Source organism: Melospiza georgiana, chromosome 10 (genome assembly GCF_028018845.1).
Source record: "Melospiza georgiana isolate bMelGeo1 chromosome 10, bMelGeo1.pri, whole genome shotgun sequence".
Lineage (NCBI taxonomy): Eukaryota > Metazoa > Chordata > Aves > Passeriformes > Passerellidae > Melospiza > Melospiza georgiana.
In genome coordinates, this window is record NC_080439.1 from 2,614,261 (window position 1) to 2,686,349 (window position 72,089).

The window sequence follows — 72,089 nt, forward strand, 5'->3', positions numbered from 1 at the left end:
TGTCTCTGGAAATATGCTTAAAAGATGTTCTTTCATTATCTGGTGTTCGTTTAGACCAAGTGCTTTTGAAGTGATGTTGTTAGGCTTTGGAAATTTCTGAAGTTGACAACAATAAAGAAGGCTGGGAAGTTGAAATTCTTTGGTTTCAACAACAATGTTCTTCCCCCCCCCCCCCCCTCCCGTTGTTAAAATCTGTGACTTAGCATTTAAAACAGAAGAAAAGAAAAGACAGGAGAAGTTTTCCCAGTTTTTATATTTTTCTCATACTACAAGGAAACTTTTTTCTCCTTTGTCTGCAGCTCTTGGTGCTGCTCCCCTGCTCGTGGCCTCATCCCTCCCATCCTGCTGAGGAGCTGCAGGGATTTAGGGATGTGGGGAGCCCTTGGCATTCAGGGATGTAGAGTTGGGATTTTGGGAGGACCTGAGCTGTCCCTCCTTATCTCTGTTCTCATGCTGGAGAATATCCAGGGAAGGGAATGGAGCTGGGAAGGGCCTGGAGCACCAGGAGGGGCTGAGGGAGCTGGGAAGGGCCTGGAGCACCAGGAGGGGCTGAGAGAGCTGGGAAGGGTTTGGGGCACCAGGAGGGGCTGAGGGAGCTGGGAAGGGTTTGGGGCACCAGGAGGGGCTGAGGGAGCTGGGAAGGGTTTGGGGCACCAGGAGGGGCTGAGGGAGCTGGGAAGGGGCTCAGCCTGGAGAAAAGGGGGATCAGGGGGGCCCTTGTGGCTCTGCACAGCTCCTGACAGGAGGGGATTTGGGATCTTATCCCAGGGAACAGGGACAGGAGGAGAGGGAATGGCCTCAGGCTGGGCCAGGGCAGGTTTAGATTGGATGTTTGGGAAAATTCCTTCATGGGAAGGGTTGTAAAGCATTGGAAGGGCAGTGGTGGACATGCCATCCCTGGAATTGTCCAGTCCCCATCCCTGGAGCTGTTCTCTGGATGTGGCACTCAGTGTCAGGATTCAGTGGGAGTGTGCTGGTGGTGCCGTGTTGTGGTTGGACCTGATGATTTTAAAAGTCTTTTCCAGCATTACCAAGTCTGTAATTCCAAATTTCCTGCCCCTGCTCTTCCAGTAGGGTGGCAATAAACCTCTGATTGTCCCTGCAGGTGAAACCCCTGGGTCACCTTGTGCTCTGAGCTCGTTTTGTTCCATAGGCCCTGCTCAAATTAAATATTTATTAGGTATAAATATTATAAAAGTTAAGTAAACAAGAACAGAAGTGTGATTTTGCAGGAGAGGCACTGAGGGACTCACGTTGCTTTTTCTCTCCATGTAAAACATTTCTTGCTGCTGTTTGGTTGGGAAATTCTGTGGAATTGCTGCAGCACAATTGGGTTTGCAGTTCTGCAGATACTCAGTGCTACCTCAAGATGCTCTCATTCTCATCCTGAGAGTAGCACAGGATTTATAAATCACTTAGATCTGGGTACTTTGAAATTATTTGGGGACAGGGGCGAGATTTTGTTTATCTGTGCACCTGAGTGCAGAAATTCACTTCTCTCTTTGGAATTAATTTAGGAACAAATATCACTAAGGAAGATTTTTACCTGCATCACTCTGAAGCAACAATCGTTTAATGCAAGCTCTTGAAACTAGGTAATTACTTAGAACAATTACTAGGTAATGATTTAGAACATTTTAAGTCATACTAAAAAAGGAACATTCAGACCATGACAAGATTTTTAATGTTAGTTTTTAAATTAATCCCGATTTTGAGTTTTTCTTTAATTTTTATTGTTTGTGCAACCACACATTCCCCCAGTGCTGAATTGGATTTAAAACTGTACAAACATCTTCATTATTGTATTCCAGATCTCTGTGGTGCTTACATTAAAAAACAAAAGAACAAAGTGAAGCCATCCCTGTGAACAAAAAAAAAAAAAAAAAAAAGGAAAAAAAAGTTATTTCAGCAAAGAGAGAATTTTATTTTGATTTCTGAGGTTATGCAAGAGCTCCAGGAGAAGTGGGACAAGGATAACAAGGAGGGGGATCGATATCCAGAGTTCAAAGGTAGGCAGCTGATCAAAGGTTAAATACAAGAAAAGAAATTATTCCATTCAAGTTAAATATAGGACTTCGTAACCCAAATAGGTGCTTGGCTTCAATTAAAACCCTTTTGTGTTGAGGGCAAGTTCTCAAAGTCAAGCAAACTTTGTTTTTCTTGCTTGGAAAGATGTGTGGGAAGGGATTAGGCTCTCCAAAAGATGGGATGTCTCCATTTTCCCTCCAAAGTGGTTCTGGTTATAAAGGGCAGAACTGATGGGACCCATTTGGGATTGCAGCGTTCAGAGGTGGCAAGGAAATATTTCCTGTTCTAATGTGTTTTGGTTTGAAAAGCCAGGTGTCTGCTAGGAAGGCAGGAACCTCTCTTGAAATGGAGAATGTAAACCCTCTCCCTCTGAAATATTATAAAACTTTTGAAATTAAGGGGTTCTCAGGCAAATATATGGGAATAGGAATAACAGTTCTTTACTAGGAAAAATACAAATACAGTAGTTAAAAAAACCCCCAAAAATACAAAAAAAACAAAAACAAACACAAACACTGCCAGAGTCACTCTAAAGCTCCAGGGCTGCTGGAGATGGGCCTGGGCTCCTCTGGCAGTGCAGGGCAGCACAAAGCTGCTCCTCTGGGAGTGCAGGGCAGCACAAAGCTGCTCCTCTGGCAATGCAGGGCAGCACAAAGCTGCTCCCCTGGGAGTGCAGGGCAGCACAAAGCTGCTCCTCTGGGAGTGCAGGGCAGCACAAAGCTGCTCCTCTGGCAATGCAGGGGGCACAAAGCTGCTCCTCTGGCAATGCAGGGCAGCACAAAGCTGCTCCTCTGGGAGTGCAGGGCAGCACAAAGCTGCTCCTCTGGCAGTGCAGTGGCCAATGGCTGCTGTGCTGTCCCAAAGCTCAGATTGTACCCAGGTAGGAATGCTTGGCTCCTCCCCTGGGCGGAGCATCTCCCCATGGGATGGTGGGATTGGATCAGCCATGCCGGGACACTCTCTGCCCATGGACAGAAGATAATCAATAATTAATGGCCCACGAACAACAGAGATCTCCTGGAGGGAGGATTGGCTGTGGGAGAGATAAAGAAAACTGCCCAAAGAACAGCAGAGAACTGCCCCAGCTCTGACAGATGGGAATTGAACACACACCCTGCTAAACCTGAGATATAATGTAGAGAGATGGAATAGCAGAGCTTGGAAAAGGATTTTATCCAGCCTGGCACAGCTCAGAGCACTGAACAGAGCCAAAGCTGGCAGGAAAAATGGGAAAGGGAGAGCTGAGGGGAACAGGAGTGCCTTGGGGGAGGGATTTGGTGAAAGGAGTTGGAATATTGTGGAGGAAGCAGGAACTGCCTGGATGGAAAACAAAATGCCCTTCCCAGCATCTCTGCACTGGAGCATGGCTGGGAGTATTGGGTAGCACAGAGTAATTGGAGAGGCTGTGTATGCAGAGCAGGAAATTCTGTTTTCTTTCATCATTGAACATGAGAGAAATGTGGGAGGAATTGTGTGGATCAAAACAGAGAGGAAAGGAGAGGAGATTTTGTGGCTGTTTTCTTCAGGGGATGTCCAGAGTTGTGCTGTTCTGAGGAGAAGTGTTAATACAGAGAACATTATTAAATATTTATCTGACAGTGTAAACACTGATAAAAATTGCTTTTAATTTGTCATCTGTTAAAAATAATAACCAATATAATTAAATGTATTAGTGAAAGCAATAACAAGAGGTTGGACTTGAAGCAGAGCCCAATTCTTTGCAGGTTTCCCTTTGCTAACTTAATTCAAACACATCCAGTTTGTAACTCACCAGTATATTCAAATTCAGGAGAAAATAACACAAACCTGCCGAGTTCTGTCATTTTTAGGCAGCAGCTCTTTTGCATTCCACCCAAATCCAAAACTCCTCAGTCCTAAACTTTTATCCAGTTATCAAAACCAAGATGCCAAGGCCAGGTTGGACGGGGCTTGGTGCACCCTGGGACAGTGGAAATGAAACAAAATGAGCTTTAAGTTCCTTCCCAGCCCAAACCATTCCATGATGGTTTGGAAACCAGCTGTGAGGATATTTTTCTCCATGCTTACAGGGCATTGGAAGCTGTTATGTCAGTTCCTGGGCTCACCTGATTTAATGCCAGCTGCTGTGGCTGTGTCCTGATGAGGTGGTTTGGAATTTTTAATATTTTCTCTTTTACACAGAAGATTCTTCCAGTTGTTCCCATGCAGGCAAAGAAACCCACAGATCTGGAGGGATCCTCTTGAGCAGATTCTTTGCTCTCCTCCAAGCCTGTGGTCCTTTCAAGACTCAGTTAATAACGTTTCTAAGAGGTAGTTTTGGACATTCTGCTTAAATGTCCTCTTATTTGCCTTTCCTGTACTGGGTACTCGATGCAAATTTTATCCCTTTTAAAAAGAGCTGGGATATTTTCAGTATCTGCTGCTTTCTGGGCTGACCCTGAGTGTGGGGTTTGTGTCAAGGGGAGGAAATGGGGCTCTACATCCACCTGAAAGGTCTCCTGAGATGATTAAAAGGGACCCACTGGTCAGGGAGCATTTCTGAATCTCCTATTCCATAATTATTATAATGTGCATAATGCCTCATATGCATTAAACATTCAGCTGAAATGACTCTGAATGTGAGAGCAACCATATAATAATGGGAAAAACCCCTTATTTTACATAATAGAATATAAAATATTAATAATGTAACTAATATACATAGGGTAAGTTTAAGTGTGTACACTTAACCATGCAGTTATGAATTATATAGGTAAATACAGCACACACAAATGTGTATTTAAACACTTAAACTTTCCACATGGGCTAATTTGAAGTTCACTGCATTGGATTAATTCTTAACATTTTACTTGCAAATAATCATAACTCAAAAATTCGTATTGCAATATATTTGTGTTGGTTATTGAAAACACCACCAAGCTTGACTGAATCCTTGCAATCACAGGAGATTGGTATTTCCAGGAAATGTAAAGAGGAACTTCCCACTCTGCATCATTTAGCAAAGATTTCCTGGTTTAGCTGGAAAAACCCAGAAGTTCCTCAGCTGAGAGGACAAAAATGACAAAAGTGATTTTTTTTTTGGGAGGGGGAAAGAGGAATGGGAAAGGAACTGGGAAATGGGAAAGGAAAATCCCCAAAGTTGCCAAACCCTCTTTTTCCCCCAGCCCACCACGCTCCAGCTGTGCTGCCAGATGTTGCCATCCAGCTGCTCCTTCCAGCTCCAAGGAAAAATCCAATTACCTGTGCATTTCTGGCAGCTTCATCAGAACAGGCACAGCCAAGTATGACATGGTTTTACCTTTTCCATGAGTGGAATTGTAATTCCAGGGGCAATCCTTCAGTGCAGCAATATCTGCTCCTGTTCTACCCTATCCAGTCTTTCCCAACATTTGGGTCCAGGAGGAGCCTTTTCAGTGCAGGGATCATTTGGGAACCCTTTGATTTTCCATTATTTCCCATAATTTCCTGCCCACACCAATTAGTGTGGCTTCCCTCTAAGCTGTCCCAAGTGGGATTTTCTCTTCAGCTGCTCTCAAACCTCAGGAATTCCAACAAAATTCCAAGAGTTCCAGAAGATGAAGCTCAGAAAAAAAATATTTAGAATGCAGAATTTTGTCTCAGGGAAGACTTTTTGCCTTGAGTGAGGATTTTCTGGTGGGATGTACAGCAGGGTTGTGTCACTCTGGGTGTTGTTATTTTACAGGTGCTGGAAAGTCAAAGTATGAGGAGAGGGAGAGTTTAAAAATCCCAGCCCAGAAGAAGCAGGGAATTGTGGAATTCTGCTGGAAACTCCCTCTTACTCAGGATGAAGGATTTTCATGGGATTTTCTGCAATGGGACACGTTGGGGCTGGATCCAGGGTCTCTGTGGGGTGGGACAGACTCCCAGGGGTGGCCAAGAGAGTTTGAAGCTGGGATTTCTCAGCCTGGGTGAGTTCCTCAGGAATTATTACCTGGGGACTCAATAAAACCTTCCCTGGGGCTGAAACGCAGGATTCAGTTGATGTGCTGGGACTCTGAATGCTGGAAAACTGACATGAAAGAGGTTCCCCAAATAAATAAGGAAAAAATACATTTTTGAAGGGGTCTCAAAGCTGAAAAAAAGCCAATAACAAGGTTCCCCAAATAAATAGGAAAAAACTGGTTTTTTGGAAGCCTTTGGCTGTCCCTGATGTTTCCATTGTCAGATGAGAGGGTGCAAAATTGTGGGACAAAGTGAGAGGGAGTGGGCTGAAGGTTCTGCACCCCCTCACGCCTCTCTGCAGCAAAGGGACACATCTGCATCCATTCTGTGAGAAACAGGGAAGTTCTATTTGTCAAAAAACAAAGGATAAAATTACTCCTAAATGAGCATTTTCTTTGCCAGTATCACTATCCTAGTGAAATTTCAATAAATTCATCCCCTATAATTGCATTAATCCACCTATGAGATGTTGGTTATTGAGTTTTTTACCCCAGAATTTCAAAGCAAAGAACAATCCTTGAAATGAATGTAAAGCTCAGTCACTGGAGATTGCCACTACCTCCTGCAGTATTTATTCCCATCAAATTTAATTGTAAATATGTTTTCCCAGTCTCTTCAGTTCATATGCTGCACTCTTGGGATAAAAGGAGGCTTTAATGTGAATTATTATTATGGTAAACACACAGTAACAACAACATTTCCTTCAGTGAAATAAACAGAGACCAACATTCATTAATTAACCTTAAAATTTCAGGTTTTATTCTACAACTTCAAGTTAAAACACAGGGAGCACAAATCTGAAGTCATACAACCCATCAACTTCAAATTATTCTTTCAAGTATCTGAATATTTTATGGACCAACATCTTGAAACATCATTTCATGCTAAATCAGTCATCTCAAAACATTTGCTTCTACTTTATCTGGCCTTAAATTCTCCATAATAATGACCTGCATGGGTATAATTAAAATTAGGATGGAAGTTAAATATAGGCAAAATTACAGCTTCAAATCCACTTTGGTAACATCAACTGCATCTTTTTTACAAAATTAATCAGATATGAAGTCAGACAGGAATTCTACTCTAAAAAACAGAGTTTTCCCCTTCAGTTCTCACTCTGAAAGATGAACTTTATCCTCAGCTGGCTCTGCTAGCTCGTGGCTGCTTTGTACACAGAACACCTGGCTGTGAACTGTACTGCTGTGTTGGGAAGGGAAAAAGCATTCCAGGGTGACAAAAAAGCACTTTGGCAATTGAAAAGTGGTTTTAAAAGTATGGGAAAATGCAGAGGTGTGGCCGATTTTATTGTCCTTCCAAGCTCCACTGCAGGGTGTAGTTCTGGCCCAGTGTCAGCTGGAGATTGGTGATTTTCAGGACCTGTGGATAAAACGCACAAAATGCACATTTAGTAACTGAGCCCTGAAGATCCACGGTGTTTTCTGTGTTCCAGGGAGAAACTGGATTCTCATTTTAAACAGCAAGAATTTATTTCCCTTTTTTTATTTACATTTGTTTATATATCACTACACACACAGTTTAACCAGCACAGATTTGGGAGTCTGACCTTGACTCTCTGATCCCTTCCTTCACCCACGGGCTCTTTTAGAGCTGAGGTTCCTTTTGTTTTTTAAAAACAGAAATTTTTAAAGTAGAAAAACTTGAAATACATTGCAATTCAACAGTGCATATGAATTTTTTTTCCATCAAAAAGTCATCAGCAGAATCTCAGAGCAGGTTTTTCTCCTGTCACATCTCCCAGGTTGCAAGGAGCAGTTGGGGAACAAAATCCATTGCCAAAAATGGCATTAAATGATATTAAAATACCATTACCTGATGGCAGCCTGTGCCTCTTTCTGAAATATGGTTTATTTTAAATATGGTCAATAGATGTGTATTTTAAATATGGTAAATACTTGCATTTTTAAATATGGTAAATATTTTAAATATGCTAATATAAAAATTCCAAATATGCTAAGTAGATAGATTTTTAAAATATGGTAAACATACAAATATTTAAATATGGTAAATATTTTAGATATGGTAAATATACAAATATGGCAAGTAAGATATATTAAATATGGTAAATATAAATATTTTAAATAGGCAAATGCAAAAATTTTAATATGATAAATATATATTTTTAAATATGGTAAATAAAACTTTTTAAATGGTAAATATATAAATATTTTAAATAGGCTAATATAAGCATTTTAAATACGCTAAATATATATTTTTAAAATATGGTAAATAAAAATATTTTTAATATGGTAAATATATAAATATTTTAAATATGGTAAGTAATTTTTTTAAAATATGGTAAATATATAAATATTTTAAATAGGCCATTATAAAATTTTTAAATATGCTAAATATATATAAAATATAGTAAGTTAAATATTTTAAATTTGGTAAATATATAAATATTTTAAATATGATAAATATATAAATATTTTAAATATGGCGAGCAAAATATTTTAAATATGGCAAATATATAAATATTTTAAATATGTTAAATATATAAATATTTTAAATACGCTAAATATACAGATATGTAAAATATGGTAAGTAACAATATTTTTAATATAGTAAATATTTTAAATCGACTATTATAAAATTTTAAATATGCTAAATATATATATTTAAAATACGGTAAGTAAAATATTTTAAAATTTGGTAAATATATAAATATTTTTAAAATGCTAACAAAAATTTTAATATGCTAAAAAATATATATATCTATATTTCTTAAATATGGTAAGTAAAAATACTTTAAATATTTTAAATCTGCAGAGGTTTAAGAGCACAAATGCAGGTTTTTAACCCTTCCAGCAGCATTGGTAAATATATAAATATTTTTAAAATGCTAATAAAAATTTTAATATGCTAAAAATATATATATATATGTCTTAAATATGGTAAGTAAAAATACTTTAAATATTTTAAACCTGCAGAGGTTTAAGAGCACAAATGCAGGTTTTTAACCCTTGCAGCAGCATCTCACCTTGTTGCTGCTATAGCCGTGCTGGTGCTTGGATGGGACTGCTGCCCCGTTCTGTGTCACTGTCACCTGAGTGACGTTCCTGGGCACCCCCAGGACCCTGACCTCAGTGAACATCAGGTTGTTGGGGTCCGTGTAATTCTGGTGTGTAACTGTGATCTCCAGAGCGTTCTGGAAGGAAGAGGGAAAGGCAAATATATCAGAGATTGGGATAAGGCTGGTACAAATCCAGAGCAGCTGGGACAGTGGAAGGTGTCCCTGCCATGGAATGAGAGGATTTTTGTGTCCCTCCCAACCCAAACCATTCTCTAATTCTGGGAAGCCCACTTCAGCTTTCCATTTGATATCCTCGCCCCAGGTTTGGTTTTTTTCTCAATTTTTATTCCCTAATACCTGTGTGGTGTTATTTATTTTTCAGATGCTGAAAGCTTTTCTCCACTTTGTTAACCTGGGCTCTGCTGTGCTTTAATTGCCACTCAGCTGATTGATTTGAGGAGTGAAGAACAAGAAATTCTCAATCCCTGGCAGGGCAGCAAGAGCTGCAGGACAAAGCCCTCCTTCCCTGCCCTGTGTCACCTCCCAGGTGCTCCAAGAGCTGCTCCAGCCTCTTCTCCTCCTGCTCTTTCCCTCCCAGAACAGCTCCTGCCTCCCCATCCCTTCCCTCAGCACTCACAGCCCCCCCTCATTCAGTTTCTGGGATTTTAAGTAGATTTTGGATTTCTTTAGGATGCCCAAAAGTGCTGTGACATAATCCCATGTATTTGGTGCTCAGAGGGTGAGTGTTTCTCACTGTTGGTTGATTCAAGACCTCTTTAATTAGGTTTTTCCTTAGGAGGTTTTTGTAAGAGCAGGGAAAGGTGCTTTTATTTTATAATCTCCTTACAACTGCAAATATTGAGTGTTAGCAAAACAAACCCCTTTCCTCAGCAATTAACACCCTTTTATTTGACAAAGACAGAATTAGATGAGAAGAAAGAACAGTGTGGATAAAATTAGAAGACATTGTGGCACACTGGAAAATAATGAAATAAGAAAGTGTGTTTTCTCCTGCAATAGAAAGAGCTTTTCTTTTAAGCCAAAAGTCCCTGTAATTAGAGCCTAATTTATTTCCAGATATTCCACTGGTTATGGAAATGAAATCTGACAATTGTGCTTAACAATACTCTTCAGGTTCACTCATAAATTCATTCTTAACACAATTTAATCACATTTCTTGTAGCCTAGCACAATTTAGTATAAGGTTGGGATACACAGACATTAGGAATACTCAAATTGAAATACCCATAGTTAAAAATATAAAAAAAAGTTAAAAATATTAAAAAAATCACCTGAAGGGACTATTAAATAAATATGAGCTAATGTGATTACCTGCTTAGCAGTAAATGATGTCAGCAGGTAAACACCATCTTCATATGCATCTGTGAAAAAGAAAGAATGAAAGAAATTGAATAAAATGTCTTTTGCTGGCCACCTCATTTAACACATTATCAAAATTTCTGTCCACTGACAGCTTACAAATACAAGGGATGTATTTATATGTAAATAGAGAGAAGTTGTGCATTTCCAGGAGATGAATGCCATTAGACATAAAATACTTGCAGTGTATGTAAAGCTGAAATGAGGATAAAAGGAGAACATTTTAGGGGTGAGATATAAAAGCAGGCAAAGAAACAGCACTAGGGAGATCAGGGGAGTTTAGATGAGGAGAAAAATGTTTGTTTGAAACATTGAAGGAATGAAGAGTCATTTCCACATCCCCCTCCATGGCCAGGTGACAATTCCAGGTGACACCTGATGGAGGTGCTGCCTCTCCGAGTCCCTGCTGGTGTTTCCCCAGTGCTGTGGTTCAGCTGTCACTGCCCTCTGGGGCTCCTGTCCTGCCTTCCCACACTCCTGGCACTGCTACCCTGGGAGATGCTCTACCCAAATTCCATTTATCACCAGCTTTCCCTAAATGTGGCCATCCTTTCTGGATTCCAGTGCTGGGAGAGGCTGTGAAGCACCTCCACATCCACCTCCAGGTCCCCATGCAGGGCACATTTCCTGCATTCCTGGTGGGAATTGTTATTGCAAGGGTAGTGCTCTCTGGGTGGGGAGGAGAAATGCCAGCTCAGTGTCTCTCACCTGAAGACAGCTTAAATTTAGCCATGTTGAGGAAATTAATGAGAGCCTCTCACACGATCTGTGCTGATGGTTCCCACAGGTTTGAGGAGGAATCTTTGTTACCTGCCTTTCCTCAGGCCCAGGGCACCAGCTCATTTATACAGCACATTAATTAATAAATCACAGCGTGGTGTGGCTTCAGTCAGGAAGGATCATGTTTCTGTAAAGTTGGCCTGCAGGTTTCATTTCAGTTTTGCTCTGAAGGTGAGTTCAGATCTGTGCCCCAGAAATGGTCTTGGCCAAGTCCATCCCTTCGACCCCAGTTTGCTCCCTCTCTCCCCACTTCACATCCTATCCGTGGGTTTGGTTTTGTCTGCTTGAACTGGGGCTTTGAATGTCCCCAGGGATGGAGCCTCCCTTGGCAGTATCCAGCAATAAAAAGGGTTTTAGGGAGGGAAGAAGGGCTGGCCATACCAATGCGAACCCCATCGTCCCAGTAGAGGTGTCCTGCTGCAGACTGAGCATCATCCAGGGCCACCGTGAGTCCCATCGGGTTCTTCCGGCTGTGCAAACACAATTTCCTCTCAGTTCCCTCAGCTGCTCACATTCCGTATTCCCCAAATGGTAATTCCTTTCCAGAAAAGTCATGTACCACCCAACTGGCCTCCCACAGCCATCTTCCCATCCCATACTACTAAAGACCGTTAGGAAAAAAAAAACAAAACCAGCAAACAAAACCAAAAACCAGCAAAAAGACAAATAAAATTCAAAATTTTCACTTGTTCCTACCTGAAAGCAGTTGTTCTAGCAGGTGCTTGCCAAGGCAGGATGTATCCACCTCGGATGTGCAGGTTGATGTGATCCAAAGGAGCCGATAGATTTTGGAATTGTTTCCTAAAGCCAGTATCTGAGTTCTGTGGACAAAAAAATAGGAGTTTTTACAGAGTTTTCCTTCAGAATAAAATGTAATATTTCTCTAGACAGGTTAATTAGGAGTTGTTACTACAGGAGTAACTGTTAATAAGAGAAACCCTGAAATTTTGGGTGTAAAAAAGCCAGGCCTGACCATGGGTGATGGCAGCTGAACCAAAGGGGCCAAGCAGGTGAAACGCAAACCTGTGATTAATGAAGGGAGTTTTGATCCTGCTCTTCCTATCTCCAAATCTTTTATTATTTTCCTGGAAAAATTACACAGCTAAATCTGGTTTTTTCTTTCTTTGTTAGAGCATTCCATTACAAAAACCTTCTGTGTATCATTTGAGGGTTACAAAAAGTGAAAAGAATTCTAAATTAAAGGTATTAACTTTGCCTTTTCATTTCTCATAACTCTGGTCATGTTATTATACATTATTATGAAGGAATCAAGGATTTTTATTATTTCTTTTTATATTTCTAAGAACTTACATTAAATGCAAATTAGGCAGGGTGTTCCCACCTCCCTGCCATGCTCAGCACTGTGAAAAGACAGAAAACCCAAGTTTTAAAATACAATTTTTTTAGGATGACTTACTGTGTGGTAATCATACCAGCGGGCATCGGGGAAGTAAGCCACCACACTCCGATCATTCTGCAGGTAAACACACAAATTTTAGGCACCTCAGATCAAAAAGTGAAGCTTAGTTAAACTGCCTTTCAGTAATAAATAAGTTTAAGAGCTCACCTCTCTCATCACAGGGCTGATGAGCAGGGCAGGACCCCAGAGGAACTGCTCGTCGATGTCCCACGTGGTCCTGTCTCCCACAAACCTGCCAGGAGGAGAAGCCAGAGCTGAGCTTTCCCAGAGAGCTCCTCCTTGAACACCCTTCTGGCACTAATTTCACCTACTCTCTTTTCTAGGATCTGTTTCCTCATTATTGCTGTTAATAATTCAGAGATCAGTTAATGGCTGCACAAAGACCCTGATGTGACACTCAGAGAAATGAAACTTAGTGCTTATATTTAGGGGGTTTGGTCCATTTCTCTGCTTTTGCTTTTCAGTACATTGGGACAACAAAACTCTAAAAGTCTTGCACTTATTATTTACAGTAATAAAATCTTGGACAGACTGGGACAGACTTTTTAATTTGAGCCACTGCTTTCTGAGCTTTGTAAAAAGTAAGTCACTACATGCAAAATCTCCATTTTTCCCAGCCAAGACTTGGTATTTTTTGATTGAAGGGTGAATGCTGTAACAAAGAGACAACTCTGTTGTTAGGGGGTCACAACTGGAGGAGTTTTAATGGGAATTCTTGGTGAGGAGAGCAGGGGAATTGCACTTACTCGTGGAGAACGGGGCGGACCACGGTGCTGCCATCGGCGTGGGCGTCGTGCAGCAAGGTGTAGAGGTAAGGTAACAGGGTGTATCTTATGTTCAGCACATTCCTGGACATGTCTTCAAAAGCTTCATCCCAGGAAGCAGGATCTTGCCTCTGAAAGGGAGTGTTGTTAGAGAAGCTGGGTTGGACTGCGTGAGAAAGCTAAAAAAAGCAAATCCACACAGCCAAACAAACCGAGGGAATTTCCTGTCTGAAGCAGAGCATCTTCATTTGTTTATTCTTCACCTCAGGAGCAAGTGAAAACTGTGGCTGTCACTGTCAGCCCCAGGAGGGGAACTAGAAAGAGGAAAGCTGATAAAAACCCAGGGGAAACAGTAAGAATGTTTAATGCAAAGTGTCCCCAAGGTGTGACACGTCCCAGGGCACATCACCCAGGAGCCCGAGGCACCAAGGACTGGTGTCAGGAGAGCCTCAAGTCTTTATTAAATGTAGGAACAATACCTTGGCAAATTGGGCAGGGCTGGAAGCACCACGATAACCCTGAATCTGCATTTTGAGGCTTTCAGGGCCTGTGGAAGGTGTGTGCTGTGAGATAAAGCAGCTGCCTTTGAAAAGGAGACTTTAATCCATTAGATATTTGCCATCTAAACAGCTCCACTCTGCTGGACCTGAAGCTTTCCCTGCAACACAAGTGCTGTTTCCTTTTTTTCATTCTCCCAGTTATCTTGTTTTACAGCTTTCTCCACTCCACTCCTTAGCCTACATTTAGGCAATTATTTCCCTTTCCTTTCAGCAGAAATACAATATCTGATGGTGGCAAACAGGCAGAGCACACAAATTCCTGAGTCTCACTCCAGCATCTTATTACACTGCCCCATTTTCTCATTTGTTCTATAATTATGGGCAATTAGGGCCGAGAGCACCGAGGTCAGTTGCCATAAAATCTCCATTTTAGCTCCTCTGTAGCTCATTGAAATCCAAATGGCACAGAGGGGAAAATATGCAGAGTTCAGATTCAGTGAAAGCAAAGTTAGAAGGGGCTTCCTTCAAGTGCCCAAATCCCAGAGCAGCCCCTCTGTGGGCACAATGGGGAGGCTTACAGCAGAGCCAGTATAGAAACGATGACAATTTTCATTTGATAAAGCGCCAAAAGTGTTGTGCTTTTCTCCATTTGACTTGGAATATTTTTTTTTTTTTGAGCCAGGGCAGTTGTGCAATTTTCTGTCTGATTTTGCCTGTGTGTTGCAAAGGCCCAGCTGCTAAGAACTATTAAAAAATTGAAACTCACCCGTGTTCCTTTCTCATTGTGATTCCTGGAAAATGGGTAAAAGGCACCCAGCTGCATCCAGCGGACACACAACTCATACTGTGAGTCTTTGAAGAAGCCACAGATATCAGCTCCTGTCTGAAATATTCAGAATAATCCAAATGGAAAACTGTATTATCATGTACAGCATCACGGTAATTAAATAGAAGTTAATAACTCATTAGCTTACATAAGATATTCCAAAGAGACTGAACTCCATCATGCCTGAAAAGAGAAATAAATTGGAGTTACTCGCTGGGTTTTTTTTTACATTTTTGTTGCATAGACAGTGTTTATTACACTACTGATTCAGAAGAGAAAAAAACAAATCCAAGCCCCACAATTTCTCTAATGTGTTGTGTTTTCCTGCTACAGAAGGAGATGGAATGTGGGTGAACAGGAGCAAAGAACAAAAAATGAGTGGCAGGACACAGGGCATGGAAGGGCCTGATCCCAAGGGAATTCAAGGAGTTCCCAGCACCTGGTACAGAAGGAAGTAAGAAGAAAGAACGAAAAAGGAATTGACCACAAATTCTGCTTGTTGAACAGATTTTTCCAGCTAAAAATCCCAGGAATACAACAAGCAAGGAGGTGAAGGAGAAGCAAAGCCAGGTTGGATAATGCTTGGAGGAGCCTGACGTGTGCACGGTGTCCCTGCCAGAACTGGATTTAGGGCTCTGAGGTCCCTCCCAACCCAAACCATTCCGTGACTGGGTGCTCCCAGGCATGCAGCCCCTTTCCCTGGCACGTACCAATGATGGATTTGTGCAGCTGGTCCCAGGCTGCCGTGTTGTCCCCCAGCCAGTGTCCCACCCATCTGCCGCTGCTGGGGTACGTGGAGCGGCTGATGACGATGCCGCGCTCCTGCGTGGCAGCTCGCAGAGCCCTGCGTTGGGAACGGCACAGAAACGGCTTACAGGAGAAACACTGCACCAGAGCTTACTGCAGGAGAGCCCCTGGGAGGAAATATCTGGGTTTGTGTTATCCCAGTGAAGGGCTGCGTCATAAACATCCGCCCTTTCGTGCTTTTTGTGGCAATTCTGCACGATCCAGACACAATCCCAGCAAAGCTGGCCAAACTCAGTTGCAAAGAGAACTGGGAAACGTGAGGGATTAAAAAGGAGTTTTCCAGCTCAGGCTAAGTCCTCTGGGGGAAAATAGGAACGTGGCAAAACTTTTCTAAGCGCTCCACAACATGCGCGAGGGTACGTCAATCCTTTCTTAAAGTACCCAAAAAGTCGAAGCAACAGTCGGAAATAATTTAGCAGAAATCAAACCAAAAGGCTCACAAGAGTGAAAACAGAGGTAGCAGGAATATTGGACCTCTCAGGATAAGTTTAGTTGATTAAAAGCTGCTGAAATAAAAAAAAAAAGGGTCAGGGATTTTAGTCCCTTCTGAAAGACCAAGGTGACAGGATATCAATATGAATATTAGTCAGAAAATCATCCTGATTAAGTCCCACTGCTCTCCAGCGTGAGAGCCCCATAATTGCCCAAACTGCTGCTTCAATAAGGCACTATTTGCTTATTTTTCTATAGGATTTGCAGCTTTAGTGACACCATAATTACAGCAAAGATGCACAAGTCACTTAAATTACCACAGCAATTAAACCAGACTAATGTGCCACAATTATTTCCTCCAAGACAAACAGTAACTTTCCTGGGATCCTTTATTCCTTTATAACATATTGTCCAACACTTTAATTCTCTGCTTGCTTTTCCTGTGTCAATAATGCTTTGGAAGTGGCAGCCAAAATTCCAAAAGTGAAGACAGCAAATGTCACGTGTAGAACTGCTCAGGGATCAGCAGGACCTGAGTGTTCAGTGCCTGGAGCCTCAGCCCTGCAGCAGCTCCATAGCTCTATCCATGAAAAATAATTATTCAGGTCACAAAGGCTGCATTTACCTCCAAACAGTTCCTGTATTCGCTAATAGGGACTCTGGCTATGCAAAAACCTCATTACAAAAGAACAGCATTGAGGCAATATCCCAAAGTTCCTGTGTCTAATGGATGGAGGACTGAAATGACACCAGGTTACATAAAATACTGATGTTCACTTCTCAGTTACAGTCTTTTGTGAGTTTTGTGTGCAAATAATCTTTCTGTTTGGGTGGTTTAGTATCAAAATAAATTATCGCATTTCTTCAGTTTCACAAGTACCCCTTCGGTTACTGCCAAAACATAAATTTGGGACTGAAACACATGTATATATATATATATTGTAGATAACATTTGCTATAAATTTCCAGTGTGAGAGTATCTGTGTGAGCTGTGAGATTTACTGGAGTGATTTCTGTTGCAGTGCCTCACAAAACAGCGGAAAACAGTTCATATTTAAAACACAGGAACGATGGTGATATCCCTTTTCCTATCAAATCCTTGTCTGCTCCACTGGGTGTGCACAACAAGGTCTTGGCAGGGGTGGCTCTGGTGAGGAACTTCTGGAGTTTCCTCTTTTCTGACAGAGCCAAGAGGGACCTGCCCCAGGCTGAGCCCATCACTGAGTGACTTTGGGATAACAGGAATAAGAAAGGGAAATTCAGCTCCCAACAGCAACTGGAGCTGTTCAAACTGCAGGCCCAAAACATGAACAACGTGAGAAGAGGAGGGCAGGCAGGCAAGCAAGGAGGATGAAACTTCATAATTTGAAGCTATTAATTGGACAGTTAACTCCTATATGCAAATGGACTAAAATTTATGAAAATGTGAGATCTTGTGACCAAACCCTCTTTTGCTCCCATCTTGGAGCCATCCAGCAGAGCCATGGCTGTTGCCTCTGAAGGCACTTCAATAAATATCCACTTTTATTACTCCTAACTCCATCTAGCCTCTGTTCCCACTCCTTGAGGCATCAAATATATCCTGGAGGCAGCACGGAACATGCAAAGCACTTACTCCAGGCTGGGTCTGGCTTGGGACCATCCATAAAGGCTGTGGACGTCGTAGTGTCTGGCTGGGGTCCCATCTGGGAGGTAGTGCTGACCTTCCATGCATGGAGTTTTGTGGATTAATCCTACATCCCTATATCCCAAATCTTGTGGAGAGGGAAGAAATGTATTTATTATTATTATTAATCATGTTGTAATCATTTGAATTACTTTTTCTTAATTTTCATAATCTGTTAGGCATTCAGTCTCTTTATACTGTCATTTATTAATAATTATAAAAATAGCATTTTCAAAAATGGAATATTTACAATATTCCTATGCAGGTTGCTGAGCCTGTCACTTATTTATAATTATAAAAACAGCATTTCCAAAATGGAACATTTCCAGTATTCCTATGCAGGTATCTGAGCCTGTGAATGTTTTAATGCTTCAGTTACAGATGCTCTTACTACAGAGGCTCAAAGAATAAACAGAGTAGATCAGAAAATATTTCAAGTCTTTTTGAACGCTGTCACACTAATCACATAAACAGAAAAATGGATGTGATGGGGGTATGATCTGTCTGTGTGAATATTTATTTCCTGGAAATTCATGAGAAACCACTCATGAAACCTGAATACAACAGTAAGCAGCGAGAGTATGCTAATAAACCATTAATAAATAATCCTAATTAGTACTACTTTACACAGTACTTCAGGAAAGCCGAGCTAAGAAAGTGAAGCATTTCAAGCATTTGACTGCTCACACAAATGGTAATGAGAGGAGACACATGGATATTTTCTAAATATTTAATTAATTGCATTATTCATCTGAGAAAAGGGCAAAAACAGAGAGCTCAATTCTCTGGCATGCCTCAAGCAAAGCACTTAGACACAAAATAGGGACCAAAATCCATATGCAGCGAGGAGCTGGAAAGAACTTTTTTTTACAAAGTGCTGCACAGCTCCTGCTGAAATGCCTGGGCTTGCAGTGTGCCCATAATCTCAGGAATAAAGGGCCACATCAGTGAGGATCTGTGGGTTTATAAATCCATCTTTATTTCAGCCTTTATGCCCCATATACCAGATAAGAATTTATTTGGGAACCAGAAAAACCTAAAACTCTTGTAAGGAGGAATCAGACTTACGAGGCATGTAGGGGGGATAATTCAGGAGGTTGTCCCTACAGCCACCCATGGCGCCATTCATAAAAGCTGCTGGTTCATTCATGTCCTAAAAACAGAGTAAAACCCCTTAGTTTGCTACAGAACTCCATAAATTCTGAATTACACACAAGCAGCGTTGCAGGGTTCCTCGGGAGCCTTAGCTGGAAATCCCATGTTCCATAAAGGAGCTTGCATAAAAAGGCAGGAAAAGGACTTTCCTTGAGGGCATGGAGTGATAGAAAAAGGGGGATGGTTTTGAGCTGAAGGAGGGCAAGATTAGATGGGGTTTTGGGCAGGAATTGTTCTCTGTGAGGGTGGGCAGGCCCTGGCACAGATTCCCAGAGCAGCTGGGGCTGCCCCTGGCCCAAGGCCAGGCTGGACACTGGGGCTTGGAGCAACCTGGGACAGTGGAAGGTGTCCCTGCCATGGCAGGGAGTGGGAATAGAAGATTTTTAAGATCTCTTCCAACCCAGGCTATTCTGTGACTCAGCAATTCTTTGTTTCAAGGGAACAGCCTCCAGGATCATCAAGTCCAACATTTCCCTAAGGGGAATTTAGCACAGGATACTTTTGCCAGAGCAGCACAGATACTAGGAATCAGGAACTGGGGCCCTCTCCACCAGTGTCGGGCAGAGAAAAGCAATCCTGAAATCAGATGCATCTCCACACTTACAGTCCACAGCCCATCAAACTTGAGGCTTTTTAAGGGGTCGGGATTGTTGTAAACCTCCAGGATTTCCCTCTTGTACCACTCCGTTGTGGCATTGCGGAAGAAGTCTGGGAAAGCACAATGGGATACGTAGTTCTGTAAAAACAGAAGGAAAACAAGACAGGTAAGAGGACTGAAGGTATTCCATAGTTAAAACTCTGGAATTAAAAAAAAAAAAAAAAATTAAAAATTAAAACACAACAAAAAATAATTGCTTGTTCTATATTTTTTTTGGCTTTTAGGAAGGCTAAACCAGTTTCTGCACTTTATTCCTGCCATGAGATTTATCAGTTGCTGCTATTTTAATTGATTAATGTCTATATTTGAGTCCAGAACCAAACCATGTCAGTATTTACCTCTACTTGGTCTTCATGAGGCAGTGACTCATTGATTTGGACATTGGGAAGAAACGACCAGACCTAATGGGACAAAGAATATTTAAAATAATCAAGCCACACTAAATACAAGCTGAGCACCAACAACACACAGTTAAATACTCATCCTTGGACAGTACCTTGGAATATAAAATTTCTTTGCTATTAGGCCATTGTACAAAGATATCTTGCTCCACACCTCTGGTGAAGGCAGGATAATTGGTTTCATTCGCAGAAATAGCTGGATCCTACAAATAGAAACACTTTTACCCTTAGGCTCAAAACTCACATTGAATATATTCTCCATTTTGGGATGCTGCATTTGAATTTAAAAATTATATTCCAAACTGACCAGGATAATGATAAATCTCATTCCATCTGCTTTGATTTCGTTGACCAGAGCCGGTAATCGAGCAAAACGTGGGGAAAGAGTGAAGTCCAGGTTCCTTTCCATGTAGTCAATATCTACATATTGGACATCCTGCAGTTAAAAAAAACCCAACAATTAATTTTAAATTATTTTCTCCTCTTTTTTGCCAAATACTGAAAATTGGCCAAAATAAGTAAAATATGGAACTTTCAATGTGTAAAATTGGAAGCAGTGGTAACTTCAGGCTGAAGTTGTTAAATGAATATTACACAATCTGTGAGCAAGTCCAAACCAAAATAAACTTTTCACTGCTACATCTAAACTGAAGGGAGAAATTGATAACAAAATAGAGAAAAAAATTGATTTGTCTATACATATGTACACAGAAACTGCACCTATATTTCCATAGCTCTAAGGAAACTATGGGAATACCTGTTCTCTATTGAATAATTGATATTATTATATTTAAAATGAATCCACGTTCAATTTATAGCCTAATTTTGTTAGGATTAGGTGCTATTCCTACTACCCCGACAACAACCTGGGCCAAATCACAGCTGACTTGACACAAAGCATTATGGCAATGAAATTACGCTCTTCATTTTTCTCCCTGCTGGTTTTTCTTCATCACTGCTCCTTTCTGTCATTTTTTGGTGTGAATAATTGAGAAAATTAAGCAGCTTTTAACACAGCCCAGAGTCCGTGGCACAAAACCTGCTCTTCTCTAGCACATCGGGGGTGTTTTTGGGTGGGTTACTGCTTTAGCGTTTAAATGGATTTAGTCATAGTTTAGTCGTAGCTTTTGGCTACGAAGCCAAAAGCTCAAATTATTTGTTATTTGCTCCCAGAGTTATTTGCTGCCAACGTACATGGGGAATCTGAGCCGCCTTCATCTCCTGCACGACCTGGGCGACCTCGGAGTCGTTGGCGTACCCGTAGCGGCACAGCTGGAATCCCAGGGACCAGTAGGGTGGCATGACGGGGCGCCCGATCAGCTGCGGAGGGGAAAGGGTGCTCGTGGTGAGGAGGGGAAGAGAAGCCAAGCCGAGCCGAGCCGCCAAGGCCCAGCAGCAGCCAGGCTCCCACCTGGGTGTACTCCTGAACCACGAGCTCGGGCGTCGGGCCCAGCACCATGTAGAAGTCGAGGATCCCTCCGATGGTGCGGTAGGTCAGGGCAGGCGTGGGCTGGAAGGTCACATCTGCAGGTGGAGGGAAGGAAGGGAGAAAAGGAGGCCTGGATTTGCCGCCGGTGCAAAAGACTCGCTGTAAAAATGGAGCACGCGGAGGAGGATGGGGAGGGATAGTTCACACTGGCCTGGAGGGACCAGACAAGGGGGATGGCTTCAGACTGACAGAGAGGAGGCTTAGGTGGGATATTGGGAAGAAATTGTTCCATGTGAGGGGGGGGTGAGGCCCTGAGGTTGCCCAGAGCAGCTGTGGCTGTCCCTTGATCCCTAAAAGTGCCCAAGGCCAGCTTGGACAGGGCTTGGAGCAGCCTGGGACAGTGGGAGGTGTCCCTGCAGGCGGGTGGAACAGGATGAGCTTTAATGTCCCTTCCAACCAGATCATTCCATGATTTTATGAGGTAAAATGAAGGTTTTCTTACCCATTGCATTGCTGTTAAGCAAGAGAACTCCGTGGGCATTGCCATCTTCTTCAAGAGCCATATAAAATGGATGAAAACCATAGGAATTCAACTTGTACTGCAAATAAAATAAAATATATTTTACTGGAAAAACATTGCAAACATTTGCTTATTAACATTTGGTAATAAATTTCATAAAAGATGGGACAATTGCCAAACATAGCAAATAAAACTTAAATTTATGCACCTAAATGCTCCCTAACCACAAAACAGACCTGCAGAAGGTCACCTGGAGCTTCACAATTTGTCAGGCTTGTCTAGGCTGCTCAGGCAGGAAGGAAAACAAAGGTATTGCTGCAATTAAATTTCACTAATGAGAAGGTGCTTCCTCAGGACAAACCTTTCCCTTCTTTGCAAACAGAACCAGGTGTCTGCATGCTCAGGAGGTGCTGGTGACATTATATTTAATTTTCTCAAAATGTGTTCCAGCCTGAACTGGAAGTTAGAGATACAATTAGCTGCTGCTATTTCATTGGCCATTCCCTGATAATTGGAAATTTGCTATCTTGTAGGAAATAAGACAAATAAACAGAGATAAGATTTCTGCTTTACCTGTGCAAGTACTAAATTAATCCCCAAGCAACAGGAATTGTTCTGACTCATGTCTAATTTTCAGAACAATGAGGAGAGGAGAATAAAAAAAGGAGGAACGTGCTGCTACTCCTAAGCCATCTGTCACCCTCCAACATGTGTCTGAGGGCCTGAGCTCCTCACATTGTACTTGCAGGTCACAAATAATGGGTTTACAGAAGACATTTGCCATGGAGCCACCATCCGAAGTTGTAAACTGATAAATATACTCAGAACCAATGCTCAACACCAGCAGACATCCACTGGATTTTAAAGTCGTGCCGAACGGTTCAGAAATCACATTTTCTTCTTCTTTGCCCACTCACAGTTGGGGGCTGGTCCCTGGTGAACATTCCCCAGGTGTTCCAGCTCATGTTGTGACGGAAGTTGCGGTGCTCGTGCTCCCCAAAGCCGTAGACGTACTGGGATGCCAAGCGGGTGGAAATCTGGATGAACATGTCGCTGAAGGTGAAGGTGGGCAGGGCTGAGTTCCAGCTGAAGTGGGAAGAGGAAAGGGAAAATTAGAATAGAGCAACCTCAGGGCCGTGTTTCTGGCAGACAATTCCTTTTGAGCCACCCTTTTTCTCTGGAGATCTCACTCTTCAGTAAAAGCGGGCTAAAACTGTTGGGGTTATCAAAAAAACTTAAAGGAGGTGAAATGGGGGTGTGCAAGAATTGCTGAAGAGTTTAGGGACACCAAACCCTCTATCTTTCAAAAAGGAATAGCACACAGGCATCGTGCCCAGCAAGTTGTATCGTATTTTGACAATTTAGAGAGAAAATGCATTGCAGTACACTGCAATTCTATTTTTCTCCCAGACCAAGCACTGGAGCCACACGGAATATAGTAAACAAAGTGCTTTTTACAGTTCACTGAGCTTTCTGTGCAGATCACACTGGAACTGCATTCACAGGTCACATTTATTATAAATCAGCATCTTTCCAGTTAGAAATCAAAGTGCAGCCTGGTGGGCTCTGCCAGAGAATTTCGTCATTCCAGGAGCTTCAATTGCAGGTTGAATTATTATTCTGGTTGGCAAAGGAAACCCAATTCACAATTAAGTTTTGAGTACTTAAAAAAATTAAATAAAACTAGCTTTTTGAATAAAAAAACCTAACACACTCAACTGTTCTCTGTGTTCTAGCTCTGACTCAATCAAGGAAAAATGAAGCTCCTGCCAGACTCATCTGTTGTGTTGTTACCAAAACCCATCTCGAGTTAGTTGGGACACCACTTCCTTCTATTTTTTTTCCTTAACTATTCCCCAAACTGACCCAAACGGCCAATCCTTAATGAACTGTGGTCAGGCCAATCCTTAATGAGCAGTGCTGTGGTCACCTAAGGAATATTTTAGGAACTGCAGAAAATCCTTTTGCCTCCCAGAAAACTCGGGGAGTGCACAAGGAGCAGCCTTCAGAGCCGCATTTCAGCGTGTTCTTCACTCCAGCACGTGCACAGAGAGAGGGTTTGGCATGAAAAAAAAGCCACCAAAACCGTGTGGCAAAAACTCCCAAGAAAGGGTGGCAGTGGCTTACATGACCGTCCCCGTGCTCTTGCGGCGCACTTGGATCCCGAAGGGTTTGATCTGCACCGAGACGTCGTAGAGCCGCTCCTGGCTCGAGCTCGAGGGGGAGCTGGGCAGGTTCAGGGGCACAGGGACCTCGTACCGTGGGTTTTGGTAATCATAGATCTGGGAAGAAAAATCAGTTTATTTAAGCAAGCCAGTTGTTTCAAAATCTAGATCAGATTCAGATTTCCAACACCTGCTGTGGTATTTTCTTTCGAATGCATGGTCTTGATCTTTCACAGGATTTTGTTGGGAGGCAAAAGAATCCCAACCAACCAACCAAACTTAAAGATTTGTTTTGGATCATGCATGGCTCATCTAATTATCTACATGAATTTAAAGTATATACTTCTATTCAGAATATAGGTGTACAAACTTCGTTGTATATACTTTGTACGTAGGTGTATATACTTTGTACGTAGGTGTATATACTTTGCAAGCGTGATAAATAATTTTCTAGTTCTTCTTTCAGTCAACTTTTAGGATTCTTTTTCAGGTTTTCTGTATTTTGAAAGCTGATATAAGGTAGTTTTTGATGTCTGACCACTTAGCTCAATATTGCTAAACACATGGCAATAAATTGCAGTCAAACAACAGTGCATGGACAATTTTAGAGTAGAAGTGCAATGGTGGATGTAAAAATAAACTGTAGAGTCATGAGAGCACTTACAGATAAATTTACCTGCATATTAACAAAACACTTTCAGTTTCAAAGTTCCTGGTTGACATTGCACACATACACTGCTATTATACCTTTGATTCATGTAATTTCTTCGTAAAATTGAGTGCTAGGATGTTAGGACAAAAAAAGTTCAAGCTAAGAGCAATAATAATTTCTTAGAAGGAGAGGCATATTTACACAAAGCTGCTTCTGTCTGTGAAATATAAATTTGGCCATAAAAAGCCCTTTGAATTTCCATAAATAAAACATTTGAGGGATTCTGGGCTGGCTTTACCTTAAACTGCAGCATGTTGTTGAGATGATATTTCACCTCCAGGCGCAGGGTGCTGATTGGGGCAGTGTGAGCCTCGTTAGCCCTGACCTTGGAGTCATCCAGGTTGAGGGTGGCCACAATTCCAGTGTCGGAATACTCAAGTTTCTCTACCAGGTAAGGATTGCTGGAGCTGTAGTAGCAGGAAGGAATATCTGGATTTGGTGTCTCCTGGTGCAAACAGAAAGGAGTTTCAGGTTAGCAAATCTGCTGGATTTTTTTATTAGGTGTTAGCATGGAATCCTTTTTTTAATCAGATCTGTGTCAAGTGTGGAATTGGGAGGGAAATTAATGGAATCCTGAATAAAGAAATAACACAGAATAGTCTCTATGCTGACTCAGGTGTAATGAAGCCATCCAGTGAAGGCTGCACAAATAGTTCAGTCAGGAAACTGAAGCCTCGTGCAATTAAGAAGGATTTAATTTCCCCATCTCTGTGATCTTCAGATCAATCCCTCAGCATGGTTTAATCTTGGCTTGTGGGAATTCCCAAACTTCGTCCCTTTTAATCCCATTTCTCTCTGGCCGCCTTCAAGGAGATGTACCCAAAACCCATTTCATACTCAGGCAGCATCAGAGCAGATCTTTCACTGGCTTTATTCACACAAATTATCCTTAATATATCCAGTGAAAATTACATCCTACTCATCTGAGATCTCCTGACATTTGCAAATGTCCAAAATTACAAAAAAATCCTTTTAGCAGTGCAACAAAACCAGAGCAGCTCATCAACTGCTTCAGCAGGTGCTGGTGCTGGAGCAGCCAGCACTGAATTTTGGATTTCATTCCTATACAAATGGCCCAAAAGGGGCATTTTAGATTTAGAAGAGCTGAGAATAATTTAGCTGGAGGCACTCTCTGAAGTTCAGCACCACCAGGCCATGTTGCTCCCACATGTTTATTAATAATTGATAATATTAATACATAAAACCACGTGGTTAAGAACTTCATGTTGGAGATGAAGGTTTAGAAGTAGCTCCTTGATGCAGATATAAACAAGTTTACAAATGAATCAAGATTTTTTGTGGAATTCAAGGATTCCCTGTCAAACTGAGATCCAGAGGAATTAATTTGACTTAAAATGTCCCTGGGTGACACAAAAGTGACACAAAGGGGGTGAGCCTTGCAGGCCATGGTGCCACCGAGGCAGAAGGGGCAGCTGAAGATGCTCTTCTGGTTTTTAATTAACTCTAATATTATTTCTGTTCATCTTTCAAAAAAATATTCATTTTTCCTCAACTGCTGATACAATGTGGTAGAATTTAAATGGTTGTCAGCTACTGAGGTAAATAAATTCCATCAGTACAGTCCAGCTGAGGCCCATTTTATTGAAACCTGACAAATCTCCCAGAGCCCTTTTATTCTGTAAGAACCACAAAGGAAATCCTTTTATTCTGGATTTTATTTCTTTTTTTTGTCTAATTAGTTTGGAGAAATAATGACTTACTTCCCAGGAACAGCCAAGTTGTTGACATTTTTCTAATGTTGCATTAGGGCCAGGATGACAATCAAATCTTTCATTGAAATTCATCTTTAGAGTCCATTGGATTGTGTAAGATTTTCCCAGCTCAAGCTGAAGTCCTTTTATAAGAGCAACCTTATAAATATGAAACAATAAGCAGTTATTAAACGTTACATCCCATCCAGCTGTCCTTCAGTCAGGAGAGGTGCTGGTCCTTAAGTATAATATACTAAAAACTGAAAATTCATAAAACCCCATCCTGTAAGATTTGATACGGTGTCATTTTTACAAACACACATAACTGATATTTTTACAGATAAAATCTGAATAATTAAGACTCTAAAAATATGGAGTTAATGCCACAGCTTCCTTGGAAGCAAACAGGAATAAATACATGAAATAAGCTGTCTGCTGCACTGTGAGCATAACTTAGATGAACTTTTATGCAGCAGAGTTGAATGCAATTGTACTTTTATTCTGTAATAAAATTCACATTGTATTTCATTGAAACAACATTGGCACTGAGTACTGTCCTTTGCAATATATAAAATAAAGTTGATGCACGTTTAAATATGTTTACTTTCCATTTCCCTGTTATTGCTTTACCTTTGTTGCAGGATCATAGGAGAGATCAGGGATATAATTCTGCACAGCATTGTTCTGAGTCACATTAACTGATGCTATTTCCTGGGACAATCCCAATATCTTGATTTCCTCAAATTTCAGTTTGTTTGGATCAACATAATTGCTGTGTGTAGCAGTCATTTGCAGAACATTCTGAAAAGTAATTACAGTGGTCATATTCTTCTTTTAAAAATCTCCTGATTTAACTTTTTTTTTTCTATGAATATTTTCACATTATAGCATAAATAAACCAATATCTTTTTCCAAACATATTAATTATTGCTCTGCTTGTTGTTATCACAATAAAGCTTTTATACCATGTATAAACCAATCTTCAGAATTGTGTTTCAGCATTTTTTCCTTGCTTGGGAAGTAAAGAAAGGCTGGGGTGGGTCTGTGACAGGGCAGGTGAACTCCAGACTCGCTGGGTTCCAACATTCAAAGGTTCTCGCTTCTCTTGATATAAAAATACCACTAACATATAAAAAATACCACTAATATATAAAAAATACCACTAATATATAAAAAATACCACTTGCTATTCCGTGCCATTAGTTATTTTTCAGATGGAGAGTGCAAGCAGAGGAAACGCACCATGGCTGTGACACGTGTGTGGAACTTCCCCATTGCCCTCCCTGGGAACCCTGAGGTTAATTGTTAATTGTTAATTCAAATGTCGTCACAGGCAGGCCGTGAATTGGCTGCTGGGGTTTCAAACTCCAACAGCAACAATCGTTTGTCTTATCTACAAACAATTCTTTGATTAGTTATGATTTAAAACATTGCTAATTTATGTGCTTCACTCATGTTCCTCTGCATTCTCTCATTTAGTTTATGTTCTTCCATCATGGCAAAGGAATGAATACCTTTAGCCAAGTTTAATGTTATTATTATAATTACCATTGTACAGATAATATGTTACATAATTATTACATAATATGCTGTTGGCAACCCTTGTTTGGTGATAGCTACTATCAATATTAGATAGAAACACTATCGGGACTCCGCCCTGACGCCCATGAACCCTGCAAAGGCACTTTCAGCTTAAAATAACACAATAAAACTTAATCCCAGTGTAGTTTCTGAGGGTTCAGGCAAGGTGTGGGTCTCCCTCACTCTTTGGAGACATTCAGCTGTATTTTCACAGAATAAAAAAATATATTTTTTACAATGCCACTATTTTGAGAATCACAAACACACCATGCTTGTCCTTTTTGACACTGCTTTAAATGCCTCTTGTGCTTTAGAGTTCTCTTGTTCAGTGAATATTGCTGCTGAGTTTATTACATGGAAGGAAATAGGAGTTAATTAGATATTTCTATTAAATAGGAGAAAAAAACACCACAGATTTCATCCCAGTTAAATGGGAGTATTTTGAACATGATTCCTCTTGGTTTTGGCAAATGTTTTGTTTTCCAGCAAATCTTACAGGAGGATAAAGAGATAAAAGGATGCTCTTAAAAGATCCTGGATAAAAATCAGAAATTAAAATCAAATACTTACGTTGGAAACTTTAAACTCATAGTAAATGTAGGCCTTATTGTCAATTGTGCCTAAAAGGTAAAGAAAGAAGTTACAGTTGGAGTGCAGAAAAGAATGAAATTAAAGCAGGGCTGTGCCACTGCTAGAGACCAATAAACTTAATTATTAGGACTGCATTCAAAGCTGCACTAAGCAACTCAAATATTTGCTAATGTTTCTTTGAGGAACTGAAATGGCCCTTTTTCCTTTGGCCAGCCTCCCAGGAGGCCTAATTTTTTCCACAAAAATTCATTGAAAGCAGCTCTTCTAAAATGTAGTGGTTTTTTTTTTTATTGTACCGTTATTTCTTCTTCTTAGTTTGTCTTAAATACAAAACTTTTGATCAAAACTAATCCTTTAATGTGATCTAAGTAAGGTTTCTTCATATAAAGATAATGGTGATGATGATAATAATAATAATGATAAATGCCATGGAACCATAAGAGAGGAAATAACACATGACCGGGAAAAAGAAATACAAAATGTGATCAAAGCCAATTTTTTTTTTTTTTCTTTCCCCTCCACACACGAAAAGACAAATCCTGCCATCACAAGCCAATTGCAAATGGTTCCCCCTGTAGAAGTGCAGCCTGTGAGTTTTGGGCAGGCCACGAAGTGACGGAATTTCATGGCTGTGCTGGGCAGCGGTGGCTTTGGAGCACGTGGAGCTGTGGCCCCCAGGCACAGCAGCCACCCCAGGCCTGCTGGATTTATGGCAGCAGTGATCAGCTGAATCACCGCTCTGTTTCTGAAAAGCAGCCCCAGCTTTCACTAAATTCCAAAAAGCAGAGGCTTGGGAGTTTTCCTGGGAGATGCTGTTGGTACAGGCCACAAGGAAAAGGAGATGTGCAAGTGGAATGAATAAAGTTTTCCAATATTGATGTTCAGACACCTCCCTGGATGGGCAGTGGTTTGCCTAAATCCCATAGGAAAACCCCATCCTGTCACCTCCTGACAATCTAAAGATTTCTCCTGAAAACCAGAGGTTTGACCTTAGAGTAGAGATTTCTGGGTTTTTTTTTTCTTTACTTCTGCAGAATTAAGTCGTGACTTCAATCTTACATTAATAACAGTCACAGTTTTCTGCTTCAAAGTGATGAAAACCATTTGATTTATGAGCAAGTAGCAGCAGTGTGTTACAATATCTTCTCTTCCAGCAGGAACACTGAGATCTGAGCACATTAGATCTTTGTTAACCGTATTTATTTCACTGTTGGTGGCTGCTCACCTGTGGATTCTCCATCATCCCAGAACAAATCCCCAGAAGCTTCATTGTTGATATCCAGGGCAATTATGAGTCCCATTGGATTCTTGCGGCTGTGGAAAGAGATTTATGTGTCCAACAAACATCTGAACACTCTTGGTGCATTCTGCATGTTCATGCAAGAGTGAAACACCCAACAGGGTCACAAATCCTTGGAGAATTGCCTTAATTAAGTTTAATCCTTGGTTTCCTTTCATTTTCATGCAAATGGATTAAAATACTTGGTGAATTTTAAAATTTCTATGCAAATAATTCGTTACTAAAGGTGTGGAAGTGAGGTTTGGATCACAGCTATTCCCACATTTCAAGGTGAAAATCCTAAATACAATGGGCTGCTGTTATTTGTAGCCTAGAAGTCCTCAGCCCCATTATGGGGGAAAATAAATGTTAAAAGTGTTCTGTTTGGGATCCTACCTTGCCTCTGTGGTGGTGTTTGGTTTCTGAGTAGGGAAAATGTATCCTCCTCTCAGGTGCAGCCCCATTTTTTCTTCTGGGGTTGGTAAATCGTGCCACACTTTCTTCAGTTGCAGTGGTTCACCCTGATGGACAGAGATTGAGAAGAGAGCAGGAATTTTGCATTATCCACTGCTGGGAATGTTTTCTTAAATCCCGAGTTTCATCAAATTGTTCCTTATAAAAAAAGGCTTAAGTTATGTAAATATCTATGGGCTAATGGGCACATAAAATAATATAATTGCATATCACTCTGATTTAATGTCATAATCCGAGCCCTTTCTTGAGGTGTCAGTTCTTGTGCTTATCCCACCACCCTTCATCCTTTGTCTTCCAGATAACCCCAAAGTCCTTCCTTCAGGTCTCTGTCCCCAAAGCAGGGCTGACAATCCTATTTCATCACAATCCCATTTAGAAAATGATGTAATATCCCATAATATCCCTGCACTCCCTTACCGTGTCGTAGTCGTACCACTCTGCCTCAGGAAAGTACACACGAGTGGACTCCACACCCTAAAAGTGAATAAAGAAACAAGGTGCATATTTCAACTTAATCAGATAAACTCAATTTTCCAATAAAGCTGAAGTTCAGCGTGAGAGCAAAATCACTGCAATTGCTACACTTTGCTGTTTCCTGGTGTTTAGGATTGTCCAGACAGGGAGAAGGGCAATCCAAGCAGATTTCTGAAAAGCTCCTGGGGTGTGACTGAACTGCTGCTCTGCAAAGTCACCCAAAGCCACAATGCTTCAAACCCAGTGAACCAGATCCTATCCACAGGTATCTCTCTATCTTCTTTATTTCCATTTATTTTGGGGCTGGCACCTTCCACATTCTCGCCTTCCCTTTCTGTCTTTAACAAATATTTCATGTTTCTCCGTGGCAAATATGTTGCTGGCAGGAGAAATCATTATTTACAAGATTCTGCCACAGAATAAGCCACAACCTTTTTGTTTTCTTGTTGTGCCACAGAGAAGCTGAAATGCAGCAAGAGGAGCTGACTCCAAAGGAAATTCAGATGTGAATTCCAAAGGAAATTCAGAGATGATGTGAAGATGAGGTAAAGCAGAACATCAGACCAGATATCCCTGGCTCCATAGAAGACTGGAAAACACGAGCAGGATTTACCTGCAGGATTTTCTGTTTCAGCAGGGATAAAAATGTGCTCTGGGCTCTCTCACTGGGAGCAATAATGAAGGAGAGAGAGCTGGTGACCCAACATGGCCCGTGGCCACCAGACAGATCCCAAACCAGCCAAACCTACCGGCTCAAGAACAGGGGAAATCAGCAGCCCAGCGCCCCACAGGAACTGCCTGTCGATGTCCCAGGTTGTTTCATCAGAGTAGAACCTGAATAAAAGTGAAGGACAGAGCAGAGATTGAGGTTTTTTTGTGATTTATATCAGCAGCAACCCGAAGGTTTCTGGGTACTGATTGTTCCCAGTCATGACTAAAGGATGCCATATAAAAATCACCTCCTGATTAGGCCAAGATGGGGTTTCACTGATTGGGAAGTCACCCACGGATACCCCAATGTGCATTTTCACAGGATAGAGGTTTAGAAAGTCCGCTAGCAGTATGAAATGAGTCAGATTTCCCTGCTGATATAAACTGCCAGACTCACTCGTGGAGCAGGGGCCTGGTGACCGTGTCCCCCCGGGTGTGAGCTTTGTAGAGCAGCGTGTACAGGTAGGGCAGCAGAGTGTAGCGGATGTTCAGGTAGTGCTTGGAGCTGTTCACCAGCGAGGAGTTGGAGCCAAACACAGCTGGATCTTGATGCTGCAAACAAATATCCACTGGTTTTATTGCCAGGTTTTCAGAAACACTTTGCCAAAGTTGTGAAAAGCTGTTTCAGAGGGGCTGGGGCGTGACCGTGGTCACAAGGGTTTTCAGGAGAGAAGAGAATGTTGACTTCATGATCAGAAGGTTTGATTTATTATTTTATGATATATTACCTTATAACTATACTAAAAAGAAATAGAAAAGACTTCTTCAGAAGCTAGCTAAGCTAAGAATAGAATAGAAAGAATGATAACAAAGATCTGTGTCTCGGCAGAGAGCAAGAGCAGCTCTGCCATGAGTAGTCAGTAAATGTAAACATCTACAAGAGATTAATCACAGATCTACCCGTTGCATTCCACAGCAGCAGATAACCATTGTTTACATTTGTTGCTGAAACTTTTCAGCTCCAGCAGGAAAGGTCCTAAGAAAGGATTTTAAGGAAAAGATGCCTGCGACACTGGGGTTCCGTGGGGCAGCTCTGCACTGGTGCTGTGACCAGGTGTCCTGTCCCTCCTTGTCCATCAGGGTTATTCCAGGATTCATCCTGGCACTCATGTTCATGCCAAGGAGCTCCCAGGGCTCAGCCTGGTGGCTCACACAGACCTCAATGTTCCTTGGTGGTTTGAGCAACAAATATTCATAAAACTGTTGCCAAACAGCTGCATTCTCAATTAACCCTTATGGAACCCAGCCTCTCCCATCTATAATTTCCATAAAGACAGCTTAAGGTTCTGTTTTCAAGATGGTCATTGAGAGTGAGGACTAGAAGTGGTATTAAAGGAAATGTGGTCGTGCAACACAAAGCAGTTTTGAACAGAAAGCACAACTTACTATGACGAGTTCACCATTGTGGTTCCTGGAAAATGGGTAAAATGCTCCCAGTTGCATCCATCGTCTGCAAAGCTCTTCTGTGGTGTCTTCAAAGAAACCACAAATATCTGCTCCAACCTTAAAAAAAAAAAAATTAAAAAAATCAGAATGTGTTGTATGTACAGTGCACCTCAAAAGGTACAACGTATCTGTAGCCTTCGTCTCCCAAATCCAGCTATGCCAAAAATTAAAAAAAAAACCTGACTATCACTCACTAACACTGCCCATCATCCTGCTTCTTCCATATTTTACCTTTGTGTTTGGTGATCATATGCATGGGAAAAAAAGCTTCAAAGCCAAATTTAAATCACAAAAAGGATTCTGGTTATTTCCCTTCTAAGTGGATGTCTCTAATTTGAAATTATAAGAAAACCAGGAATTGTTTCACATCCCCCACCGGTGTTAAAAATTGCTAAAATAAGAGGTAGATTGGGATATAGAAGATAATAAGTTTGTCATCCAGTTTTATGTCACTACAGCCACAAAAATCAAACAGGGTAAATCAAAAATCGATGATTGAAAAGAAATGTTCAAAGGAGATTCCTAAAAAAGGGTTGATTTTGAGGTGCCAGTGTAAGCGGTTTTTTTCGAGAGTGCTTGGTTCGGTAATCTGTTCTCTGATTTGAAAGGATGGCAGGAACTGGTGTCCTACATAGGGAATTCCAAAGAGGTTGAACTCCAGCATTCCAGGGATCGACCATCTCAGCTGGTCCCACGTGGCCGCATTGTCCCCCAGCCAGTGTCCCCCGAACTTCCCTGATCCTGCAAAAGTGGACCTCGAGATGAGGAAGCTTCTGTTTCCTGGGAACAACGCGTCGAGGGCCCTGGAAAGGAATGAGGCTGGAATCACACAGAGGGAAACACAGCTCAAATATCAAAAATTCTGAACAAGGCAGATTCACACCGATTCGCACTGATCGTTCATCCCAAGGGTGGGGGCCCCTTTGCAGGTGTGTTTTAGCAAGGTTCAAGAGATTAATCTGAAATAATCTCTTTGCACAGCTCTGGCAGCCAATTTGTGGCTTTTCCTACCAGTTCCAGGCTGTGGATTTTGCCTTGGCTAAATTGGCTTGGAGGTAACACAGAATTTTCCAGGGATCTCGTTCCTTTAGCAGCCACATCTCGTGGTGTTTTGGAAAACACAGGTCAGGGACTGTTCTGAAACCCCCCTGCAGGATTTCAGCATGCATTCCTTACTTCCTAGTGGACAGGGTCATGGAATATCCATAAAGATTGTGGACATCATATTGCTTGCCCCAGCTCTGCACTGCATCCAGGCAAAGTGTCTTGGCGTACATGAGTCTGTCGAGGATCTCTTGAAGGAAGGAATACAAACACTGGTAAGGTACATTTTTATTATTAATATTTCCAATCTTTAATGCACATTTATGATATGCAAGCCCCTTTTTTCCTCTTTATTCTTTCACTCAGGCAGTTTAATTACTCCAAAACCAAAATGCTGCTCTTGGCTGTTGGTTTGGTCTGTGATATTTCCACTCCTGAGCTTTGCACCCATCCAGGGAAGTGGGAGCTGTGCTCTAAATTCCTGAATCACCATCTGACAGCACACTGGCAAAGGTTACTTAAATCTACTATTAATGCAAACTATGAACTCCATTTTAGTTCTGCAAATATCTGAAAAACCACTGACAGTGCAAAAGGATCATTGCGTTATCAGACATAATTAAGGCAATGGCAATATCCAGTATTTATGTGATGAGATAAAAGAGGCAGCTCTATAAACCTGAAGTATACAAATACAAGCACATAAATACTGTTTTCTGTCAATAGGAATGTCCAAACCCCACCCCATAAGAACTACACTAAAATCATGTTGTAACCTTGAAGGCAATTAACATTTTATTTCGTATTTTATTATTCTGATTAAAGTAGGTGGACTTACTGGGAGTGTAAGGAGGGTAGTTTAACTTATTGTCTGCACAACCTGTTTTTGAGCCTGCAACAAAGCTGCACACTTCATTCATGTCCTGGAAAGGAAAGATGCAGGATGTAATAATGTTGCCTTAAATACATTTCCCTAAAAAAGTCTTCCACTCTATTCTGTCATCCTTTAAGGAACCACTAGTGGCTATTCTTCCATGTCTCCTTTCTGACTGCAAAAATGCCTTTCAATCCAATAAAAATTCAATGTAATAAACATCTGCTATCACTTATATTTTAAAAATAAAAAAAAAATAAAATCTTGAATTACTCACAATCCATATTCCATCATAGGGCACCATGTCATGGAACAGTTTGCACTCATTCACCCACCAGTCCGTGCACTCAGCGCTGGTGTAGTCTGGGAACACAGTTTCCCCTGGCCACACCTGGAATATTCAAAGGAAAACAATTCATAAAACCTCGAATGAGATTAAAAAACCCTGATATAAGATCACAGACCTGCTCAGGTTGGATGGGAGGTTGAAAAGCACAAAGAGTATGAATTTCTTAACTTTGAATTTTTCAATTGCTTTTCTTGTGAGTCAACAATACACAGCTGAGAAAATTCTCAATGGAAGTTAAGTTTATAAATTAAAAGGATAATGTGGGATCTGACTCTTCAATTGCTACTGGAAATAAATAGGAGCTGGTTGATGAAATGTCCCTTGAGCCTTCAAACTACCCTTTGATGTAAAAAAATGTTAGTGTTAATTTAAAAAAAAATAGGGTTAATGTGAGCAAATTAGCAATTTTAATTGTTATTTTAGTTCTATTTTCATTTAAAAAACTAAAACTTAAAAAAATAATTTTTTTTAATGTAGAATCAGTGAAAAATACCTTTTAAATGTAAACAATTGGGAAAAAAAGCTAAGAAAGGTTGAGAACTATCATAGCCTACAAGAGAACCTTACAAACTTTGCTCTCACTGAGAGACAAATCCCCTGAGCTAAAGTAAACCACAACAGTGACAACAGATGAAATTCAAGTGTGTAAAAGCACAATTACCTCCCCAACCAGCACTTTTCCATCTGAGTGATTGACCCAGACATTTCTCTCCGATCCCCTGACGTAGCTTCCATAGGGACTTCCATCAATCATTTTTTGGGTGCTAATAGCAGGATCCTAAAGAAATTAGAAAACCACAAAGAGAAGAAGAAATCAGGATATTCCATCCATTATTACTGGCTGTAAACGAAGTAATTGCATAGAGTAAGGAAAGAATAATAATAATAATAATAATAATAATAATAATAATAATAATAACTGTAATGGAAGTGTTCACAAGGGAAAAAAGGAGTAAATAAGTGCTTACCAATATGATGACATATTTTTGTCCATGGGCATGCAAATAAGATGCAAATTGAGGGAGGTCTTTGAATTTCTCTTTGTCATAAGTAAAATCTTTCCTCTCCTCCATGTAATCAATATCAATGATTTGGATATCCTGAAAGAGAAGGGAGTTCAGCTTTTCCATGGGAAGTGATAGGTAAGGATTTTTATTATTTTTCTTCCCAAATATTAGCTGAATATTAGGCTATTTTTATTCTAATGAAGACACGAGGTTCACGTCCCCTAAAGTCTAATTTTAAAAGTTAATTGTACTGTCAATTAAGAATAATATATGGTTCCATAACTATCCACAGGAAAATACAAAATGTTTCAAGAGAAAAAAACTGGATAGAGTTGGAAAGAATAAAAGAAAAATTATTACAAGAAAGTGTTTGAATAAATCTAACTGCAGTTAGATGGGATGAGACAATTCAATGCTCCACCCCTCATCCAACGTTCTGATAGTGGGTCTAACATCAAAATGCACAAAAACCTTTGGCACCACAGGTTTCCTAACCCAAGCTCATGGAAGACGAGCCGGCTGTGGGATCCCAGAGCGCTCCCCAGCCCCATACTCACGTGGGGCAGTCCCACAGCTCTGTTCCTCTCCACGACCTCCTTCACCTCGTCCAGGGACGTGTACCCATAGCGGCAGAGCTGGAATCCCAGGTTCCAGTAGGCAGGCAGGGCTGGCAGTCCCACAAGCTGGGAGGGGAAAACACAAACCCCACGTGCTGCTGGACACCCCGGGTCACCCCATTCCCCTTCCCTGTTCCCACTGATGCTTTAGGATTTGAGCTTTTCTATTTCCATCTCTCTGTAACCCTGCAGTTCTTTAGTGTGTAACTCTGAGCTCCACACCCAGTGCCAGCTGCTGCTGTCCCATTTGGGGCAGACACAACAATTCCTCTCCAGGCCTGGCAATCAAGGACACCTCACTGCCTCAGGGCCCAGAGATGGAAACAAAAGTGAGCTGGGGCAGCAAACTGGGGCTCAATGCCTTCATTACCTGGAGCTGGAATTGGAGGATGAACCCCCAAAGTGCAAATGGCCCAAAGTTATAAAAGTGTGAAAGCCATGAGCCGTGGGGCAGTTTGGGTGTAGGCCCTGAGGGGCTTGGGCTGCCCTGGATGTACCTGAAGGGCTTCAATCAACAGAACTGCTTTTTATTCCTTCAACTCTGTCTGCCCTCTGGTTTTAGGGAGCCCTGGTAAGGCATCACCACATTTCCCAAATTTACTCCAATAGCCCACTCCTAAACACAATATTTTTTCCCTATTTTTTATTTATTTTAATAAATACCAGTATTTTGGGACAACGCCCATTCTTTAAGGTGTCACTGGAATCATGGATGATCTCAAGAAGTGCAAAAGACACTCAGTGATATCTTGTGATCATAAGATCCAGACATTGTGTAAACACACTCTCTATCCCATAATATTGCCATATGAACAGGCATTTGTCCTCATGACAAGACCAAGGAAACATAAATTATTCTAGAGACCATCTCCATCCCTAAAGGCCACGGTGTAAATTACAGATTTATGAACTTTGGAGCTCTTGGGCCTTGAGCATGGTGTCCTCTCCAGCACCCAGAGCAAAAGAATATGATAAAATAAATCCCAAGCATTTTGAAAAACACTGCCCAATGCATAATCTGTAGGTAAAGGTACCTGCAGGTACTCCTGGACTACTTGCTCTGGAGTGTTCCCCACGAAGATGTAGAAATCCAGGATGCCTCCAATGGTTCTGTAGGTCACTGCTGGAGCAGGCTGCACCACAAACTCTGCCAGGCAAGAGGGCACAAAAACAGTTCTGAAGGACAGGAAATGCTAAAGTAACTTTTCTAATTGATGATTAGAGAATTTACTGAAGAAAAAACCACAGAATGCCTATAGAACCCTAAACCATTCATTGAACTTGCAAAGAAGGGGAAATCAGACAACTCTTTATGTGTCCCTATTTCCATTCCTTTACATCCTCCAGAGAAGAGCATCAGAAGAAATCCAATGGTTCAACCTTTTATCTTGAATTTTTAGTACAGCTTTCCAGCCCAAAGATGTGCAGAGCTCAGTACACATAAATACAAATACACTTATCTGAAGGGATTAAAGGACATTTACTTCCAAGTGTTGTTCACTCCAAATTCAGTCTCTTATTCCAGTGCAGACCTGTACAGCCTTTGGATAAATTCCTGACCCTCAGATTTCCATCAAAATCCTCCAGTTAACTGGGAGCTACTCACTGCTTGTGTTTGAAATATTATTAGACACAGGGTAATGACTGCCCTCAGATATTGGAGGTGTTTTTAAGAAGGGACACTTACATCAGCTCAGTTTTATTGCAATAATTTCAAAAGAAATTCAACTGCACTGCTCAGAGCTCCAGAGAAAGGTTTCTTACCCATGGCATTGCTGTTCATCAGGAAAACACCAAAGGAGGCTCCAGTGTTGTCTTCCAAACACAGGAAGAAAGTATGGGCTCCATACAAGTTATCCACTGTCTAAAATAGAGGCAACAGACAAGGTGATCAATATCTAATAACAGGATCTGCTGCAGAATATTCCAAAATATGTCACAGGTAGAACTCAAAACGTCTCAAAATGGAGCAAACAGCAGAAATTTAAACCCTGAAACATTCCTGTTTTATATGTTCTTGTTTTCCTAGTGTTATTCTCCTTTATTTTCCATTAAAACAAGAATTTACCCAATAAATAGACAACAGATCTGATGGATCTCCAGGAAAGCTGGCAGATATTGCAGCTCTATTTCTGGTGAATAAATGTGCTCATCAAGAACTTGAGAGGTGCTTCCCTTTCACCACAGATTAGATTTTACATCCAATCTATATTTCTATTCATCCTACAAGGCAATAATTTTGATGCCTAATCTATGGAAATAGGAGAGTGCCTCGCTGCTTTTTCATTTCCTTTCTAATTGTTTTTTTATTTCTGCTGTTATTATTAGCAACATAACCCCTGAGAGATGCTAACAGTTGTTGCAGTAGTTGTGTATTTTCTCCTGAAAAAGCAAATTCAGTTCAAATGAACAAGAAACAGAGCCTGAGCAATTTGAAACTAGCCCAACTTGGTGCTGTTCAGTGTCATTTTAGCTTAATGAGTCTGCACTCAGTGGAGCCATTCAGTCAAGAACTGTCTTCAATCCAGAGCAAAGAGTGAGGAGGAACCTCAAGGCAATGGGTACAAATTCCAGATTATTAATTAACTACATGCAGCCCTCTCACCCTCAGGTTTCAGTCCATTTCTCTCCCGTTGCAGGGGAACAAGAGTTCTCTCTCAAAGCAGGGAGTTGCTTTATGAAGCTGAGGCAATGGTGAAAATAATCTTACAATTACCACAAAATGGGCGTCACCAAAATTGCTTCATAAAGGGAGAGCCAGAAAATGATAACAACAAATAACAGCTGACAGACATATTTTACCTTGGAAAGAAGCAGCTGTTAAGGAGAATTTTTCCATAATTTGAGCTCCAAGGATGTTGCTGAGGCAGCCTGTCCAGCGGAACTGAACCCTGCCCTCAGCAAAGCCTGTTGTTATTTACTACTATGTTATTTATTCTGATTATCAGTAGAAGCTGAAGACTCATCTATTAAGGTTTATCCACTGGTTTTCCACTGCACAGCAACATAAAAACCAGGGAACACCCACCACTACCACGGAACTGTTAGCAACAACACAGTGCCTGAAAAGTCTTCATGGAAAACTCCGCAGGCAGAAGTGCTTCAGTGGGCTGAATTTAGTACTACTGAGTTATATTTGAATGTAAATTATGTTAGAACAAGAAACAGAAGGAGAGCAAGCTCGTGACCCAGGTCTGTAAAAGTGTAAATATCTCCTCTTTTGACCTGAACTTGTTCCTGTTTTCAAATAACACTAAACTAATAAAATGAAACATTTGTGCCAAATGTTTAGGCAGATATGATGTCTATCAAAAACAATATCTTGGGCTGAATTAAATGGATGAACATCCTTACCTTGTTTCAAATTCAATCCTTCAAGACAGCACTGCTATGCAACCCCTCTGTTTTATGGCAACAGCCTCTAGTAAATCCATAATAAATGCTGGAATTTTCACCAAAGAAGGATACTGATAAACTAACAAGGAAGTTTTATTTCTTGTGCCAATTCTATTGTTCCAGTAACTTCTGTCAAACCCAAGACTAACTGAATCCTTCTTTTTGTCCTTTCCTTCAGGTGTTTTCTTCTAAATTATAATAATCCATTGTCACAGACATCTTTTATGAAAAATCCTTTCCTTAGGATTTTTCCTCCTGAGAAGCTGGGAGGCCTCAGGAACAAAATGCAAACAATGGTTATCTGCTGCTGTGGAATGCAACAGGTGCATCTGGGATTGGGCTCATGTGGTTGTTTCTAATCAATGGCCAATCACAGTCAGCTGGCTTGGACAGAGAGCTAAGACACAAACCTTTGTTATTCTTTCTTATTCTATTCTTAGCTAGCCTTGTGATGAAACCTTTTCTTCTGTTCTTTTAGTATAGTTTTACTATAATGTATATCATAAAATAATAAATCAAGCCTTCTGAAACATGGAGTCAGATCCTCATCTCTTCCCTCATCCAAGAACCCTGTGAGCACCCTCACAATCCATAACAATTTATTCTCATCCAAACACAGAACCAGCTTCCGATCCGCAACAATTAATTTCATTCGGGTGGATTCACGAACGTGCTCCCAGCCAGGTTTGGGTGGCAGGACTGAAAAGGCTGAGGGGGAAGAAGCCCAGACTCACAGCAGCTGGGGGAGTGTCCCTGCTGAAGAGGGGCCAGGTTCTCCAGTTGACATCGTGCCGGTACTGCTTGTGCACGTGCTCCCCAATGCCGTAGATGTTGCTGCTGGGCAGCCTGATGGAGAGCTGCAGGAACTGGTCAGCGTACTGCAGGGGCCCGATGGTGGTGTCAAACCTGGTGGAAAAGTGCAAAAAAAAAAAAATATGAGGAAAAAAAGGAAGGGTTTTACCAAGGGTTGTTGCAAGGAATGTTTCTGGTCATTTCAGCTGGAGATGGGTGGCACAGTCAGGTCTCCACACAGATCTTTCAGGTTTATCTTCCAGCTGCTGCTGGAATCAGGACTCTCTCTTGGGGCCTCAAGTGGAACAACTGCTGGTGGACAGTCACAGACTTTATCAAAATAATCAAGACTTTGGCAATGAATCTGGCAATGACATATTCTCCTTCTACAAAAAGGCCTCTCTGTTTAAGAGCTGGGGAAAAATCAGTGCAAACGTCATGCAAAGAAATTTATCAAGGATTTATCTCTGCCCTTACCCTATGGTAGCAACAGCTTCCTTTGAGAGCCTCAAACTCAGAGCCCAACATTCGTCTTTTTTTTTTTAAATATTTTTTCACGTCATTTTTTCTTTAGACACCCAAATGCAAACACTTTGATGAAATTAAACGAAGGCTTAAGGAAATTTAGACAATATTCCAGAGAATTGTTTCAGTGTGGTCCCTCAGGTGTCTCATCCCCCTCCCTGTACCTGTTTAATCAGTCAGGCACTGCTGACTGCCAAGTCCATCTTCTGTGCCCTCTGTAATTGCAAATCAATCATGACAAAGGATTCCAGGCAAGAAAACAATACTAATAAGAGCAAAAAGCAACCCTCAATTAATGAAACTCGAAGCCTTGCTAATCCAGGTGGCCCAGCCCTGTGACAGTTAATCATTTCTGGCTGATTTAATGAGCACCTTCATCTGGCACTTCCCTGCTCTCAGGGCACTTGGACACCTCTGGCTTGGTGGCTTTGGTTCCATTCATTTATTTTTAGAACATGAATGGGATGAGACAATCCAATGCTCAAGTTCATTCAATATTTTACACACAGCCTTACACAACCAGCTGTCCTTGGATAACACAGGTGTAAAGGGCAGCCTGATTTTGGCGGTTCAGGGCCTCAGCACAAGTGTAGTAAAGAAGATAAAAGGTAAAGGAAGGTTAAAAAAAAGTTAAAAGGTAAAGAAGATAAAAGGAAATCAGGAATTTTCCCACATGGTTTGAAGAACTGGCAGAGTCCCACAGGCAATAAAAATTCCCCATATTGAGATTTCCCCTGCACTGGGGCAACATGATCAGAGAGCCACACTTGAAACCCTTCAGACAGAGCTTCCCACCTCAGACTTTGCCCCCAAATTCATCCCAAGAGTCGATGAGGCACATCCAGCAGCCAAGAAGAGAGAAGAAGTCGAGTCTGTGTCCACGAGGACACCTCACAGGTGGCACCTGGTGTGGCTCTCAGGGAGCCCCAGTGACAGCTGTGTCACCAAGGAAGGCCCTCCAGGACTTACAGCACTTTGCCATTGCTGGCTCTGGTCACCACGAGGCCGAAGGGGTTCTGCTTCAGCTCCACGTTGTAGCTGGGGTTGGAGGCCCTGGATCCCTGGAAGGGCTTCACGTGCTCGTGAGGGACCTCGAACCTTTTAGCATTGGGGTCAGTGATCTGCACACATTGACACAACACAAGGGTTGGGCCTTGACAGAATTAATCCCCAATACAGACATTTTCCAGCATTATCCACAGTTCCGACTCAGGGTATTTCCACCCAGTTCTGACTCAGGGTATTTCCACCCTTATCCCGGTCTCCTCCTCTGCTTTCATTATTATCTACTTCCAAGTTTAATTACTCATTTTCAGCCATTTTCTTCAGAATATTTGTCTCTGTGTTTCCCTGGCTCACCAGGAACCCGCCACAGGACAAAGTCTCCCCCAGAAGGTTCTCAACCCCACATCCATGGCACAGAGCTTGAGCTCTCATGGAAAACACAAACCATTGGAAAAGCTAATATTGTCTGTCAAAATGATTGAGAGATGTGATTGGGCCATCAGCAAAAACTAAGCAAATACATTTATCCCCCCAAATCTTCCTGTGATGAGGACAAATGGTGGATAATAGGAAAGCTGAGCTTTCCAGAGGTCTGGGTGATTTTTCATGCAGAATTCCCAGTGCGCCGAGCCCCCGTTAGCCTGAGGCATTGCAACAGCAGGGAGGACAGCAAAAAAACTTCACTGGGAACCATGAGAGTGCTCCAGAGGCACCAATCCTACACTCCCTGCACAGGCAGCCCCACATCTGGCAGAGCAAACAGGCCGTGGGGCAGCAGAGGACAAAGCTGACCTTGAAGTGGAAGCGGTTGTCTGTCTGATACTCGGCCGTGAGCAGCACGGTCTGGATGTCATCCCCAAAGAGGGAAGGGGATGGCAGCCTGTCCAACGTGGCCTGAAACCCTTGGGAGACAAACAGGGGGGTATGTCAGAACCCAGGAAATTCCTCTGGCTGCCCTGGAGGGCTCCAGCCCCTGCCCGGGGGGCTCAGAGACCTTGGAGCCCCAGACCCCTGTGCCTTTGATTGAGCCCTTGGAAAAAACAACCACCAACCTTTATATGAAGAACTACAAGTCAAGAAAGTTTAAGTAGAATAATAGTTTGTCACGGGGTGAAAAATAGATTTTTGAGGGTTTTGGAATGGGGGCTCGAGGTCCCAAGAGGAAGAAATTTGGGCATGCCTTGTCCTTTTTCCTTCTTCTTCCTAGCCTGCATCTTCTGGGTGATGGTGGCACTTTTGGATTGGTTTAGAGTAGAAGCTCACTGTCTAACATGGGTGATGGGCATTGGGAAGTTATTGTAAATAGTGTACATGTAGTTTTTAGTATAGTAAATAAGTTATTGTAAATAGTGTAGATGTAGTTTTTAGCATAAAAAGATAACCCCAGTGTGCCTCAACCCCACCTGCCAGACAGACCCCGGCGGGTCAGAGAAAGAACGTAATAAATATGAAACAATAAACAACCTCGAGAACCAGAACAGAAGAACTGCGACTCCTCCTTTGACTGCTGGGCTGGGAAAAGAGGCTGGTGGGGATCTCAGAGTCGCTGTGACCAGCAGAAATGCCGAGATGGGGGAGCTGGGGCCCAGCCCAGAGCTCACCTGCCTGCGTGGACCTCTCGGAGCCGCGCACTTTGTAGCCGTGGTTGGGCGAGAAGTAGCACCAGGGCACGTTGGCGTCGTTCTGGGGGCTCCAGCAGCAGCCGCGGCGGGAGCAGGTGCTCTGAGCAAGGACAGCGGGGCACAGATCAGTGGGGTCATGCAAACACGCCCACACCAAACCGGTTCAGTGCACATTTCACCCCAAACACCAGAAACCTTCAGGATTTCTGCGCTCGGGTCAAGCCCTGCTTTGAAAAACCCCATGGAGTGAACTCAGCGGTGGCACAAAAAACACTAGAAAGGTTTTTATGGATTCAGAGAAAACTTGCTTGTTGGAGATGCAGTCTTTCTTAAGGACAAGACAAGATCCACAGGTAAAACAAATATTTTAAAAGAATTATTGAATAATTTAAATATTGTAAAAGAATTATTCAATTATTGTTAAATAATTATTGAATTATTATATTATTCAATAATATATTGTTATATTATTGAATTATTATTCAATACTTAATGAATTATTATATTATTCTATTATTGAATCATATTAATGATAATATATATTTATTATAATATAATATATATTATATATTATAATATATAATATATCATATCAAATTATTGATTATGTTCAATAATCTACATCTCTCTGCTGTGACAGATACAGCAGAGTCTGACCAAAAGTCACACACCGGAGAGGGGGTGAAATTTATCATGGGATTAACATGTAATAAACATCTAAAAATGCATAATTAAACATTGTGCATCATATCTACATTTTAATGTAATTTTCCAGTATCAGAAATAGTTAGACTGCTTCTGCATAACCTCAAATTGAGATAATTTTTTTTTTTAATAAACCTATTTTTTCAAGCCTCTGTCTCAGTGCAGTGGCACCATGCTTTACCCACACATTCACTAGAAAGCTGGAATTCCTTTGCTCTGCTGTTAGAAATGAGCTTGTTCATGTGCTCTGGGTGAGAGGTTTATGTTTGGAGATAAGACTGGGGCAATGAATCACAAAGTTTCCTCCCATTTTCTCTCCTCAAACCCCCATTCATTACTTAGGGCAAAGAACAGTGGCAAAGCAACTTCCACTGAGGGCAAAGGGTGATTCCATCAGTGACCTCAGGTACCCTGCTCCAAAAGGTACCTTCCAAACCTCACTTTCACCTCTCCGCTACCAGAAGCTCTTTCCGCCTTCCTCTGAATGTGCAAAAATGCTTTTGGTGCTTGTAATAAATATATAAAATATTCTGCAGCTTGAAATAGGTGGACATGAGCCCAAACCTGCACTGCTGCTGTCCTTGCTTTGGGGTTGGAGAGCCCAGACTGCTCAGTGCAGGTTAAATTACTTTCAGAGGCTCTGGGCAGATAAAAGATAAGGCAGCTCCAGCCCAGCAATCAGGCAGGTGCTGCAGGAGCTCACAAAGCCACTGCCTTGGGAAGCCTCAGGGCATTTATTTGATAGTGGTTTTACAGAGCACAGAAATCACTCAAAACCACCCAAAATAAACCCCAGATTCACCAAACAGGTGAATGTTTTTCCTCTCTGTCATAGAATCATCCCATCAGAAAACATTTGCTGTCATTTCCATCAGGTTCCAAGCCAAAATTAAGGGCGGTAGGAGGAGAGCTGTAGGGACTCATTTTTCTCCTTTGACACACAGAGCCTTTGTAAGGCTGTGAAAAACCCAGGCTCACTTCCCACCTGCCCAGATGCCCGCTGAGAGCTCCCCATTTCCCATTTATAAACCAGGGCAAAGGAGAGGAAGCACACAGCTCTCCAAGACTGCAGAGATCTCAGCTTTATCCCCTCACTTCATTTCCTTCATATATGGGGGAATATCCTAAATATAAGAACAGATTCACTACCTCCATCCTCTTCTCAGACCATCCCATAAAAAGCAGAATAAACTGATTTCCCTAAAACCTGGCACTTCAAGAATCCACATTCCCAGCTTCCTAAGCACCTTTTTCTTCTCCCTAGCTATTTCTCCTGAATTCTCCTCAACTATTTTCAGCAGTTCCTTCACAGTCCAGTGACATTTTTCCAGCTGGATCTTATCCTGGCAGATCCCTATTTCTGTGGCACGTTGAGCTTTATATCTGCGCAAGGAAGCGAACGCAGGAGCGGTGCCTGGCACAGGGGAAGGAGCAGAGTTCACCACAGACACTGGGGAGCCTGTTGTAAAAGCAATCATCTGCCATAAATAACGCTGTGATCCCAGGCTGGGGGCTGTAAAAGCAGCACAACAGACACCAGCACCCAAAGCTTCATTGGGAATTACCCTGGATACAAGGAAGCTGTGTGCACTGTGTGCACTGGGGTACAGCACGGGCTGAGCTCCAAGGGCTCCAAGAGGAGCCTGGCCACGTGCTGAGCTTCAATGTGCATCCACACAGGCCTCCTCCAGCAGGGCATTTTGGGGAGAAAAGCACAGAAACCAAGCCCAAAGCAACAATTCCCCCTTCCCTGAGCTTTCAGAGGTGTCAGCCTGGCCTCCTCCAGCTCTGCTCAGTGGGATTCTTGTTTTACTGCTGTGTTCTGCTTGTCTGAGCAGACCTCCAGGCAATTTTCCACAGCAGTGAATAGATCCTGAATATCTTCCTTCTTCCAGCAGCTCTATCTTCACCAACCACATGATCAAATAAAAAAAATATCTATTTCTTTTCTTTTGTTGTTTTCTTCCTGCCTTCCTCTTCTCTTCATCTCTTCTCTTCGCCTTCCTTTCTCCTCTTCTCTTCTCTCTGCCTTCCTTTCTCCTCTCTCCATCTCCTCTCTATTTCCTCCTTCTTTTCATTTTCTTTTCATTTTCTTTTCATTTTCTTTTCATTTTCTTTCTTTCTTTCTTTCTTTCTTTCTTTCTTTCTTTCTTTCTTTCTTTCTTTCTTTCTTTCTTTCTTTCTTTCTCCTATTTACTTCTCATTTCTGCAATCCCACTCATTTTCTGGCGCCACCCTGGACATCCTCAGTGACCAAGGCACTCAAGGCAGACACCAACCCTTGCAGATCAGCTTAGCCAAGCCATTTTCCCCAGCTGCTGTTTACTCTGAAAACCACAAACACGAACACAAACCACTGCAGCAGAGTGATGCAGTTTCACAGATTCCTGCACTAGAGGAACCAAACCACAACCAGGGCAAAATGTGCCCAGGAGTGAATGGAATCACTGGGATGGGATACTGACTTTCCCCATGGACTAAACGTGATATTTATCTCTAACCCTGTCCAATCTGCTGCCTGCTCTTCACTAATATTCAGAAATCATTTATTTTACCGCTAAATTCCATATCAGGCACCCTCAGCGTTGCAATCTGCGTCTACTTTTCTGCTGGGAGCTGTGGTTTGATGGTTTTGAATTCTCTCCCAGCTGCAAGCAGAGCAGAGCAGAGCAGCACTGCTGCCCTCCCTGCTCGTGGGGTGACCGGCTCAGAGGCAGTAATTACAGATTTAAATGATCTGCATGGCTTCTCCTGCAGGGCTCTGCCTCTTCCTGGGGCAGGGAAGGAGCCTGAAGAGGCAAGGACAGGCTGGGATTTGAACCTTTCCTAACCCATCCCCTGCAGGACTTTATTGAGCTACAAATCATAACAAAACCCATGGCAGGAGAGGCTTTAACAACAGCCAGCTCTGGAACTAGGTGGGGATTTCCTCCAGGTTCAAACAGCTGGGTAACAATTATTGCAGCTCTGTGAATGACAGAAGTAACCCACATCACACTGGGGTTTTTTTCTCTCCCTTAAGCTGCCCCTCCCCAGATCAAAGATAGATACCAGGCATCCACCAGAAAACAAGAAAATTCATAATAAATATGAAAATAATAATGATAATAAATATTAACATTTATAATTTAATTATAATAAATAATAATAATAAAAATAAAATTATAATATTTATAGTCTTTCAGGAGTAACTATTACTAAAACCTTCTCAATGTGAAAGCACTGAAAAAATAAAGGGCATCATAAAATCATGGAATGGTTTGGGTTGGAAGGGACCTCAAAGCTCCTCTCATTCCAATTCCTCCCATGGGCAGGGAACCTTCCACCATCCCAGGCTGCTCCAAGGCTCACCCAGCCTGAGATGATGCTTTTCATGGGAATTTGAACTCCAAGATTCTTAAGCCAAAAGGTGTTTTCCATACTCTGCTCTCTCAGACACCCCAACCAGGACAAGGTGAGAGATGAGAATTGGACTCCACACTCCCAGAAAGCTGATTTATTATATTATGATGTATATTATATTAAAAGAAATGATCCAAAGTGGGTCTGAAAGGAAACTCTGACCACACCTTGTAAAATGGCACATCCCAGTAAAGGCCATCACTTCTGAATTATTCTAAGTGCCACTTTTTGACCATCACACCAAATGAAACCATTCAGAAAAAGTTGTTAAAAACCAAAGGTAACTCTTTTAACTGCTTGATTTCTGACCAATATTTTTGCCACCTCTGCCTAAACCAGAGAAATCAGACCTGCTGTCAAAGGGCTGAAATCCTGCAAACACTGGGGAAATCACACATTTAAACAGGTTAAGGAAACACCTGAGCTAGCAGAGACAAATGACATTTCTATAAATAAGCAGGAGGTTTTATGGGATAAAAATCTCTTTTCTAGTATTTTCCAGAACGTTACCAACCTGTGTTGCAAGTTCATCTGGGATGCAGTCAATTCTCTGTGCTACTGGTGTATCCTGACATTGTGGGAAAAAGTCTGCCAGGGAAATAGAGGAATGGGTTAATACCAGGAATAAAGGAATGGGTTAATACCAGGGAAATAAAGGAATGGGTTAATACCAGCATCTCTAAACTGCAGGAATAACTTGATTCCCTCTAAACTCAGCTCCTGCTGCCTGCTTCCCTAACAACAGCAGAAATCCAAATCACTATCAACCATGGCTTCTGTGATTCATTTTTACCTTTGAAAAACGGCACACAATTATTTCAGATGTGAAAACTTCACAATCATAGAGGTAATTTTGATAATTTTATTTCATTAGTCCACTTTTCAGTTACTCCTGTCAATGTGCTCTGCTCCATTGAAAATATGTGCAAAAAAAAAAAAAAAAAAAAAGGGAAGAACTTTTCTCTTCTTTAATTGGGCTGTCCTGGTGCTCCTTCCTCTGAGCCAGATTTTTCCAGAGGAGCTGGAATTGGAGCATCAGGGAAAATAATGCTACTGTAGATTAAAAAACTCCTTTAGATTTCAGGTTTGTAGGACTGAATTTTAGGTGGGCAGCTTTAGCTGATTAAAGGGAGCACTGAAAGTTATTTTATGTATTTGGGAACTGTTTGGAGCAAGGACTGTGAAGTGCCCTGGGCTGAGATGGACACACAGCCCCAGATTTGCCTCTTTGCACCAGCTGCACTTGTGCTTTTTGCTCAAAAAAACTCCTGTCAATGACAGAGACAAGAAAAATAACATGCAGATAATAGTCTGGATGGGCAGTTTTACTAAAACACAGAGTTGTTTGCCTTGTATAAGCAATAATTTTTATTTTTCTGCCATTTTCACCTCCAAGGTTTTTACTTCAGTCCCTGTGTGTGAATGGAATTACACAGAATGGGACTGGAAGTAAAGCAGGTACTCTGCATCACAGCCCTGGGACACGAGGGTTTCCTGATTTATCAGTGCCTCAGCAAGAAACACTGAGGGATTTTAGGATTATTATAATATTCCACACAATTTGTCCGCTCCCACACAGGGATCAGGCGGAGATTTTTTTTCAGAATTATCTTTTTTTTTTTTTTAATACTCCAAAAATTGCGATTATCTGAGCTCCATGCTCCTAAGGAAAGTCCAATCAGCGCAGGGAGAGATAAGAGATTTTTCACGACAATAAACCCTGACTCACATCATTTATTGCATTCATGATAACTTTGATTGTCTCACCCACAGCCAGGACTGGCCATGATTCACCTTTGGGTGATGATAAGAGCGTTTGGGTACTGATAAGAGCAGGAGCCCCGAGGCAGATGCCAGAGGGGTTTTTGTCCTTGCAGCAGCAGCCAGGGGAAGCTCTCACCTGGAGATTTGACCCCGGGTTCTCCTGTGGCCAGCAGCCCAATGAGGACACAGGCAATGACAGTCACCACGGTGAAGAGGGCAATGAGGGTGAGCTCCAGCCCACTGAACTTCCTGCCCATCTAGGAACCCAGAGAAACCCCATCAGACAAAGAGAAACACAAGCAACAGCTCTAAATTATAATTTTATATATATATATATATACACATATATATATTCTATATATATAATTTATTATATATATAATATATATTATATATTATTATATATAATAATATAATATATTATATATAATTATATATATTATATTTATAAAGGTTGCTAATAATGTTTATAAATTAACACATTTTAATTAAAATATGATTTTTAATTTAAAAATTTTTAATAAATTGTTCTGGTTGTGAGCCACATCACCTAATCCTGAGGTTTAAATAAAACTCTACTTAAATGCTATGCGCAATAAGTCTCCAGTTCAAGATAATTCGCCCAGTGCAGATTATGAAATTATTACACTCAGAAACGCATTTTGGTCCCTGCAAATCACTGAACACAGAACAATTTACTCCTGAAATTAACCATGAAGTTTCCCACAGGTTACTAAAATTTCTGAAACAGAAAACAAATTAAATCTTCTTCCCCTTTTTCCCTTTTTTAAACGTTCTTTTCGCCCATAGAGCAAACACAAGGCTATTCATTTAAAAATGAGGAACTTGATTGGTTAGAAATATACCTGAGAACAGCTGGAATAAACTCTGAGGGCGTGTCCAGGACACGTGGGGAAGGCAAGACAGAGATAAATTGCTTTTTTGTGCAGTGGCAGAACAGAGTGTGTACAAGCTCATGGCACAGTGGTTGCTGCTGGAATCACAACTGAAATATGGCAGATAACTCAATGGAGTCAGTGCCTTAAAAAGCTGTGGAAAACACGAGGTTTTCCCAAATTTATTTTTAATATTTTTGGTGAGAAAGGAGTGCTGAGCCAAGGGGGCTCTGCTGGCTCAGAGAACAACCCAGAGCCATCAACACCGAACTGTGAACCAGCAATCAAACTGATTAAAACGAATTAAAACTAATTAAAACTAATTAAAACAAATCTCAGCAGCCAGGTCAATACACACTGGCAGCTACCACTGCATTTAGCTTGTGGTTAAGGGATTTAACCTCATAAAACAGAGTTAAATACAGAGAAATTGGTTCTTTTCAGTTAAGGAAGTGTGGGAGCAGGTGTGCATTGCACTGGCACATCAGAACACTTTCACATGTTTTAGTGATGACCCACAGAAGGGAAGAATACTTTAGAATGAACTATTTTGTGAGTGAAATAACAGTTTAAATCATTGTGTGCACCTGCTGCCATTTTTAACCCATCCTTTCCCTCCATCACAAACTAAAATCCCCTTTTGCTGTGTGGCCCCAGTTGATACCATCCTAAAACTTAAAACCCCTAACGTTCATTTTCCTGAAAAGCAGGATTTTATTCAAGCCCTTGTCATTAAAGCCTTCTATCTCATTGAATTTCAGTTCTTTCTTCTCCTGGTCTCCCTCCAAATCCTAAAACATTGGAAATAAATCCTTATCATTTATACATCTAAGCTATGCTATGTGATGAGCGTTCATCAGTGAGGCAAAGCTCTCCAGAACCTTGAAATAAATAATATGTAATATATATATATAAAAATATATTAAAAAAATATAAATATATATAAATATATATATATAAAATATATATAAAAATAAGAAAATGAGAGCCTTACCTTGACGTTTCTGTGGCTCCTTCATTTGCTGCTCCTGACTGTGAAGACCTGGGGCTTTATGAGCTGCTGTTATCAGTTCTCAGCTGTGTTTGCAGAGCCCTGGGCCAATGGCAGGCACAGCCAGAATTACAGGCAGATTACAGACACTCTTTGGACTAAACACTCTTTGGACCTCAATATGAAGTATCAGGTTCTGCAAAGGAGTGAAGAGCAGCCATGAAATGCCAGACAGCTCATCCAGTGGCATGGCTGGGTTTTTTGAATCCGTTCTTCTCCCATATCTTTGTTACTTTAACCTTCGTGGAACTATCATGTTCCTCTTGTAATATTTCTGCCTAATCACCACAAGAAGTCATTAAACATTCTCAAATGAGGGAAAGAGCTGTTGAACATGTTGCAGGGGAGGATCTAATTTATGACCATTAAAATTTTTATTGGAATTAACTATAAAAGATTAATCTTAAATCAATATAAACAGATTTCAGGGGATATTACTAATAAATGTCAAAAGCAGATGAAAAAGATGAAACATTAACACAGAAATGTTAAAATTTTATAGCCATGAGGCTTCAATCATAACCTTAATATGAATGCTTCACACCTAACTGGTTTTTGTCTTTTTTTTGCAAATGATAGGTGGGATTCTAACATTAAATCTGCATTTTTCAAAGGAACGTTTTCAATTCATATTATCATGAATATTTACAATATTTTCAATAATAAAGAATTTTCAATAATAAAGAAATGGTTGAGAACTTCCTTCCTTCCTTCCTTCCTTCCTTCCTTCCTTCCTTCCTTCCTTCCTTCCTTCCTTCCTTCCTTCCTTCCTTCCTTCCTTCCTTCCTTCCTTCCTTCCTTCCTTCCTTCCTTCCTTCCTTCCTTCCTTCCTTCCTTCCTTCCTTCCTTCCTTCCTTCCTTCCTTCCTTCCTTCCTTCCTTCCTTCCTTCCTTCCTTCCTTCCTTCCTTCCTTCCTTCCTTCCTTCCTTCCTTCCTTCCTTCCTTCCTTCCTTCCTTCCTTCCTTCCTTCCCCATCTATCATCCATCCATCCCCTCATATCAATGCCACCACTCCCAGGGACTCAGTGAACCACAGGCAGAGTTTCTAAACCAACCTCACCCCTCCTTTCCATGGGAACAACCCCCAAATCCAAGAAAAAGCTAGAAACATTGCTAAAAATTGCCAGATATGCTGCTTTGTGAGTGTCCACGAAAAAACCAAAATGGTTTAGTGAAGATTATGAAGATGACAACGGTTGGGGAAGCCTGAGGGGTTTGTTTGATAGATATTTGTTCTCCAAAGTTTATTTATTTCATTTGACTGCTCCGGGAAAGCCCAGCACAACATATTCCAGGGGTTCCATTTAACAATCTCCCTGCCCTCAATAAAACCATTTGCTTAAGTGCTTCCCTGAGCTGGCAGTGCCACAAAGCTCAGTTATCCATCACCCAGGGAACGCTTCCCTGTGCTCCAGAACACACACCCAGCAACACCAGCTCTCCAGGAGGGTTTCCCAGCAGCTTTCCTGTGCTGTTGTGGGGTCCCCAGGACGAGGTGAGATGAGAATTTGACTCCAAGTTCTCAGAAGGCTGATACATTATATTATATTATATTATATTATATTATATTATATTATATTATATTATATTATATTATATTATATTATATTATATTATATTACATTATATTACATTATATTACATTATATTATACGATATGATATTATGCTATATTATACTATACTATATTATACTATAGAAAGATAAAGGAGACATCCGAAGGCTAGAACAAGAATGAAGAATAAAAACCTGTGCCTGACCAGAGTCCTGACACAGCTGGACTGTGATTGGTCATTAAATTAAAACAATTCACATGCTGGGTACATATTTCTCCAAATCATACTCCAAAGCAGCAAAACATGGAGAAGCTGAGGCTTCCCAGGAGAAGAAATCCTGGCGAAGGGATTTTTCATAAAATATCACGGTGACACTTTCCTTTGTTTCCTTTCCAGCTCTGTTACCCCACAAAGGAGATCAGGGCAAGGTGTGAGACAAAGCTGCAAGGGGGAGGAATGGGGAAGGGACACTGAGAGCCCATAAAGACAAGGAGAACTCCAATAAGTGAAGAGCTGGAGCAGCCTGGTCTCTGCTGGCTCCTGCTTTGGTTTCCAGGAATTCAGAGCTGATTCCTCTCTGACAAAAAGCTGGGAAAAACAATTGTTGGAAACCCAGGGGTAAAGGCTGGGCTGGAGAGAATGGCACAGGAAAGCAATCTAGGAAATGAGGTACTGTTAAAAATGCAGTAATTTAAAAAGAGACATTTATCTCTTTGCTTTGAACTGGTCCGTTTTTAATTAAATCACACACAACTTGCAAAGCTCGTTAGCTGGGCTGAGTGAGCTCCCTGACATTCCTTCAGTCAGCAGGGCTAAAAATTGGGGTTTCAGCTACAGGACCATGCTAGGAAATAGAAATGGCTAATGCTTTGCCTACAGTTTAATAAAGGGAAATAGACATGGCTAATGCTTTGCCTACAGTTTAATAAAGGGAAATAGAAATGGCTTAAGCTTTGCCTACAGTTTAGTAAAGGAAATAGAAATGGTTTATGCTTTGTTTCCAGTTTAATAAGATTTGTGTTTTCACTGTTTTGCTGTCAAACATTAGAGATAAGTAAGAGTTACAGCCCCTAATTTCTGTAATGATCTGTTGGCACATTTCCAGGCCAGCCAGGACCGTTATCCTGGAAGGATGTGAGGCACAGAGCCAGCAGGAGCACACTCCTGTGATCCCACCTTCCTGCTGTGCCTGGCTGAACCCACCCTGCACTCCCTCTTCTCCAGGCTGGGAGCTCTCCGGGCTGGCTCTGGCCACGTCCAAGCAAGAATAAAGGCTGAGCTGTTTGCAGGGGCCCAGAGTCTCCTGCAGACATTCAGCTGATGCCTCAGCAAGGCGCTGAAAACAGATTTTCCCCCAAAGAGGCTCCGGAGAGAACGAATTTGGATGCATCCCATGTTGTGTCATTTTCCCAAAGCACATCACAATTCAAGATCAGATGCTGTGAGCTCCGACTCAGACAAAAGCAGTTTTCATTTTATAGTAATTGACAACCAAAATATTTTGATTTTGTTTACCAAACAGACGGAGAAATAATATCAACTGAGTCATTTCATTGCTGTGGAAAGGCAGAACATATTTGAAGTTCATTTTCGAAGTATGTGCAGTTCTTCTCAAGGAAATGCAAATAGATATGCTTTAGAAATGATTTTTCTAGATAAATATGTTTCTTTATGTCTAAACAATGGATCTTTATTCTCATTCCAATACCACTTTCGATCCAACAAAGTATGGCAGAGATGAGGAACATTAAAATTTAATGCCAGTGGAATTTATGAATTTTTATTAGGTCAAATTAGAGGCCAGTGATAATTAGAGATCAGTGACCCTGATAATGATGACAAAAGTAAGAATTCCAATGGATCTATGGCTTAGAAAAAGAATAAATTTTGCAGGTCTCAGTGCAAATGAGGAAATTACTTGCTGAGAGTCACTAAAACACAAAAATAATTACTGGAAGTCAGTGCAGAACACACTGCTCAGGTAATGACTCAGTGGGTAAGACCTGAAATCAGAGGAGAAATGTTATAACAATAATCCTAAAAACCCCCAAACCCTCTCATTCTTATTTTAATTGCTGCTGAACACAGAAAGCACGAAGCGAGAAGGCGTCAGATGTGGAAGGAACAAGTGTCAGGATGGTTTGAACCATAATCATGAATATAAATCACTTGATTATGTCTGAAAATTAATAACTGCTGCCGCTCAAGATAGCAAAGGGTAGCTCTTAGTACAGCCAAGTCTTATGTATTGCCAATATTTATTATCTACCTTCTCAACTGACACAGAAATTACAAGATTGCATGAAAAAAAGGGAATATTTCTCTTTTGGCCATTTGTGCATAAATATCAAAATGTGCCTGGCATTATTACTTGATCAAAATCTATCATCTGCTTTTTGATTTTTTTTAAATTTTTTTTAAGCTGTAATAAGAGAACATCAGGGATATTCCAGAATGGAAATATCCTACAAGCAAGAGATTTGAACCTGGCATTTGTAGCTGACAATGTTCACTCCAGGACAGAGATCACTGCCTGTAAATGAAGGGGAAAAGGACAATTAATATTTGCTTCCAGCTAATTGCTGGCTCCAGATAATGCACCAAGCTGAAAGTGACTCTCAGCTGCATCCCCCCAGCTCTGCTTTGGGCAAAATGGAGAGAAAGGAGAAAGAAGTTTAATAAATTAGCAATTATCCTTCCTCCTCAAATATCTGAATTCACAATTTGTTGATTTTCCAGACCAAGCCCACTGTGGGTGCTGGTTTTGGGGTCCTTTGGATGGGAACAGCTGTCAGGTTTTACTGTCAAATCATCCTTTCCTCAACTGCTTCAGCTTCATGTGGGGTTTTTTTCTCCATGTTCCTTCCTACCTGGAATGTACCAGCAGGAACCTGCTGGCAGACCTAGAAACAGCAGAGATGTTTTCTGCACAGGGACATATCAAGGTTATTATTGAAGTTAAATTTGAATAAAGTTTCAGATAAAAATCTAGGTATTGCTTCCTATGAAACCTAATTGGTGAAAAGTTGAAGAACTGGTTAAGAAAGGATGTATCATGTCTCAAATCCCTTTAAAAAATATCCTTCCTTCTCCTTTGATTCCTTAAAAACAGGGAAAATTCTTAAACCCCCCAGGGCATTAATTTTGTGCCTTCTAGAAATGCAAAAGTTCAAATGTGATGTGCTTAAGTGAAGCAGACACTCTTCAAGAATTCAAATATGGACAAATGAGAGTGTTGGATTCAAGAGGCCAAATCCCCCCTCTGTATTTAGGCTGTCCAAAGACTGACTAACATAAAATAAATATTGGCACAACCAGCTCTTCATGCCAGTTTGGGGACACATATGCCCAGAGCACCAGGACACCCAGGAGGCTGCCAGCTCCAAAGATCCTTGAGTCATACATCAGGCAGGTCCAAAATAGCCTTGGATGGATTTTGTAATGCTAGTTAAGGAAAAAAACCCAATAAACTGGGCACTCTTTAATTTCTTGCCTGGTAAATATGCATATTTTTATGACCAGAAAGACCACAAATTTTAGGGTTTTTTTAAAAAATGAAGGTTAATATATAGTTAATAATTACAATAATAATAATTAAAGCATTTTAAGGTGAAATTACAGATCTGCAATAATGACAACAACCTAAAAGGAATAAAAACCTCCAGTTAGTAAATAACACTCAAAATGCACCTTATAAAGTCCCAACTTCATTATCCACCATTCCTACACCATTCCACTGAGTTTTTTCATGTTTTTACTGAACAAAAGCTGAAATGACAGATTGGAGAGAGGAAAAGATAATTCTGAAAGGAGCTGCTTAATGAAATCAGGGCTCTGACCCCTTGCAGGTTTTTTGTCAGAGCTTTTCTGCTGCTCCCATGACTTTCCCTGTCCTTGCTGCAGATGGTCCAACAGCCAATTCCTGAGTTCCTTGCTGCTCCTGAGCAGGAAACAAAGCAAAGCCACCGTTATTATCTCTTGATTCCTCGCCAGCTTTTTGCTTATTTTAGACATGATACTGCTGGATAATATTCAGCTTTGCATTTCTTACCAGTAAAAAAAAAAAATAATAGATGGCTATTGTAGGAAAACAAAAGGATTAAAGGCTTAGGAGCTTCGGGTGCATGTTTAATATTCAGATATTTGTAATAACAACCGAGAGATGCACACAACATCAGTGCCAAGAGAGTGATTTCCTTACACCTGGTTTTGTGTGGTAATTCAGGGAGCACTGCCCAGGAGGGCTGGGCTGGGCAAGGGACAATGATGAGGCAGAGCCCAGCACCATCCAAGATGTGGGAAAACTCAAAATCCACAGCTTTGACCTTCATTGCCACTGCCACCTCCATGGAATCTCAGCTCCTGGTTGTTGAGTCTTAACTTCTCTTTTGCCAAGGTCGTGATTAAACGTGTGAGATATTTCTTGTTGGAATTCAGAGGTTTATTAGTTCTTATCTATGTCTCACAAACCCTGAGTTCTGCAGCACTTCACTCAGACAAACTAAAAATGGAGCCCCATCTCTCTCTACAAGGCCTTTTAAGGATAAACTGTCCAGTTGAGAAATGACACCTCAATTATTTTTACTTAACCCAATAACCAACCACTCATGGGCTGCAATGGGGACTTTTTATCCAATTACACAAAACCACCCAAACCCAGTGGAGAAGAAGGAGAAGAAGGAAAAGAAGAAGGAGAAGAAGAAGGAGAAGAAGAAGGAGAAGGAAGAGGAGAAGAAGGAGCAGCCTCCACCCTAAAATTTCCATCTTGCTTTATATACATAACTACATTCTAAACCCTTAAACTCTGAGTTTCCCACCCTGTGATATCACACATTTCTATCCAAACTCCACCCTCACAATCCCAGTTCCATCATTCCATTTTGGAAGCTCTCCACGGCCTCAGGTCAATGCAGTGTTCTCTTGGGGGTCAGTGCCTGGCAGCACAGAAAATTTTAAATTCTCATTAACCAGGGTTCCAACACTTAGTGACCTCTAAATTGGACCCAAGGGTAATTCTTGTATCACTGGGATTAAGGATTCCAATCCTCCATGAAAAAATGTTCAACCATGCCATTAGATGCCACAAATCCTTGCAGATTCTGATCATACTGGTTCCAAGTTTTCTCTCCAAACACAACAACTGGAAGATGGATTTGCTTGGGGGTTTTTAATGATGTTTTTACAGTCTCTTGTAATTCAAGTGGGAGTGGGAATGAAGGCATCAAACAGACTTTGAACAAAGTCTGGGGACCAGTGAGACTATGGGTGTTCATCACACCTCAGCAGTTCTGCTCCTAACTGGAAGATTCTCCATAGGAGTGACGCCTCCTCAATACTTACACACATTTATTTATATAAACACACTTATATACATTTATTTCAGCTGACTTTAGGAGTCCTTGATCACGGAGATGCCCTGGTCAGGCTCAAACCATGAGGATGGAAATCCATGCACAGATTTAGAACTGAGACTACCAAAATGTCACTTCAACAAATCATTTAAACAACTCCATCTATTTATTTTTTTATTATGGAGCAAGTAACCCTAAAAACAGTAATTAGGGAACTAGAAGGAGGAAAGCTGATAAAAACCCAGGGGAAACAGTAAAAATGTTTAATGCAAAGTGTCCCCAGGGTGTGACACGTCCCAGGGCACATCACCCAGGAGCCCGAGGCACCAAGGACTGGTGTCAGGAGAGCCTCAAGTCTTTATTAAATGTAGGAACAATACCTTGGCAAATTGGGCAGGGCTGGAAGCACCACGATAACCCTGAATCTGCATTTTGAGGCTTTCAGGGCCTGTGGAAGGTGTGTGCTGTGAGATAAAGCAGCTGCCTTTGAAAAGGAGACTTTAATCCATTAGATATTTGCCATCTAAATAGCTCCACTCTGCTGGACCTGAAGCTTTCCCTGCAACACAAGTGCTGTTTCCCTTTTTTTCATTCTCCCAGTTATCTTGTTTTACAGCTTTCTCCACTCCACTCCTTAGCCTACATTTAGGCAATTATTTCCCTTTCCCTTCAGCAGAAATACAATATCTGATGGTGGCAAACAGGCAGAGCACACAAATTCCTGAGTCTCACTCCAGCATCTTATTACACTGCCCCATTTTCTCATTTGTCCTATAATTATGGGCAATTAGGGCCGAGAGCACCGAGGTCAGTTGCCATAAAATCTCCATTTTAGCTCCTCTGTAGCTCATTGAAATCCAAATGGCACCGAGGGGAAAATATGCAGAGTTCAGATTCAGTGAAAGCAAAGTTAGAAGGGGCTTCCTTCAAGTGCCCAAATCCCAGAGCAGCCCCTCTGTGGGCACAAAACCATAACTGGGACTCACCCTTGTCCCTTCTGGTTGTGATTCCTGGAATAAGGGTAAAACTCATCCAGGAAGACACAGCTCATGCTCTGAGTCTTTGAAGAAACCACAGATATTAAATCATGTCTGAAAGTTCGAAAATTATCTGATTTGAATAAAATCATGTACAGAATCAAGGTAAATCAGTAGAAGGTAATAACTCATTGGCTTATGAGATATTCCAGAGAGATTGAACTCCCTCACACCTAGAAGGAAAAACGAATTCCTTACATTTTCCCTCCCTTTGGTGTCCTGATGGTCACATAGATAATGCACATTCAACAATTTACTACATTTCTCAAATTATTAAATATATCACTCAGTTCATGGGAGTTTATGCTTCTTAGTTGCTCCACCAGGGACACAAACTTTTTTCTCTGACTGGTGTGGATGCATTTCTGCTCAACTTCCTTGGAACAATCCCTTTGCACCCTGAACCACTACAGCAAAATCCAAACACAAAACATGTCAGAAACTTGCCCTGACTAAATCCCACTGCTCTCCAGTGTGAGAGCCCCATAATTGCCCAAACTGCTGCTTCAATAAGGCACTATTTGCTTATTTTTCTATAGGATTTTCAGCTTTAGTGACACCATAATTACAGCAAAGATGCAGAAGTCACTTAAATTACCACAGCAATTAAACCAGACTAATGTGCCACAATTATTTCCTCCAAGACAAACTTTCCAAGGATCCTTTATTCCTTTGTTTGATGCCATCCAACACTTCCAGCCTCTGTTTGCTTTCCCTGTGTCAATAATGCTTTGGAAGTGGCAGCTAAAATTCCAAAAGTGAAGGCAGCAAATGTCACATGTAGAATCCTCAGGGATGAGCACAGCTCAAGAGTTTTGCTGTTGGGGTGGCAGCTCTCTGCTCTAGCACTGAATACCCATGGAAAGCAATTATTCATGTTAAAAAGCTTGAATTTACCTCCAAAACGCTCCTGTATTCAGAGCTCTGGCTATGCAAAAACCTCATTACAAAAGAAGAGCATCAAGGCAAAATCCTCAAGTTTCTGCGCCTAAAGGATGGAGGAATGAAGTGACACCAGGTTACATAAAATATTGATGCTCACTTTTCAGTTACAGGGTTTTATGTGTTTTGCATGCAAAAGGTCTTCCTGCTTGGAAGGTTTACTACCAGAATAAATTATTATTACAACGTGTCTTCGTTTCTACAAGTGCTTCTTCAGCTGGCAGCAAAGAATAACTTGGGAGCTGATGTACAGACAGTTTTCAAAACTCACATTTTTCTCGAAAATTTAAGTGCAAGGATATCTGCACAAGCTGTGTAATTTATCACAGTGATTTCTGTTAGGGCACCTCTGCAAACAGGAGGAGGTTTGTCACTGCATTTCAGTTCACATGCAGCAAAAATGGTAATATCCCTCCTAGCGGTTTATTATTTTTATTATTACTTGAAATGCCCAAATCCCATCAGACTGGGCTGCCAGCACAGGGATCAGCCATTCCCTCCTGTCCTGGCAGCAATTTCACCCCTACCTTGCCTGGCACGCTGCCACTGGAGCATCCTCTCACAAACCCAAACTGCCCTGATGTTTCCTCTCTTTATGGGAATATCAAAGTTCCCAAGGGCTTTAAGGTCTGTTAAGAGCTGTCCAGAAAATCTGCTCCTTGCTCAGGGGCTGAAGTGTAAATGAAAGAGCTCTGTTATCATCAGATCAGGTGTTATCTGAAGCAGGCTGGGGACAACTCAGAGGGACAGATAAAGATGTTGGCCTTGGAGCTGGGAAAAGAAAATGCTGCAGAGTAAAGCTGTGCACTCAACTTTGCATTTTTAAAGCCTTCAAACCTCAGTGTTGAGATGAGACAGTTTATAGGAGGAATAATTAGTAAAGCCGGGAAATAAATGCAATTATTTCTATAACAGACCTTGTTTATCGTGAGGAAAATGTGAGCTAATTCAGGCTTTAGTCCTGCAAACCAAATTAACTTCATGATGTTTCACTGGGCCAAATCATGCTCTGCATTGCCTTCTTTAGTAATTATACCCTGACAGTGCATAATTAGTGTCTCAGGCTGAATTCCCCCACAGCCATCAAATTGCAAAGAAAATAAAAACTAAAGCAAGGTGCAGGTAGAAGGCTCAGGAGGAGCAGGAGCGGGGTGTGTGGGATGGGTGTGTTTAGTGCAGTCACACACAGGGCTAATTTAGAACCATGATTTTCCTGACTCCAGCTGGATCTAGACAAGAACCAGGAGGCTCAGATCTCGTGGAGAGTTCACCAGCAGAGCCAGGAATATCCATTTGCCAGAGGAGGAGGCTGAGCACAGCAATTTTTATTCTGTTCCTGCTCTTCCAGCACAGATCTTCTTCTGTGAGCCCTCCTTGCCAGCTCTGGGGGGACAAAGGGGTACCAAAGCACAGAGGGACACCTTGCAGAGACATAAATCCCTATGGCTCATCACCAGAGGTGTCCACCCACATGTTTCATGCGTAATTAATTAACAATTTAGCTGCTTATGATGTTCACTCCATATATAACCAGAGTTCATGCCAGGGAGCTTCATCAGACAAACTCCTCACCCAACATCAACCCAGTGGTCAAAGCTCTCCTTAAAAAAAAAAAAATCCCAGAAAATGTGTCTGGATGTAAGAGGCACAAAATCCAAATTATTGCTTCCACCCAGGGCTCTGAGCAGGCTGAGACAATCCAGAAATAATCTGTTCCATCAGATTTTGGGGAAAAAACCAAAACCTGGTGTGAGCCCTTTGCTGGCATCAGCTCAGGGGGAGAGAAACTGCGGCTGGGTGCCAGCTCTGGAGTAAACCAGGCTTGGGTGAGCTCAGATTCAAGTAAATGTGATCCTTACCATGGTGCAGATTCCATTTGAAGGCTGCCACATCTCCAGGGGCAAATTCTGCATCAAGCAACAGCTCAATTCACAAGGAATGAGAAGCTGGAGTTGAAAACAGATTCAGAGATGAGTGCATTTATCTGCACAAGATAAATCAACAAGAACAGATCAATATTCCTCTTTCCAGCTGTTAGCAAAACACACAGCAAAAGTCAATTCCATTAATAACTTTTTTTCTGTTAATTTAATTTTGTACATTTTACCTCTCCTGTTCATTAGAGACAAAAAATTCCTCTTCCAAATAAAGAATATTGGGAATTTCAAATATTTAAGCCAAGTTTAATTTCACTCCTTTTTTCTATGGGAAGCACTGGGGAAAGCTGTGACAGAGAAGCAGAGTCTGGACTGGCTTGGCCAGCAAAATTTCAGGTGTGACTTTTCCTGTGGTGCCAAAAATGCAAAAATTATTCCATGGGCATCTCCTCCTGGTGGATGATGGGAAACATCCGCAGGGATGGAGATGATGTAGTGATTAATATTTCCATAATGAACAAATAATCACATATTTTATAATTATACATTAATAACTATCTGCAGTTATAGCACCTGAAACAATAAACACCCTTAAAAATTAATGTCTGTTTGTGTAAAGTTGAAAAAAAGTTGTGCAGCTCTCCTGTTTGAGTATCATGTCTGCTAAATGTCACAAATATCACACAAAAATATGGCCAAAAAAAAAAAAAGAGTTTCTACTTAAAACTCCATGGAGTGAGTGGATAAAATGCCGTTCCTTTGAAACTGTGGGTGGTGTTTATAAACACAGAGGTATTTTGGCATCTCAAAGTAAGCAATTTTCTGTACTCCCAGGGCAAGGCTGGGTTCCTGCAGATCCCTGTAAGCTCTGGGTTTAATGAAGCTGAAAATAACCTTCAAATCTCAGGATCAGCCTCATTGCAGTTGCTCCCTGCTTTAAATCTGCTTTAACTCACAATTGCATCCTATTTGGGATTGGTTCATTTTCAAAGTGATGGCTGATGGAAACTCAAGCTATTTCCAAGTCTGATGCATTTCCAAGTAGAAATATTCAAAATCTAAGAGGAAAATGAAAATTATTAACACAAAAGGGATGAAATTAATATTTTGATTGGTTCCCAGGGTTGTGGGAGACCCTTTGATGTTGCTTAGGAAATACAAAGTGGTGCAACCATTCTGGTGCAGTTGGTTTCTTATTTATCTTTACTGCCAAACAAAGAGTGAAAATCCCATCATTTTGGACAGATGAGAGAAAACAGCACATTTTGGTGGTGCTGTGGGCACTCACCTGTCTGTGGAAAAGACTCCTGAGGATGTTTCCCACCATCCACCAGGAGAAGATGCCCAGGGAAGCCTTTGGGCACCACCAGGGGCCACAGGAGGAGTCACCCCTGAAACTTTGCTGGCCAAGCCAGCCCAGAGTCTGCTTCTCTTTCCCCAAGGAAAAAAAATAGTGAAATTAATATTTAAATATTTAAAAATTAATCCCTAAATATTTAAACCCCCCATAATCTTTATTTAGAAGAAAAATTATTTGTCTCTCTTTTTCTATGACATTTGTGACATTTAGCAGACGTGATACATAGAGAGAGCAGCAAAACTTTTTCTCAACTTTACACAGACATTAATTTCAAGGGTGTTTATCACCCTGAGATAGTTATTAATATATAGTTATGTAATATATGATTATTTGTTCATTATAGAAATATTAATTACTACATCACCTCATTACCACTAAAATGTTTATGCCTAAAGATGTCCTTAAACAAATAAACACAGAGAGAATTACACTGACTCTCTTTTGGGGGCTCAAGTGTGACAAATACTGATGGAAGGCTTTCTAATTACCTGGATAATTAAGAGGTTTGGTGCACCATTGTAATTTTTCTCTCTAGAGACCACAATGTACGTTTATGAAACTAAACAAAGGCCTAAGGAAAATCTTCCAGAGCCAATATTCCAGAGCATTGTTTCAGTGTGGTCCCTCAGGTGTCTCATCCCCCTCCCTGTACCTGTTTAATCAGTCAGGCACTGCTGACTGCCAAGTCCATCTTCTGTGCCCTCTGTAATTGCAAATCAATCATGACAGAGGATTCCAGGCAAGAAAACAATACTAATAAGAGCAAAAAGCAACCCTCAATTAATGAAACTCGAAGCCTTGCTAATCCAGGTGGCCCAGCCCTGTGACAGGTAATCATTCCTGGCTGATTTAATGAGCACCTTCATCTGGCACTTCCCTGCTCTCAGGGCACTTGGACACCTCTGGCTTGGTGGCTTTGGTTCCATTCATTTAATTTTAGACCCTAAATGTGGTGAAAGATTTCAATGGATAAGTCCATGCAGTATTATACATACAGAGGCACTTGCAGTGGAGGTTGTTTTATGTGTTTGGGAGCTGATTATGGCTGGAACTGTGAAGTGCAGGGATGTGCCCTGGGCTGAGATGGACACACATCCCCAGATTTGCCTCTTTGCATCAGCTGCACTTGTGCTTTTTGCTCAGGGAAACTCCTGCTCTTGACAGAAACAGGAAAAGAATATGCAGATATTAGTCTGGACGGGCAGTTTTACTAAAACACCGAGGTGTTTGCCTTGTATAAGCAATAATTTTTATTTTTCTGCCATTTCCACCTCCAAGCTGTTTGCTCCAGTCCCTGTGTGTGAATGGAATTACACAAATGGGACTGGAAGTAAAGCAGGTGCTCTGCATCACAGCCCTGCAAGGCTGTGGTTTCCCAGGTATGAGTAAATGGTTTTATGGTTATAGGGGTTTTTCCACACAGTTTTTCTGCTCCCTCAGTCTGCTGATCCTTGAGCAGGGGTGTGCTGATGCTAAAATCCAGGAGGACACATCCTGTGACTGTCACCAGGCACAGAGGATGATCAGGGTGAACTCCACTCTCTAAATTCCTCTTATCCATCCAGACCCAGAAAAACCCCACTGGCAAAAGGAAAACACAATGACAGCCTTGAAAGTTCCATAAATTACATCACTAACGTATTCAATTATCAACACTTATAAATAATTCAGGTTTGAAATCGTGCCCCCTAATCTCAGGGTTTAAATCAAACACTCTTTAAGGACTGTGAAATAAATCTCCAGTTCAGGACAATTCACCCAGCACAGATTACAGCATTATTACACCAGTGGGCAAGCACTGAGAAATGGGTTTTATTCCTTGAAAAGCACTTTACACACAGAGAACAATTTTCTCCTGAGATGAACTATGGAGTTTCCTACAGGTTACTAAAATTCCTGAAAAGGAAAAGATGTTGGGGTTTTTTTTTAAATTTTTTTTTACCTCTTTTAGAAGTAATGTCCAGCTGAGGTTGTTGATTTGTTAAAAATGAATTTACCACAACCTCTAAGGAGCTCTCTAACATGCTTAGAGGTAACAGGGTGAATTTCCTGTTTGCCCAGTGGGAGAACAGATCCTGTGCACATTCCCTGAGTGTCACCAGAGGTGCAGCTCAGTGAGAGCAGCAGGAACTGTCACAATTCCACTGGTGGCTGCTGAAATCCCAAATATGGGAGCATATTTAGATGGACTCCAGCCTCAAACTGCCGAAAACCTCATGGTTTTCCCAAATTCCTTTTTTTTTTTTTTAGTGAGGCAGAGTGGAGCAAGAAGTGCTGAGCCAAGAGGGCTGTGCTGGCTCAGAGAGCAACCCAGAGCCATCAACACTGAACTGTGCACCCGCAATCAAACTGATTAAAACTGATTAAAACTAATTAAAACGAATCTCAGCAGCCAGGTCAATACACACTGGCAGCTACCACTGCATTTAGCTTGTGGTTAAGGGATTTAACCTCATAAAACAGAGTTAAATACAGAGAAATTGGTTCTTTTTAGCTAAGAAAGTGTGGAAATATCTGTACCCAGAGAAACTGTGGCTGCTCTTGCATCCTTGGAAGTATCCAAGACCAAGTTGGATGGGGCTTAGAGCACCCATGGGGCAGAAAAAGATGAGTTTTAATGTCCCTTCCAACCCAAACTGTTCTATGATCTTAAACAAGAAACAGGAGAAAGGAGAAGGAAATATTTAATATTTAGTTTGGCTACTTACTGAGCTGTCATTGGAAAAAATTACTGGGAATTAAAATACTCCATTCAAGGCAGCAACAAGAGCTGCAGCCTCCTGGGCTGGAAATCTCATCACAAATGGAATTATTTCTTGGGCTCCTGTGCTTATATCTCCCCTCTTCCTGGGAAGATGATTAGCTAAGTGCTTCCTGTCACCTGTGCTGCTGCTCATCCACAGTGCCTTTGCTCCATGGATTCTTGATTTCTTGATTTCCAGGTGCCTTGGGTTGGAAATGCAAGCTGTGGCTGGGTGTGAATTCAATTCCCATCTGTCAGAGCTGGGGCAGTTCTCTGCTGTTCTTTGGGCAGTTTTCTTTATCTCTCCCACAGCCAATCCTCCCTCCAGGAGATCTCTGCTGTTCATGGGTCATTAATTATTAATTATCTTCTGTTCATGGACCATTAATTATTAATTATCTTCTGTCCATGGCCAGTGAGTGTCCCTGCATGGCTGATCCAATTCCATCATCCCATGGGGAGATGCTCCGCCCAGGGGAGGAGCCAAGCATTCCTACCTGGGTACAATCTGAGCTTTGGGAGGAGCAGCTTTGTGCTGCCCTGCACTCCCAGGGGAGCAGCTTTGTGCTGCCCTGCCCTGCCAGAGGAGCAGCTTTGTGCTGCCCTGCACTCCCAGAGGAGCCCAGGCCCATCTGCAGCAGCCCTGGAGCTGCAGAGGAAAACTCCCCCCTTGTGCAGGATCCCTGCTGCAGCAGAGCCACAGCTGGCACTGCAGGAGGGCTGAGCCCCCACGGGATGGGGCTGGGACACCTCCTGACACACAGGGGGCAGCTCCTGCTCTGACTCTGGCAGTGTTGTGTTGTATTACTGCATTTTTATTTTATTTTTATTTTTTCCCCAATAAAGAACTGTTTTTCCTGCTCCCATATCTTTGCCTGGAGCCCCTTAATTTCAAATTTATAATAATTCACAGGGAGGGGGTTTACATTTTCCATTTCAAGGGAGGCTCCTGCCTGCCTTAGCAGACACCTGGCTTTTCAAACTGAGACACCAGGGCTGCTGTCACAGCTTTCTGTGGCCTTTCAGCTGCTGCTGGGTCTCTGCAGGAACAGCCCAGTGTCAGGAGCCTCCTGCTGTGCCTCAGACTAAATGAGAGCTGTCCCTGACCTCCTGCCTGTCCCTGTCCCTGCCTCGTGCTCACATTTCCTATTTGCTCCAGGTGAGGACTCAGATATTTCTCACACTTCCATCTCTCAGTGTGTCTGACAGCTTTCACTGAGCTGCTTTTCCCTGCCCAGGGAGCAGCCCCAGTTTGCAGTGTCACGCTCTGGAGTGCAGTGACCTGGCCCTGCCACGGTGACATTGATGGATCTCTTCTTTTGCTGCACTTGCTGCTTTCTTTTCCCTTTCTTCCGTCCGCTGTGAAGAGAACAAGTGAAAAATTGGCTTCCTCAGGGTGAGGGGAAACCAGCACATGGAATTTCCTGCTGGTTAGCTCAACTCAAACCCCACGCTGTGTCTAGCCCTGGGACTAGAAGGACTTGTAGCCTGTCCTGACATCCTCCCTAAACACTCTGGCTGCTGGGGGAGCTGCACAGCCTCATCGGTTCCAAGGGGAATTACAAACATTTTAAAACATCTGAATATTCAGTAGTTTGTCCCAAAACTGCTTTAATGAAACAGAATGAGAGAGAAAGCACAGCAGAGGGGCCATGTGCTGACCCCTGCCTTGGGAAGGATGGGTTGGGAATGCAGGGAAAGTTCAGGTGTGGCTTCCACCTCCAGCCTGGGCAATCCCTCCCCAGAGGCATCAGTTACCTCCAAGGGATGATGGCATTCCAGCTACTGGGATAGAAGGAGTTTGATTCTGGCCACCTCTTCCAATCACACAGACAAAGAACCTGAACAACTTTCTGACCAATCCTAAGCTAAATTTAAACTAAAAAAAAAAAAAAAAGTGCTAACAAGCCTAATTACCAGGAGTCTTGCTCTGAAAGAGGAAAGCAATTTACAATTACAATTATGTAATTGTAAATTATTTTTAGATAATGAACTGTTGGTTCTTAACATGTAATTTTTCCTGTCTGAAGAATAATGCAGACAATTTTTTTTCCTAGTTTTCCAAAATAAATCCTACCCCAAGAGTGAAAGTCAAAGCTGGTCAGATGCACTGTCAGAGAGGAGAGGGACTGTGCCTGATTCATTTAAATTAATTTCATTCACCCTCCACGTTCCAAGAGCTGAGGTGGAGAATCACTGGGATGATGGGAAAATGTTTTTCTCATGTGACATCCAGGAGACAACAAGAAAACTTTTCCTCAGCTACTTCCATTTTAGCTGCTTTTCTCTTATTGGCATTCCCATTGGAATTCCCCTTTTATTGGCACTCCCAAGACTCAGTTTTGGGCAGGAACTGTTCCCTGTGAGGGTGGAGAGCCCTGGCACAGATTCCCAGAGCAGCTGTGGCTGCCCCTGGACCCCTGGCAGTGCCCAAGGCCAGGGCTTGGAGCAGCCTGGGACAGTGGAAGGTGTCAGGTGGCACTGGATGGGATTTGAGGTCCCTCCAACCCAAACCACCCTGGGACTCTCTGACAGTTTCAGTTTGAGCAGGGGCAACCTCTTGGTGGGGTTTTGTCTTTTATCCACACTTGACCAGGACTGTGTGGCCACGGCTGCTTTGTTTAAAGCACAAATAACACTGAGAGAACTCTTGGAGATATCTGAAATCATTCCTTCAGCTTCCTCTTGAAGTTTCCATCACCTGCCTTAAGCAGCTGCTGTCATGCACACAGGGTGGGATGGGATTTTATCCTTCAGATCCCCACCTGCCCATCCCTTACCTTTAAATTGTGTCTTTTCTCCTTAATGAGGAATATGCCAGGACCTCGACATATTCCCAAGGGTGGTGGCTGTCACAACACCCAGGAGCTGCCTGTCCTGGCCCCCCAGCTCAGGTGGAGCAGTTCTCCAGCAGCTCCTGGAAGGGTTTCCTCGTGTGTGTGGTTTGCACCAGGATCCGGCTCCTCCCTGCAGCAATGTGGGGTTTAGGTGGTGGAAAAGCTCCTTATTTCCTGTGGAAAAGGCACCTGGGGAGGTGCTCAGGCCAAGCACCTGCACACAGCACACTCAGCACGGCCAGCTCAGCCCAGAGAGGCAGCAGGGCCTTTGGTGGGATAAATCCCAGCCAAGGTTTATTCCAGCACGCCAAAGGGGAGCAGGCACAAAAGCCCAAACCATGTGGTGAGCACAAGGTTAAGTGTGGGGTCAGTGGCCGATGGTCTGAGGGCACAGGGTGGCACGAAGGGCAGGGAAAAGGGCATTGCCCTACAGGGGAGATGGGCTGGCCACCAGGGATCCCACAAACAGCGGGGAAACAGGGAAAGGAGAAACCACAAGAATTAGGAACATATCAGGAACGCAGACTGGGGCGGATCCGTGTTGAGAGGCTCCATGGGGAAGGCTTTTCCTCCAGCCCAGATGGAAACTCTATGGTTTATTTTTCCATGGCAAGGCCCTGGGGATTTCCCTGAGGGGTTCAAGTGAATTCCTCACTTCCCCTGCAGGAATTGCTGCCGGGAGCAAGATGAGGGACCGAGCCCTGCTTGGAGCTTGGAGCAGGATCAAGGCTGCTCCTCAGCTGGCACTTGAGGAGTTTGGAAACAAGGGAAAGCAGCAGATGCAAACAGAGCTGCACAGTCTGTAGCCCGGGGTGGGAGAGTTATTTCTGTTGATTTAATAAGTGGCTGCTTGGTCAGCTCCTGCTTTAAATGAGGAGCCAGTTCAGTTTTTCAGGTGTGCACTGTTGGTGTTCAGAAAATCATCTTCAGTTTAGCTGGAACATTGCTGGAGTTCTACTCTGTAAATTGCCGTAACTCCTGGGTGTCTATTAGGGATGCTTGCCCCTGTCAGAATGAATGAAATTATTGAGAAAAATGCAAATAGTTGGGTCTTATGTGAGTAAAATAAAATATTGTCAGCTCCAAAAGGATTAAGTTCTTGTTGTCTCTTCAAAAGCTTTATGCATTTCATCTTCTGATTAAAAAAGGAAGAAGGAGGAATGTTTGCAATATGGAAGCATCACACAGTTATTATTCCATGTCCTCCCTGTGTCCTCCCTGCACAGCCAACCCTGACTGAGACACTGGAGATTCAACTTTGGGAGATTTTCACTGTCTGCCCTGACACTTTATACTTCCCTTCCAGATCCACATCTTCAGTTTGAAACTGAAAATGGTAGAAATCTTTTAGGCTTAGCCTTTGTGTGTTTTTGGGGTCCCCCAAAAGTCATCACTGCAGCTGGAAAAGCCCCACTCAGACCTCTGTCTCAATCCATCTGTACTTGCACAAATTCTGCACCTCTGGGGTGTTTTTTTGTGTGAAATATCTGATCCTTGTGCTTTAGAACCTCATTTACATTCACTTTTGTGCTTGTGTGGCACTTACACAAAATTCAGAGAGTTCTCAAGCAAATGACTGTTGGTACTTAAATGCAGAATATGCTTTTTAAACATATAATTAAACCAAGATATCTCCACCAAGTGCACTGAAATCCATGTGCCCAAATTCAAGGCTAAATCCCTGCCACGTTTTAAGTCTGTGTTAAAACCAAATTTTAATTAAAAATCTGGGATTTTTTTTCTGGTTTGTTCTAGGCATGCTTATCTTGCATAAAAGGTGGAGTTTTGGGGATGTTTCCTCAGTATAATTTTCAAGTGGGGGATCAGATTTCCTCCTAACTCTCTTCTATTTCTGGCCAACCACAGCTGAACATCTGTTTATTTCCCAGGAAAAATGTTAAACAACAATACAAGGTTGTAAATGGAGTGAGCATCTGATGGAACAAATTCTTGTTTATAACCCAGACCTGCACATTGGGAATTTTCTCCTGACAGTTCAGAGCTCTGCATCAAAGTCACATCTCCTGAAAACGAACATCAAAGCAACTCAGCTCGTTAGGGTGGTGTTTCAACAAAGTCTGTAACATCTCTATAAATTAAAAAGTAATTACTGCTATCAACTTTTTATTGACTGTATCACCATTCTGTTGTACAGGATGCAACTCAGTGGAGAGAAGCATTGAAGGAATTAAAAATAAATCTATTTAAAACAGAAATTAAGTTGGTTTGACTTTCCTATTGTGATATTAAACAAAGAGTCAAACCACCGTAAGTATTTTCCTGTAAGGAAAAATACAGAGCACACAGCAGGGTTCTGAAGGCAATAAAAGAGGACATGATCAGCCCTGGACAGGATTTTATTTAGGGAGACAAAATCCTCAGCCAGGGAGTTCACGTAGCAATGACAAATCCCATCAGAGGCCAACGAGCACAATTTGTGTCTCTGTGGT

General features: G+C 41.7%; 1 protein-coding gene across 1 annotated transcript; it reads right to left on the bottom strand.

The window, feature by feature from the left end:
* Nucleotides 1-6,818: 6,818 nt before the first annotated feature.
* On the bottom strand, nt 6,819-52,064 carry SI (sucrase-isomaltase). The gene is made up of 48 exons (XM_058030985.1): nt 51,880-52,064; nt 50,120-50,246; nt 48,740-48,813; nt 44,098-44,218; nt 43,289-43,398; nt 42,461-42,612; nt 40,909-41,080; nt 38,543-38,642; nt 37,813-37,925; nt 36,719-36,844; nt 36,123-36,254; nt 35,816-35,932; nt 35,083-35,196; nt 34,770-34,854; nt 34,064-34,181; nt 33,519-33,690; nt 32,828-32,944; nt 31,839-31,993; nt 31,480-31,564; nt 30,674-30,730; nt 30,179-30,303; nt 29,729-29,817; nt 28,483-28,532; nt 26,962-27,132; nt 26,341-26,490; nt 24,858-25,064; nt 23,870-24,024; nt 22,660-22,828; nt 21,725-21,821; nt 21,205-21,317; nt 20,988-21,113; nt 20,101-20,229; nt 19,889-19,996; nt 19,731-19,793; nt 19,339-19,470; nt 18,648-18,732; nt 17,529-17,667; nt 15,385-15,518; nt 14,823-14,857; nt 14,615-14,731; nt 13,331-13,479; nt 12,732-12,816; nt 12,582-12,638; nt 11,861-11,985; nt 11,546-11,634; nt 10,337-10,386; nt 8,972-9,139; nt 6,819-7,347 (listed from the first exon to the last, which is right to left on the bottom strand). The coding sequence occupies exons 2-48, from the start codon at nt 50,244-50,246 to the stop codon at nt 7,273-7,275; spliced, it is 5,439 nt and encodes a 1,812-aa protein (XP_057886968.1). The 5' UTR covers nt 51,880-52,064; the 3' UTR covers nt 6,819-7,272.
* Between the last annotated feature and the right edge of the window lie 20,025 nt (nt 52,065-72,089).

Coding starts and splice junctions, on each gene's coding strand:
- SI (XM_058030985.1), bottom strand. CDS start 50,246: ATGGGCAGGAAGTTCAGTGGGCTGGAGCTCACCCTCATTGCCCTCTTC. Junction 30,304..30,673: donor AGTGGTACGACTACGACACG/GTAAGGGAGTGC, acceptor TCTGTCCATCAG/GGTGAACCACTGCAACTGAA. Junction 18,733..19,338: donor AGTTTGATGGGCTGTGGACT/GTAAGTGTGGAG, acceptor CTCTGTTTTTAG/GACATGAATGAACCAGCAGC.